Source organism: Cololabis saira, chromosome 11 (assembly GCF_033807715.1).
Source record: "Cololabis saira isolate AMF1-May2022 chromosome 11, fColSai1.1, whole genome shotgun sequence".
Lineage (NCBI taxonomy): Eukaryota > Metazoa > Chordata > Actinopteri > Beloniformes > Belonidae > Cololabis > Cololabis saira.
The window spans coordinates 6,873,410-6,945,498 of NC_084597.1; the positions used below are offsets into that span (position 1 = coordinate 6,873,410).

The window sequence follows — 72,089 nt, forward strand, 5'->3', positions numbered from 1 at the left end:
GGAGCAGAGTGCTGCGTTTCTATTGGCTGCTGCATGTGTGATAAATATGCTATAACTCAGTGAAAGTGCTAGAAGTCACTGGACCTTGGAGCAAAACAGTCTTTTGACCAGCATATTCTATTTTATTTAGAAAAGGATTTGGTTCTGTAGTTTGTATAATTTTTCACTTTTTTGGAGTAAAAGATACAAAACAAGAACTTTGTTTTCAGAGTTGGGTAGTAACGAGTTACATTTACTCAAGTAAGTTTTGGGAAATGTTGTACTTTTAGGAGTAGTTTTGAATCACTATACTTTTTACTTGAGTAGATTTGTGAAGAAGAAACTGTTGCTCTTACTCCGCTACATTAGGCTACGTTGAGCTGTTACTTTTCTTTTATCCCTTTTATCCACGTACGCAATCTCATGACATCACTGGGTGATTCTTTGGGAAAAATGTTTGTTTTTGCATGTTTTGTCACATTTACACAGACTCAAACACACACAGAGTTTCTATGAGTTCATGGGCTTGTTCTAGTTCTGCTGGTTAAAAAAGAAAAGTACAAAGGCTTGAAATTTTGTGCTACTTGTGCTTAATTTATTTTTTTATTCTGTTATTTTATTTTATTATTTATCAAGTATTTGAATTTACTTTAAGCTTATTTTAATTTAAGCTTTTTATTTTGTATTAATTTTAATTTAAAATTTTGAATATACATGAAGACCAACTTCCGGTATGGATGGAAGTATGGCCGCGCCCTTGTCGGCCATCTTGCCTGCAGCCAGGTCCCTCTCGACTAGTGAGGCAGCCGGCTGCTGCACCCACATAAAAGTCAAAAGACTCCTGCTACTAAGTGGAAAGATTCTGCAATAGCCTGTGCCGCTCTTGAGAAAAGCACTGGTACTGTGAGTAACTAAGAAGTCTGATGAACCAAGATTTTCCATGATAATGTCGGATGTTCTCCATTGACTCTATTAGCCAATTAACGCTAATCATCACATCAAAGCCATGGGGCCGGCTATATTCAGCCCGGAAAGCCATTGAGTTTTAATAAAGAAAACCTGCACACATGATGAGAAACTCCTTTCACAAGTGTTTGTGGATGCATAAGAAGAGTTAGAAGCTGTGGATAATTCGAGTAATTGTGACAGTTTGTGTGTGAAAGATTTTTGAAATAAACGAGATGGCAGAAAAAGGCGCGGTTGCGAGTGATGACCAGAAGAGGGCGCCAAAGCCCACACTGTCAAGTTCCACTCAGTTGACTCCGAAAGGACACCAGGACAACTCGGATTTCCAATTGATCAACTTTATTTATCCAACTTTTAGGCTTGGTTGGTTTCTTTTCAGTTGATCTTCAAATAGTAATCAGGTTGTTAACCTTCGAAAACAAAGAAATAAGTGTTAACAATGAAAATACAATATGTACAGGTATTTACAAAAAAAAAAAGTTCAAATAACTCAAACAGTAAACTTAAACTTTTAAACGTAAACTTTTAAACCCCATTTTTAAACTTTTAAATTGTTTACTGTTCAAAATGAGTCAAACAAGTAAATCAAAATGTAAAGTCAAAATCGTTTTATCCATTTAAGGGAAATCAAGATGAATTAATAATTTAATTAATTATTTTAAATTCATTACCATGCTGAAACTGATTAAATCCACCAAATGGAGTAAAAGTAAAAGGGTAAGTATAATTAGCTTAATGAGAAAAGTACGAAGGTAATTAAGAAATTTAAATTTAACTTAACTTTTAGAAAAAGTTTAACATTTGTATCCTTCAACTTTGCAATTAACTTTTATACTTTTAACATTAAGCTTAAATTGTTCAACATAATAATCAACAACCAAATTCAATCAATGCTCAATACTGTCGTAAGTTTGCTGTGGTTCAGCTTAAACAAACACTAACAAACAAATCAGGACAGGTAAGTAAACCAATCAAGGTAAGTATTAGTAAATTTAGCATTTCAAAGTATGTATTCTGGTTGTCTAAAAGAACATATATTCACCGACCATTGGTGTATTGGAGTCTTTTTTTAAAATGGATCTTGTAGATACTTTCTGGCTGCTTTCCGCTCTGTTCATTTGCTTGGGTGTGAATGAAGTGAGACAGACTTCCATTTCTTAACAGCTGCCTTGAATCAGCCAATTGGCGGCCATCTTGCCCTTGGTGTTCTGGGAAACGTAGTTCTTTCTGGTACTTCACCATGTAAGGCCAAGGCAAGTAAGATGAAGGAGGAGTCAGCTCCTCCCTTCCAGGTCAGGGACACTTGAGTTTTAACTTCACACACACAAAAGGCTATAGAGGAGAAAATCCGAAGGCTGAAAGGAGAAAGAAGGGGAAAATTGGTTAAGTTAACCAAACACAAGAATGACTTGGAAAAGTTTATGGAAAATGAACACAACGTTAAATTCATAAAAGATGAAGCATTGTTTGTGTTTGAAATATGCCTTGGGGAACTTGAAAGGCTTAATGAAGAAGTGTGTGAATTGTTGGATGAAGAAGAAAAGCAATCAGATCAAGATGCTTTTGAGCAAAGACATTCAGAACTGATACTGTTCTTACAACAACTGAACAAGTGGATTGCAAGTGGATTGCAAAAGTTCAGTCGCAAGCCGTTCGTCCAGCACTAGTTCTGCAAAGCTCAAAATTAAAGTAGAACGTGAAGCATTGTTAGCAAGAGCTGCTGCAATGAAAAAGAAAGAAGCAATCGAGCAAGAAGAAATTTGTCTGAGATTAATGAAGAAGCAATTGGAAATCGAAACTGAGATTGCTGCTTCAGATTCCAAGTTAAAGCTGTATGAGCAACATGAAGATGAGTCAGTGGACAGCTTCTTTGATCAGTGGCCAAGACCCAAATTTGAATTACTGACTTGTGAACAAAAAACACAAGTAGCCAGTATTGATAAAGATGACAAGCCTTTTCGTCATTTTAAGCCACGTTGGTCCTGCAGCCAGAAGAAACTCAAGAGCTGATGTAGACAATAGTATGTCGCGTCCCGATCACCATGACCGCTCTGATTCTTCTACAGACAGTCTGTTTGAAGTGCTGCAGCGGCAAAATGAGGTCACGGAGATGCTTATTAAACAACAAAGTTTGTCTCAACTTCCACATCGAGATATACCAACGTTTAAAGGAGATCCTCTGACCTACAGATCTTTCATTAGAGCTTTCGAGCATGCGATTGACAACAAAACGGATAACTGTCAGGATCGTCTGACATGAAAGGACTAACCAAATGCTGGCTTGAAAAGCAAGAGTGAGACTGGCTGTCCTCATCACACTCATCTTCCCAATCTTCATCTCCTCCCTCCTCCTCCTCATCTGTACCTGCATTAACCACACACTCTGCCTGTTCTTCCTGCTCTCTTCTCATGCCTTTCTTTGCCTGAGAATCACTATTGCCTTTTCTTTTTCTTTTGAGATTACCTTTCTCCTCATCATTCTTCACTGTGTCTGTTTTTCTATCTGTTTCCATCTGATCTGCCTCTGCCTTTTGCTGGGCCGGGGGGGTCTGCTCTCTCTCGGGACAGGCCCGGGCTAAATGCCCCTCTACCCCGCATCTAAAGCACTTTAACGAACCAGAAGTTGCATAAACAGTATAAGCAAAATCATCTACTTTTTATGTTAAACACCAGGTTTAGTTTTTCATCTCTCCTACTGAGAATCATAAGAACCTGCCGTCTGTGCGACACAACATGCTTCAATAGCGGAGATTTGCGCCCCGCCGGCATTTTTCTGAACGGGGAAATAATCTTTCCAAACCTAGACAATTCTGTCCAAATCATCATCATTAACCCTCTTACCGTCTTTGGGTCAAAATGACCTAATTCTCCTGTTCCTTCTTTCCTCCTGCTCTCTCCTCTTTTCTCCCTTCCTATTTTCTCCCTTCCTTCCTTCCTTCCTTCCTTCCTTCCTTCCTTCCTTCCTTCCTTCCTTCCTTCCTTCCTTCCTTCCTTCCTTCCTTCCTTCCTTCCTTCCTTCCTTCCTTCCTTCCTTCTTTCCTCCTGCTCTCTCCTTCCTTCTTCCCTTCCTCTTTTCCCTCTTCCTTCCTTCCTTCCTTCCTTCCTTCCTTCCTTCCTTCCTTCCTTCCTTCCTTCCTTCCTTCCTTCTTTCCTTGTTTTTCCTTCCTTCCTTCCTTCCTTCCTTCCTTCCTTCCTTCCCTCCCTCCCTCTCTTCCTTCCTTCCTTCCTTCCTTCCTTCTTTCCTTGTTTTTCCTTCCTTCCTTCCTTCCTTCCTTCCTTCCTTCCTTCCTTCCCTCCCTCCCTCTCTTCCTTCCTTCCTTCCTTCCTTCCTCCCTTCCTTCTTTCCTTGTTTTTCCTTCCTTCCTTCCTTCCTTCCTTCCTTCCTTCCTTCCCTCCCTCCCTCTCTTCCTTCCTTCCTTCCCTCCCTCCCTCTCTTCCCTCTCTTCCTTCCTTCCTTCCTTCCTTCCTTCCCTCCCTCCCTCTCTTCCTTCCTTCCTTCCTTCCTTCCTTCCTTCCTTCCTTCCTTCCTTCCTTCCTTCTTTCCTCCTGCTCTCTCCTTCCTTCTTCCCTTCCTCTTTTCCCTCTTCCTTCCTTCCTTCCTTCCTTCCTTCCTTCCTTCCTTCCTTCTTTCCTTGTTTTTCCTTCCTTCCTTCCTTCCTTCCTTCCTTCCTTCCTTCCTTCCCTCCCTCCCTCTCTTCCTTCCTTCCTTCCTTCCTTCCTTCTTTCCTTGTTTTTCCTTCCTTCCTTCCTTCCTTCCTTCCTTCCTTCCTTCCTTCCTTCCTTCCCTCCCTCCCTCTCTTCCTTCCTTCCTTCCTTCCTTCCTTCCTTCCTTCCTCCCTTCCTTCTTTCCTTGTTTTTCCTTCCTTCCTTCCTTCCTTCCTTCCTTCCTTCCTTCCTTCCCTCCCTCCCTCTCTTCCTTCCTTCCTTCCCTCCCTCCCTCTCTTCCCTCTCTTCCTTCCTTCCTTCCTTCCTTCCTTCCCTCCCTCCCTCTCTTCCTTCCTTCCTTCCCTCCCTCCCTCTCTTCCTTCCTTCCTTCCTTCCTTCCTTCCTCCCTTCCTTCCTCCCTTCCTTCCTTCCTTCCTTCCCTCCCTCCCTCTCTTCCTTCCTTCCTTCCTTCCTTCCTTCCTTCCTTCCTTCCTTCCTTCCCTCCCTCCCTCTCTTCCTTCCTTCCTTCCCTCCCTCCCTCTCTTCCTTCCTTCCTCCCTTCCTTCTTTCCTTGTTTTTCCTTCCTTCCTTCCTTCCTTCCTTCCTTCCTTCCCTCCCTCCCTCTCTTCCTTCCTTCCTTCCTTCCTTCCTTCCCTCCCTCCCTCCCTCCCTCCCTCCCTTCCTTCCTTCCTTCCTTCCCTCTCTTCCTTCCTTCCTTCCTTCCTTCCTTCCTTCCTTCCTTCCTTCCCTCCCTCCCTCCCTCTCTTCCTTCCTTCCTTCCTTCCTTCCTTCCTTCCCTCCCTCCCTCTCTTCCTTCCTTCCTTCCTTCCTTCCTTCCTTCCTTCCTTCCTCCCTTCCTTCTTTCCTTGTTTTTCCTTCCTTCCTTCCTTCCTTCCTTCCTCCCTCCCTCCCTCCCTCCCTCCCTCCCTCCCTCCCTCCCTCCCTCCCTCCCTCCCTTCCTTCCTTCCTTCCTTCCTTCCTCCCTCCCTCCCTCCCTCCCTCCCTCCCTTCCTTCCTTCCTTCCTTCCTTCCTTCCTTCCTTCCTTCCTTCCTCCCTTCCTTCTTTTCTCCCTTCCTTCCTTCTTTCCTTGTTTTTCCATTCCTTCTCCCTTCCTTCTTTCCTTCTTCCCTTCCTCCTTCCTTGACCCGAAGACAGCACAAGGGGTTGTAGAGAGAGGAGATACTGAAACAAATGATCCATTAATCACAACAGCTTTCTCAACCAAAACATTTGCTTTTTCAACCTCGTCAACAAAAATCACAATCGCGCTGTTCATTCGAGCGGCAGATTTAATACTGTTGAAATCAATCACTTCTCCAACTGCTAAACCACATTGATCTACGGAACAGGGGGTAGTAGAGGCAATCTTAATGCTGTGCTTCCTTTTCAGCCCATTCATATTCACATTTATGGTCGTGCTTACCAAACAATGTGCCCAGCACAGCGGCTGGCCCAAACGCACACCAAATTAAACTAAACCCACTATGAAACCAACAAATAAATATAGAAAAAAAATTAAAGAAAACACTCACTCCATAGATAAAACTAACTAACTAACACTCTCGCACGCTCCACACTCACATGCTCTCACCATCCACTCAGAGAGAGAGAGAGAGACACACACACACACACACACACACACACACACACACACACACACACACACACACACACACACACACACACACACACACACACACACACACACACACACACACACACACACACACACACACACACAGCTGTTTTTCTCTCCCCCAGCTTCCTTCCTTCCTTCCTTCCTTCCTTCCTTCCTTCCTTCCTTCCTTCCTTCTTCCCTTCCTCTTTTCTCTCTTCCTTCCTTCCTTCCTTCCTTCCTTCCTTCCTTCCTTCTTTTCTCCCTTCCTTCCTTCTTCCCTTCCTCTTTTCTCTCTTCCTTCCTTCCTTCCTTCCTTCTTTCCTCCTGCTCTCTCCTTCCTTCTTCCCTTCCTTTTTTCTCTCTTCCTTCCTTCCTTCCTTCCTTCCTTCCTTCCTTCCTTCCTTCCTTCCTTCCTTCCTTCCTTCCTTCCTTCCTTCCTTCCTCGTGCTCTCTCCTTCCTTTTTCTCTTCCTCTTTTCTCCCTTCCTTCTTTCCTTGTTTTTCCCTTCCTTCCTTCCTTCCTTCCTTCCTTCCTTCCTTCCTTCCTTCCTTCCTTCCTTCCTTCCTTCCTTCCTTCCTTCCTTCCTTCCTTCCTTCCTTCCCTCACATGCTCTCACCATCCACTCAGAGAGAGAAAGAGACACACACACACACACACACACACACACACACACACACACACACACACACACACCCTGCTGTTTTTCTCTCCCCCAGCTTTCATGCCGCTACACAGCGTCTTTCAAGGCCAAAGTTTACACAGATCATTCTAAGGTAGAAACTTTTCAGTGTTAGACTTTAGCATTCAACAAAAGATACTAATCCTTCTACTACAGACCAAAACCTCCAATGAAATGCTATTAAAACACCAACAGCAGTGTAAATACTGATAAAAGATAAATGTAAAATGTGAGCATATAATGTATTCATACAGAATAAAAAGTCGTGTTCCTGATAGTGAAGCGTCTACAGCAGGGGTCGGCAACCCAAAATGTTGAAAGAGCTGTATTGGACCAAAAACACAAAAAACAAATATGTCTGGAGCCGCAAAAAATGAAAAGTCTTGTATAAGCCTTAGAATGAAGGCAAATGGCGAGAGGCAAAATGTCGAGAAAAAAGTCGATTTTTTTTTTTTTTTTTTTCTAAGAATCCTCATTAGCTGGTATCGTAGTAAGCAACTAGTGAAATGTCGAGAAAAAAGTCGAAATGTTGAGAAAAAAAAGTCGAAATGTTGAGAAAAAAGTTGAAATGTTGAAAAAAAAGTTGAAATGTTGAGAAAAAAAGTCAAAATTTCAAGAAAAACATTCAAAATGTCGAGATTAAAGGTATTGTGACATCATTTTTAACATGCTTTTAACACTATTAAAAGTCTTGGCCAACATCCCTCAAATGTGTCTAAAAGAGTGTAACAAGAAAAACTTCACTCTAGTACTCCATTCCTGGCTTTTTATGACAGTGTTTTTTTGCGCCGTGAAAAACGCTTCCTTTTCCCCCTTTCCTGTCAATCATTGCCCCGCTCCTCCTCCAAACCTCCTCCAACCAACCGCTACACACTTCTGCCGGCGTCTCCACACACACGCGCGCACACCAAACCACAAACACCCACACACACAGCCCAGACAGGGCGACTACAGCCCGGGGATGAAGTCCAACCGGGACCAGAGGACCGGGACCGCAGCTCCCCGCGAGCAATACGCTCACAGCGGCGTCGGAGAGTTAAGCCTGGAGCGACAGGCGAAGCATGCACGGAAAAGCAGCAGGGCGAAGCAGACAGTCCACAGCAAACAATCATAAAAATAAAGGCATGCAAGCAGCAGGGTCCCCTTATCTTAAGTCCAGTCAGTGGCCGCGGTCTTCTTAGCAGTTTTCCTCCGGTGATGAGAAGAGAAGAGGCTCTAAACAGCTCCGTGTTAAGCCTGATTTATGGTTCCGCGTTAAATCGGCGCAGAGCCTACACCGTAGGGTTCAGCGTACGGTGCGCGTCGCCGCGTAACCCTACGCCGTAGGCTCTGCGTCGGTGTAACGCGGAACCATAAATCAGCCTTTATGGTGCGCTGGAGAGGAGAGGAGGCAGGGAGCTGGGTGGAGGGGGCGGTGATTTAGCGGATCGTTACGTAACGATCCGCCACCAAACCAGATGCGCCGTTTTTGCGTAGTTATGCGGAAAATCCCAGAAAGCACACAATACACTGAATGTTAAAAGTTCGTTGTTTTTTGGGTGTAATTGATGTCAAGACACCCAACAAAACACAAAAAATCAAGAAAAATTTGTTTTTCATGTCACAATACCTTTAATGTTGAAGTACAATCTCGAGAAAAAAGTCGAAATGTCGAGAAAAAAGTTGAAATGTCCAGAAAAACGTCAAAATGTTGAGAAAAAAGTCGAAATTTCAAGGAAATAGTCAGAATTTCGTGACAAAAGTCGAAATGTCGAGATTAAAAAGGAAAGGAAAAAGGAAGAAAAAAAGAGAAAAAAGGAAAAAAAGAAGAAAAAATACAGCATCTACAGCATCCAGATAATTAAACAGAGTTCTTGCTGCCACTACATCACAGTAAGCCTCACCAGCACAGAGGGTAATGAGCCTGTCCGTCCCCTGTAGCCACTGATAGATGACACAGGACTGTAATGCTCAGTAGCATCCATCTGATTGACAGCACATGGATACAGTATTAATCTCGTCACGATGTCAGCATATAAACCCATAAAACATTGCATTTAGAACAAATGGAAAATGTTGCTTCTACAAGAATGTGCATCGATTTCAGTTTATGAAATGGCATTTATTTAACTGATGAGTTTCTCCTCCCCGATAATAAACAGAGTTATTGTTTGGCAGTAATTTCATTATGCATGTCTATAAATGCTGAACCAGATCAGGAAGATAGTGGCGATCCGAATGAGAAATAGTACTTTAACATATCTTTTGCACATTTCAAAAGGCCATTTCCACAATGTAAGATTGAAAAATAATTTTGCTATGAATGTTACTGCCTCATTCGGAGGACTTTATATTGGATTTGTTGCTGATCCTTTGATCTGTATGTTATAAGTACAGGTTTCCCAACATAACCACTATGTGGATCTTGTTTTTAAGCTTTTTTTTTACTTACTTGGGCCTTAAAAATTCAGTTTTTTAATTTTCATCTGAAGTTATTCACATAGTAAAAGCTTTCAGTATTTAACGAAGTTCAAAAAAATCTGTCATTATTTAATGAATAGTAACTTTTTGGAGCTTAGAATTATGAGCTGTTGCAACAGAACCTTAGTCCTGACCTTTGATGGAGTGATGGGTCTCTTCATGAATAAATTACCCTCTAGACCTCTGGGGATTCAGCCATTGCTGACTTTTGTCACATTACGGTATCTTCAAAGTCTTTTCACAGGCCGTGAGGGGAGAATAAATGCAATTCATGACAGGAATTAAGAAGATGTCAAATGTTTCCATGGCAATAAACTTTAATCCATTCAATAATCCATCCATCTATCCTTTGTGGAAGTGAGAGTAAAGAGAAAGGTTTCTAAGACGGCACTGAGGCCAGCTCTACCTGACAGAGACTCTGACCAAGATACAGGAAGGATTTTATTATATTATATAATATTTTGTTATTTTATTGTAGTTTATTGTATTTCAGTCTAGTTTTCACCAACACATATCTGCCGTATCTGCCGAATCTGGGGGACGGTTATGACCTTGGTTTCATGATGTTTATTTGTTCTCCCTAACTTGTTAGACAACAAATCTTTTTACTGCCGCCTCATAGATATATAGGGCGTATCTAACACAGTGGCCCTGACCACACAGCAGGGAGTATTTCATCTTATTGTGACAACTCTTCTCAAATCGTCCTGAGCCAACATTTTTCAAATGCAGGCTTCATAGAGTTGTGGTTAGGCCCGACTGCACCCAACACGACATTATAGCACTGAGAAAATGTGTAGTCTAATCACTCAGCAATAACTGAAGAATGAGAAGCAACAGGATGTGAACTACACTAGAGATCAAACTGAATATTGTATTATTCCATCTGGGATTTCAAATGGAAAGTCAGGAACCCTAATCGTGGCTTAGCTGCAGACACCGTGGGTTAGAAATGAATAAGCCAGTGATGACTAACTGTTTATGTCCTTAACTTTCCTCCTGATTGTCTACTTATTTATTGCTGCCTCTGTGCTGTGTAGTGTGAACTGACATCATTTTGAAAACAGACACAGGAGAAGGGAAAGTAGCTGAGTCGAGGACCAAAATCACAAGGAAAATGCTGCAATGCTCCTTCAATGTAGGATGTTTAAAAGTCTGAGAAATTACTGCAAAAATCCAAATACAGGAAACTTCAAAAACACAATATTGTGCAACAAATGGAGTGCTGGTTCAGTTATTAGAGAGTTATTAATAATTGTCTTAGGATAGTTATTAATAATTCATAATTAGGGATGCAAATTATCGATTATTTCATTAATTGATAGTTGATAACCTTATCGATCGATCATCGATTAGTTGATAAGCGGCGTTTTTCCCCCATCTGAGATACAAACATAATTTTTTTTGCTTATATAAAATACAAAGGACATTTTAATATATTCCTTAATCAAATATTTATTTGATACAAAAGTAACAAAAATACATTTTTGTACCACAAGGAATATAATATAAAGTGCACTTCAAGGCTATTAGTAGTAGCAGCAGCCCTAATAGTGTCATTTGTGTCAAGCTAATTTTAAGTTCTAGTTACGTTTTAAGTTAGAGTTTTGGCAGTGTTCAAAATAAAATTATGAGACCTGCGGTATTGGAGCACATTTTCTTTTAGTTTAGAGAAACCTATGTATGTACCGGGTGAAGCTGATTTATGGTTCCGCGTTACAACGACGCAGAGCCGCCGCCGTAGGCTACGGCGTAGGCTCTGCGTCGATTTAAGGCGGAACCATAATTCAGGCTTTAGGGGAGCATATCGGAGAACAACCAGAAGAATATAGAGTGGATTAAAAATAAAAGTTAAGCACTGAGCTACATGTGTCTCCCGTCTGGGCCATTGCAGACTCATTGCCTGAGCATGATGTTACTAAAACCAAACATATCCGCCGTCTTTATGTGCGTGGCGCACCGCGTTGTGTCGCATTAAATGTGGTCCGGGCGTAATACTAGCTGGTGAAATTAAACGAAAAAAATAAATAAATAAATAGATTAATTGTAATCGTTAATTTTAATCGGGTAATTTCATAACGGCAATTAATCAAAAATCGATTAATTATTAACATCCCTATTCATAATGAAGATGACTTATCAAAATGAATTATCAGAATGAATCAATCAAAACAGGACACCACCTGACTTATCAGGAAATAATAACTGAACAGCAAAATCAGTCTCAAAGTTGCTGGTAGTCTATGCGTGCCAGCCTGTTGCCGGGGGTGGTATTACAGAATAACAGTGAAAGAAAGAGTCCAAGCACAGACCTTTGCAACCATATGCATAAAATAAACACAAATAACTTCTCTCATTCAAATTAATCTGAATTTTATTATTAAGTATTAAAGATGATGAAACGTTACCTTGGATACATTCTGATACCTAAACTACACATAGGAAACTAATTAAACATGAAAAACACGATGGCTGACAAAGTCACGTGGTGACTGAGTCTCGCCTGATACAAAATGGCGGATGACATTTCATCTCATCCAGTGACAACAAAAGAACTCGGAGACTTTATGGCCAAGATAAGAGTTTACATGTGTGTGGGGGGGTTAGTAGGAGAGGATGAGAGAAATACAGAAGAAAGTAAAACCCAAGACACTAGAATAACTTCTCACTACCAGAAAACCAAACTTTTCTGATGTTTCCAACACAGAGACCAATGTGAAACTAACTTCACATTTGCGCTCTGGTCATTCAACTGGGGAATGAGGAAGGGACTTAGTTTTCTGTTGTGGAAGAACATGTCAAGATCCAGCATAGTGGATGCAGCAGTAAACAAGGGATAAAATAAACACACTTAGGCTACACTAATAAACACAGTTGTGACGGGATCAGCGGTCCGGCTCACAACGCAAAACTAAGCTAGTAAAATGTGTTAATTATGTTTCTCTGCCCTGATACAAAACTGCCTCTTACGTGGATCTTTATAGTTGAAGAAAAAGGTGGTTTGGTCTGGCCGGTCAGCGTTCCTTGGTGAACAAAAAGGTGGTTACGCTCCGCAGGTGACCCTGATAAAGAGCGTCTCTCTCTCTCCTGCTCTCCTCATCTCAGTGTGGATGAGGGGTGAAGCATTAGCACAGCAGCTGGGCCTCCTTCAGCTGCAGGTCGGTCCAAAGGCGTTCACGTCGAGGCATGCAAGGGTCCCTCGTTGGCTCATCTGGGGCTCGGAACGTTTCCGGGTCACTCGTTGCAGCGCTGCAGACTATAGTTGCCATTTCAAGGGAACCAGACGCTTCTTCAGGCATGATAATAGAGAAGGTCGGTCCATAGCTAGTAGCTCTTCATGCTGAAATATGAGCTGTGGCCTCCTTCATAGCTCACAGAGAACTCCATTGGAGAGTGGAGAGGGCTGAGGGAGAAGAGAGAAGAGGAAAGAGAGAGAGGGGGAGCCTGCTCTTTATAGCTGGGCCCAGGCTGCCATAAATCGGAAGGGGCACCTCCTGCGTTTTGGGGCCCATGCCCAATTAGGGTGCTATTCCTTATCACTGAGGGGCGCCAAATGCAAAGCCTGCTGGGTCTTTGAGTCATTATGGAGGTTCCTTTGTTTCAAATGATGCGGTCGGCTGTAAGAAATCAAGGCTAACCTCAGAACTAGGACTCAGAATTGAAATTAAGTCTCCCCATGTTCAACAAAGGACTGTAGCCCAACATCAAACATGTGCCATGCTCGAAATTAAAAACTAATCTGCAACGAAAGCTTAAAGGAGCCGTCTGTAAGAAATGGCCAAAACTGGTACTGCAGTCACTTTCAAAATATTGTTGAGCGGCGTGTACCCTCCCCCTCCTCCCCCCGACCAGAGGTTGCCAGGTAGGCTGCAGAATGCAGCAGGAACGTAGGCTGCCATGGCTGCGATAATTAGAGCCGAGCTGGCAACCCGGATGCCGAAACAATACTGACTTTGTGATTGGGAGATAGGTGGAGGGTGGAGCTTCAGAAACAATACTGACTTGGTGATTGGGAGATAGGTGGAGGGTGGAGCTTCAGAAACAATACTGACTTGGTGATTGGGAGATAGGTGGAGGGTGGAGCTTCAGAAACAATACTGACTTGGTGATTGGGAGATAGGTGGAGGGTGGAGCTTCAGAAACAATACTGACTTGGTGATTGGGAGATAGGTGGAGGGTGGAGCTTCAGGCCAAAACAAAAAATGACAACATAAACATCAGTTGAGGGCTGCAACTCCTCTTTTTAAACTGGAATATCCTGGCTTGAGTGCTGTTGTCAGTGACATAAGTATTTGAAATGAACATGATTTTTAAATGTCTGTTGACATATCGGGGTCATTTTATGATTTGTTTTATTATTGCTCTTACATACAGCTCCTTTAAGTGTGGCTTGCACAAAACTAATCACTTCAAGTGACATACAAGGGAACATATACCCAATACTACGGAAGCCTAAGATGGGACACTACTAACGACCAGCCGGAAATATCAGCGAGCGTTCTATGGGAAGCAGGAAAAGCAGTAATGCGAGGCAAAATAATTTCCTTTTCTTCAAATAAGAAAAAAAAAGACAACTTAAAAACAAAAGAATTAGAATGTGAAATAAAGACGCTAGAGGAGGCCTTCCAGACCTCTGCAGACGAACGTATCCTTAACAGAATAAGGAAAACTAAAATAGAATTAAATAAAATAATTGACGCAAAAACACAGTTTCTAGTACAAAGGCTTCGCCTGGAAAATTTTGCACATGCTAACAGATCGGGAAAATACTTAGCCAATCAATTAAAAATAAACAAAGAAAAAACAACCATAACATCCATTAAGGACCAGTCAGGGGGAGTTACACATGACCCCTGTTTAATAAATTCAGTCTTTAGAGACTTTTACTATAAATTATACTCGTCACAAATTGAACCATCTGATCAATCCATTAATGAGTTTCTTGGAGACATTAATCTGCCGAAGTTACATCAGGAACAGGTTACGAATTTAGACTCACCGCTCTCAATAGGAGAACTCCATGAAGCTCTTCAACATATGCCCAATAATAAAGCTCCGGGCCCAGATGGTTTCCCAGCTGAATTTTACAAGGAATTCTGGAGCATATAAGCACCAACATTTTATAAAATGATTCTAAATGCTAGGAAGAATAAAAGCTTACCCTTAAATATGAACTCTGCTAATATTAGTCTTTTATTAAAACCGGACAAGGATCCCTTGCTCCCATCGAGCTACCGCCCAATTTCATTGATAAATGTAGACCTTAAAATAATTAGCAAGGCCATTACTGAACGTCTGAAAAGAGTCACCCCTTCTATTATACATCCGGATCAAACAGGCTTCATTAAAGGTAGACATTCGTCTACTAATATTCGCAGATTATTAAATATTATAGACTATTCGAGTATCAATAAACAGGAGACTACTATTATATCCTTAGACGCGGAAAAAGCATTTGATAAGGTAAATTGAAAGTTTCTATTGGCAACTTTGCATAAATTTGGATTTGGCGAATCTTTCATTGACTGGATAAAAATATTATACAGCTCTCCCAAGGCACGTGTAAGGACAAATGATCAAATCTCTACAAGTTTTACCTTGCAAAGAGGCACTAGACAGGGTTGCCCTCTCTCTCCCTCATTATTTGCAATATTTATTGAACCTTTAGCAGCAGCTATTAGACAAAATCAAAATATTAAAGGTATACAATGTAAAATATTAGAGCACAAAATAAGTCTTTATGCGGATGACGTACTCCTCTTCCTCCAGAACTCACGATCTTCACTATCACAGACAATTGCACTTATAGAGGGATTTTCCTCTCTGTCTGATTATTCTATTAATTGGTCTAAATCCACTGTTTTGTGTGTTAACTGCAATTTTAGGAATATAACAAATACTCAATTACAATCAGGGAACATTAGATATTTAGGCATAAACATCTCCCCTAGGCTGTCAGAGTTAATAAAATTAAATCATGTTCAGCTTATAAAGAAAATAGAAGATGATCTTTCCAGATGGAGCTCTCTCCCCATTTCGCTCATGGGTAGAATAGCCACCATTAAAATGATGGTTTTACCAAAAGTAAATTATTTTTTCTCAATGATACCATGCAAACCCCCTCTTTCCTGGTTTAAATCGTTGGACTCATATGTATCAAAATTTCTGTGGAAAAATAAAACTCCACGTATTAGTTTAAAGACATTGCAAAAATCCAAAGAATATGGAGGTTTAGAATTACCTAATTTTCAGTATTACTTCATAGCCAGTAAGTTACAGTATATTGTAAAATGGTCAAAAGATCATCCTTTAGATAGTCAATGGCTGGACTCAGAGCAAGTGTTTTGTAATGAACTAGAAATCTCAGAGTTACCATTTATTAGTCAAAGTATCAAACGTCATCAATGTTTCAAAAGCATTAATATTAGCACAACTTTATCAGCTTGGTGGGAATTTCTTAAAATAGCTAAAATTTCACTTTTTCCATGTGACCATACACCCATATGGAACAACCCAGACATCGTGAAAAATGATAAAAAGATGGTTAACTTCGTTCAATGGAGAGATCAAGGAATACGGTACTTACAGCACGTAATTGTAGGAGGACAGTTTGTACCTTTCAATACACTTATTGTTCAATACGGAGTTAGCAGGAATACATTTTTAGAGTATCAACAACTTAAGGCAATAATAAATAAAACATACAAAATTAGCCAATTAGATTTACAACTTCCCGCTAAGATAATAGATTTATTGAATCTAAGCACTTTAAAGTTGTTATCAAAACTCTACACGTTAGTGTCTAAACTGGACGATTCAGTCTCTCTCCCGATCTCTAAGTGGGAGGCGGATCTCTCTCTTAATACCGACCAGTTTTCTTGGTCACAAATATGCTTAAATACGTTTACTATGACTAAAAACCCAAACCTACAACTTATACAGTACAAAGTTCTTCATAGAATACATTATACTGGACAAAGGATGTTCCAGATGGGCTTTGTCACCTCTAATATCTGTTCACAGTGCACAGAGAACACCCCAGATAATTATATGCATGCTTTATGGTTCTGTACACCGGTACAGAGGTTCTGGAAGGAGATTTGTGAGGATTTATCCACATGGATCAACCACAGAATCCCAGTGTGCCCCACGGTATGTATATTAGGTCACCTGGGAGACACTCAAATAGATCCTAATTGGACACACCGGGTTCTCACTGCCTTATGTATCGCAAAGAAAACCATTCTAGTAAATTGGAAACAAAAATCCAGTTTATGTATCAACCATTTTAGGAATCTTTTATCAGATCATATTAGTAGTGAGATAATGTCTGCCTCCACTGAACAACATTCGGCTGAATTGCACTCTCTGTGGTCCCCGTTTATTGGCTTCGTTACCTAGTGGGGGCGGGGGGGTGGTGATTTCGTAGCCCTTGGGGTTGGGGGTCGGCTTGGGGGGTCTGGGGCGCGGGCCTCTGGTGGCCCCTGGAGGGCGGTGGGGGGGGCCGCGGGGCCCTGTCCCTAGCCGGTGGGGGCCTTGGGGGCCTGTGGGGGGGGTTACCTCATGGCGGTGGGGGGGGGTGGCTGGGGAGGGCTCGGGCGGGGGGCTGTGGCTGGGGCGTCTCCGGGCCTCCCGGGGGGGGCGGGGCCGTGGACGTGGGGGGTCCCACCCGCAGGGCCCGGCCCTGCCTGGGTGGGGGGTGGCTGTCTGCGCTGGGGGGGCATTGCTGCCTTGGTCCTCCGTCGCTGGGCGGGGGCCAAGTGCCCCTGCGGATGTGGGGACTCCGGGACCCTTGGGGTGTCCGCCGGGGTGGCCTCGGGGGGGGGTGGGGCCGGGTCCGGGGAGCGGGCCTCCCCTGACTGGGGGGTGCACGGGCGGGCGCGACGGCGGGGTGGCACCATTCCCAGGTATCTATGTCTTATGTTGTCAGTATGAATGGGAGGATGTTGGACCGTTTCCCCCTCCGTCTGGGGGCTCCGGCGGCGCCGGGGGCGCCCTTGGAGGTGCGGTGGGGCCCTTGCCCGGCTCGGGGGGCCGGCCCCCGTCTACTGGACGGCCGGTGGGGGGGGACGCGGGTGTCTTATCAGGGCCGGCTTTGCTGGTCCTGCTTCCTGGCTTCGGCCTCCGCTCCCCCTCTTGCCCCCCCTACACGATTCATACGCACATAGGCGAAAGGCGGGGGGTCCGGGTCGTGGGGGGCACTGTCCCGCGGGGCCTGGCACTCCCCGCCTCACGGTTTTAACAGCAAAATAGACACTGCACATTCAACACTTTATAAATACACTTGACAAGGACACGTAGTTCGGGAGGGGGGGGGGTCGGTGTCAATCGATACTTGGCCCTCCCTCCTCCCTGTTTTTATGGCATTAATCACATGCACTCAACACAAGGGGCGGGAGGGGGTCCCACATCACCCGCGTTCCCTCACCGGCCTGGGCCTGGGACGGGTGGGTCGGGTTACCCGGGCCTGGCGGGGCCCGCCGTGCAACCTGGGGTGCCTTCTGGCGGTGCTGGACCCCCCCGGGGAGGGGGAAACGGTGCGTGATTGTATGTCTGTGTCGGTGAGAATGCGGTATGGAAGGGTCCTGCCATGGAGGATTTGAGCCTCCATTGGCAGGACATCAAAAACTTAATAATTTATCAATATTATATTATACAAAGATGGTTATTATTATTATTATTATTATTAGTATTATTATTAGTATTATTATTATTATTATGTATAGTATATTATATTATTATTAGTATAGGTATCGGATAGGTGAATGGATGAATGAATGGGATGCCTGGGTCTGGGGCCCTCCGTTGTCGGGCCTGCGCGGGTGTCGCCTTGTTGGGGGGTTCCCTCTCTCCGGGCCCGTCTCCGGTCCCCCCCGCTGCCTCTACGGCGGGGCGCCCCTCTGGTCTTGGAGGGCCACTTTCGTGGGGGACGGGTGCGCCTGCCCGCGTCGGCGGCCGGGGCGGCTCTGTCTCTCCGGGCAGGCTGGCCCCCTGCCGGGTGGGGGTCGTTGGCCTGAAGGGTGAGGGCCTCCTGGCCGCGTGTCCGGCCCGGACCGGGTGGCCGGGGATTGCCTGGGTCGCGGTCCGCCGCCGCGGGATCCCTGGCTGCTTCTTTCCGCGCCGTGGGGGCCCCGCCCGCGGGCCCCCTCGGCCGCCGCCGGGTGGGGGGGGGGCCTCGCAGGCGGTGGGTTGCCTCCCTCCTACTTCTCCCCTCTGTGGGGTTGCCGGTGGCCTGGGTTCCGGGCTCTTCCTTGTCGGCCTCTGGTCTCGCGGGTGGCGGGGTTGCTCCCCCCCCTCCCCCACTATAGATACACTTCAGGTGGAGCTTTGTTTGGTTTATTACACACACACACACACACACACACACACACACACACACACACACACACACACATACACACATACACACATATAGTCATTTAGTCACATGCACACACACACACACACACACACACACACACACACACACACACACACACACACACACACACATGCATGATCATATACATACACACACACACACATAGACATACACACTGGCTTGTTCACCTGCATGCTGGCTCTCTAGTTTTTGGGTTTAGGTAGCGGTAGCGATAGCTTAGCTCAGACTGCGATCAGATCTCAAGATTTAGGTCGATTGCTGTTCGTGTTTTGGATGGCTCCGTGCCGGTTTCGTGCTTTGTTTGTGGTTTTTTGTTGCAGATCTCCAGTGCTTGACGTGTGTCTCCGTGTGTTCCTGCTTCCTGGATTGGCAGTGGATGTCGTCAAGCCCCCCCCACCCCCTCCCCCCCCCCCAATAAAAAAAAAAAAAACACTGGGTTTGTATGTGTATATTTATGTATGTGTACGCATATGTGTGCGTATATATATGTATATATTACATATAGTAATAATGCACATACTGTATATACACTTTTGGTTTCTACCGTCATGGTATCAATCAATAATATGTGTGCAGACAAGGTAAAAAAAAAAAAAAAAAGATGGGACACTACTACATTTAACATATCAAAAGAACCTAGACCTATAACTCAAGAAATAAACTATCAAAACTACAGTTAATAATTTAAGTTAAATTACAAAGCACAAAAGAGACCCGCCTTTTGAAAAAATACCCAAAACATCCACCTCTCCTATAGTTTGTCTCTCACAACAAACAAAAGTAGCTGAGTAGTTATTCTCTTTAACTGGCTGCTGTGAACAGAGGTGTAGAGATGTGGTCGAAAAGGGTGCTTTTATATTCCTCCTGAATATTGACCAAAGAACTTCTGAAACATTGGATTAATACCTCAGAAAATTGTGTCAAATTTGTATTATTATTATTATTATTATTATTATTATTATTATTATTATTATTATTGTATGTTTTGTTTAGTAATTCGCTTTGAGTGTATATGATACTTTTCCAAATAGTATTGTCAGGTACAGTGTAAGTAACACACAAAATCCAATAGGAATTCTTTGCAGTCATTTTATTTAACGAACATTGGTATGCAACAGACGATATTTAAAGAACCAAAAATCCGAACAAGCAGGAAAAGGGCACAAAGAAGTAACACAGGGAGCTTGATGGATAGACCGCCAAGGGAAGGAGGAAACATGATGGAACTGTGCACACCCACACATGAGCTGATGAAACACATGTGGAGACAATACAAATAAAGCTGATCAACAAAGGAAATGACCCAGGGAGGGGAAATAAAACAGGACACAAATTACCGAGTATTTGACTAACTCGTGCAAACTTGCATGCAGGCAGGCTCTGCAGAGCTACAGAAGGGGAAATTTCAACATGTCATCCAAAAGACATCACAAATCAGAAGCGAGCAAGAGAGGGGGAAAAAGGCAAAACACAAGGAAACTCGTGCTTCACTTGAAGGTGGGGATGTTGTTGAAGTGAAACTTTGTAGCACAAACACCCAAGATGCCACTCAGGTAGGAATTTCTGTCTCCATCTCTGTCTGGACTGGAGATTTTTGTTATTCCAGCAGCCCCGATTAACATTTAACGCCCTCTGCATTCACCTCTGTTCAAAAAGAGTGGTCACATGACCAGTCGGTCGTATATAAACTATAAACTTTAGTCAATATATAACATATTTGCTATAGTTTTATATCAATTTATGTTGTTAAGAAGCGTCCTCATTGATGACTTTGCATCCAGAACAATGACTGCGTTTACATGCACTCAATAACCCTTTTAAAACCTGAATATTGGCAATAACCCGAATTTTCACGGCCATGTAAACACCGATAACCCCTTTGAATAACCCGAACTTGCTCGGGTTTTTAAAAACCTGAATATGACCCCTGGGTTATTCCTTTTAAAACCCGAATATTCGGTCATGTAAACGCCAAACGGGATATCCCCATCAAACGTAACATGAATTTGTTTTCTGCGCATGCTCTGTTCACAAGGAATCTTGGTCTTTTGAGTCCAGGAAGTTCTTATAAACACGGAGAAACACAAGACCAGGAGGAGACTACTCACTTCATAAATGTAATGAAGGATATGAACATTTTGGCATTTGTAGACGTGTTTTAGGAGAAATCTCAATCAGGTTCTAGGAGTGGTCGGCTGTACCAAAATGAATCACACACACACACCTTGCCTTTGCTATAAGATATAAATACATTTATTAGCAAAAAGCAAGCATTTACATAGAAGACATCCACAAAACTGCCAGTTTGCTAGGATAATTCGCCAAGTTATCCCCCGCAGATAGCAGTACACACAAAACCAGCAGTTTGCTAGGATAATTTGTCGAGTTATCCCCCGCAAGTGGCTGTACACACAAAATTACTCGTTTGCTAGGATAAAGTGTCAAGTTACCCCCCGCAAGTGGCTGAGCAATATTCATCACACACAACTACAAAGGTTTTTTAAGGCCTATCTTACCTCGACAAAGGGACTGGAGAGCCGGGGACAGTCCGGTTTGAGTAAGCCAAGGAAAAAAAAACGCGCCGGGCGTTCTGACTAACCCACGGCAGACTCTGAAGGGGGGGGGGGGGGGAGGCCTATTCGCCCCCCCGTCCGCAAGCTCTCAAAATAAGTTTTGGCTCCCACGGGACCAAAATCCTGTGCGAACCAGGCTCTTTCTCACAGAAAAACAGGCATTTGCTATGATAAACAGCAGGTGCGTGGCTGACTAAAAACTAAAGCTGTGTTTTGGGAATCTAGGGCATCTTCAGGACACAAAATTTATTTTTTCTCCCTTTCAAGACGGTAGAAAGTACCGGGATAGCGAGATTTAAAAGAAGGTGAGCGAAAAGTTGCGCAGTTGAAGCAGCATTTGTTTTGAATTTGGATACTGGAAGAAGAAGCTAAAATGACGGGAATTGCGTCATCACGTTCTCCGCGCGTCGCTGGTCTGATCGAGATATCCCGAATGATTAATTACCATGTGTAAGGGGATTGCCCTGTTTGCTCACGCATGTAAACGGAATATTCCGAATGTTTCAGTAACCGGAATATTAGCAATAACCCGAATTTTGACTGCATGTAAACGTAGTGATAGAGACGTGTGCACGTGTAAAAGGCACATGTTCACATTTAGTCCTGATTTCAGACCTGCTTTCAGGTTTTTGTGGGGGAGTGAGGTGGTGGAATTAACTGTCTTTTGATGAGTAATTGATGGCTATCTGTGACTCGGATTTGTTTATTTATTTCAGTTTTAAGTTTTTTATTCAATATTTATTCATGATTTGAGGTTGAAGTTTTTAATTTGATATTTATTTATTATTTAAGTTTGATTTTTTTTTGTTTATCTGACTCATACAGTCAAACTACTGTATCTTTACATACCGTACATTTGTTATTATTGATAGGTTGTCAATTTAAATGGCTTGTTATATGGTCATTTTGTACTCATGAAACATTTCGCTCAGGACCCCAATTCGGTAAGGCCCTTTATGTAATGAAACTGAATCTCTGAAACTTTAAATCATACCTTACAACACGGATGGAGATCACAGCTAAAGTTGTGAATACTGTTGTAAAAATACGTCTGGTGTGACTGGTATAACACGTTTGACCAGAGTGTTTACACAGGAGGCGCACCAAGACAAAACAGTCATATCCATCTCTGACTAAAGCTAAATATTGTGTTGTGTTTCATACCACCTCCATCTACTTTCATAACATAACAATATGTTTTAGTTGGTTCCAAACAAATACGCTTATACTAGGATAATGACCAGAGGAATCTTAGATTAAAGCATTTTGAATGAAGAAAATAAACTTGACCTCCTTTTTAAAAAACTCTTCCACATCTCCAGCGTCTCTTTTTTTGGGGAGTTTTCCCAAAAATGAACAGTTAAAGAGGAAGCGGGAAATGGGTGTGACAAGAGAGGGAATAACCAGCAGTACTTCTGGCAGAGGTGGACAGAGTACTCGACCCCAGTACTTGAGTAAGAGTACAAATACTACTGGTCAAAATTTACTCCGTTACAAGTAAAAGTAGCTCAGTCAAAATATTACTCGAGTAAGAGTAGAAAAGTACTTGCTTTTAAAGGTACTTAAGTATCCAAAAGTAAATGCTTTTAAATTTACTTTAAGTAAAAGTAAGAGTAAGAGTAAATTTCTTATTTTCCACAGCAGTAAATTACTATATTTTTTCTAAATTAATTGTTGCGGCTCTGTCTTGACTTGTTGCGGCTCTGTCTTGACAAACGCAGGCTACTTTGGCGGTATCGTTTTGAGGAGGCTTGACGTATTTCCGCTTTACGTACATCCCAGTGGAGAGCGTGCACTGTGATAGGTCTCCTCCTTTGACAAAAACAGCTTGTGTCCAATAGGATTTTAGGGAAGAAGAAAAAAGAGCAGACCTGAAAGTAACGAGTACTTTTCAGCCTTCCTAGAAATTTACTCGAGTAAAAGTAAAATATTTGTCTTGGAAATGTATTCAAGTAAGAGTAATAAGTACCAAAGAAATCTAATACTCAAGTAAAGTACAAATCCTCTGGATATGTACTTAAGTACAGTACTCAAGTAAATTTACTCCATACTGTCCACATGGATATTACCAGAAGTCAGTGACTTCTGGTAATATCCATGTGTGTGTGTGTGTGTGTTTTGTGATACGCTGCATACATCATGTACCCGGGCCTCATTTAAAATGGACTGCGTAGGATTCATACTCAAAGTGCACGTACACCCAAAAGCCGAAAATGCCGGGCGCAAAAAAAAATCCGGATCAATAAAACCATGTGCACGCAGACTTGCACGCAATGTTCCCTTTATAAATCACAGTCCAGCTGGAAGATTGCTCAGCTGAATCCGCCTCATATCCCGCCCTCTACACGCCCCGCATTCATACCATAAATGGTATGTTTTTGCATATGAATGAGCCTGCTGAGCATGCGCAGTGGCTTCCTGCAGCCTGTTTGGCTTCAGGATGAATGAGAAGTATCCAGCCACCGTGCCACTGAATTTCACTGAGATCTGAGATCTGAGATGTTGAGGATGAGGTGGAGGACAGGAAAACGTAAAAGTAGAAAAATAAATAGTATAAAATATATCGAGTGAGTGGCAGCTAGGAATGGGCGATATTTTACCGTTCACGATAAACCGTCAAATAAATTCCCCACGGTAAGAATTTGTCATCTCGCGGTAAAAAAGATAAATTCCCGTTGAAGACGTTTGTTTGTGTAAAGCTGATTTATGGTTCTGCGTTACGTACGTGAAGGAAGGAAGGAAGGAAGGAAGGAAGGAAGGAAGGAAGGAAGGAAGGAAGGAAGGAAGGAAGGAAGGAAGGAAGGAAGGAAGGAAGGAAGGAAGGAATGAGCCAGAAAGAAAGAAAGAAAGAAAGAAAGAAATGAGCCTGAAAGAAAGAAAGAAAGAAAGAAAGAAAGAAAGAAAGAAAGAAAGAAAGAAAGAAAGAAAGAAAGAAAGAAAGAAAGAAAGAAAGAAAGAAAGAAAGAAAGAAAGAAAGAAAGAAAGAAAGAAAGAAAGAAAGAAAGAAAAAAGGATAAATTCCCGTTGATGACGTTTTTGTGTAACAAACATGGCGGATCTGAGAGCGAGATAGATTTATAGTTATAAAGGTGGAGTTGAATTGGTATTTTTTTTATCGTCATTTTTATCGTTATCGGGATAAATGCCAGAAATTATCGTGATACATTTTTTAGTCCATACTGCCCATCCCTAGTGGCAGCACGCTGTTGTTGCGCGGAACGCCGTGAGTGCCCCGGCGCAACAGTGGGGACATGTCCCCCCGTCTTTTCAAAATCATGTTTTTGTCCTCCCCACTTTTTACAGTTTAAAAACTAACGGTAGGATCAGCCATTAATTGCAAATCATCGACACACCCTGTGCGAAGGGCCCGGCAGCCCCGCTTCACCCCCCGCTCCCCCTCCTCCTCTCCCGTCTCCCCTCAGAGCTGCTCAGGGCTGATTTATGGTTCTGCGTCACCAACGCAGAGCCTATGGCGTAGGTGCGCGTCGCTGCGTACCCTACGCCGTAGGCTCTGCGTCGTTTTAACGCGAGACCCTAATTTAGGCTTACACCCGCACCTAAAGGTTTCACGCGCGCGAAAAACTCATTATATATATAAAAAAATCTGTGTCCCTTTAGGGAAGAAATGAGGGGCTCCGTAGAGCCCCTAAACGCTCTACGAAGCCCCTCATTTGTTCTGTCCTAAAGCGGTGGGTGAAGGAGGTTCCCGGCGTGTCACCGCGGCTGCAGCAGCAGCAGCACCAGAGTCCTGACTGATGCTGTGTTTCACACACAGAGGGACACGATCAGCGCTATTTTATTATAAGTCTGACATATGTTGTGATATGTGATGACATTATTAAGAGTATGACATGAATCTGGCTTCATTTCACCACCTCACAGCCTGCGTCGCCAGTTCCCCGTGTCTTAAAGGTATTGTGACATCATTTTTAACATGCTTTTAACACTATTAAAAGTATTGGCCAACATCCCTCAAATGTGTCTAAAAGAGTGTAACAAGAAAAACTTCACCCTAGTACTCTTTTCCTGGCTTTTTATTACAGTGTTTTTTTGCCCCGTGAAAAACGCTTCCTTTCCCCCCTTTCCTGTCAATCATTGCTCCGCTCCTCCTCCAAACCTCCTCCTCCTCCAGCCATACGCTCACAGCGGCGTCGGAGAGTTAAGCCGAGAGCGACAGGCGAAGCATGCACGGAAAAGCAGGAGGGCGAACCACAGCAAACAATCATAAAAATAAAGGCATGCAAGCAGCACTGTCCCCTTATCTTAAGTCCAGTCAGTGGCCGCGGGTCTTCTTAGCAGTTTTCCTCCGGTGATTAGAACAAAAGAGGCTCTAAACAGGTCCTTGTTAAGCCTCATTTATGGTTCCGCGTTAAATCGACGCAGAGCCTACGCCGTAGGGTTCAGCGTATGGTGCGCGTCGCCGCGTAACCTTACGCCGTAGGCTCTGCGTCGGTGTAACGCGGAACCATAAATCAGCCTTTATGGTGCGCTGGAGAGGAGCGGAGGCAGGGAGCTGGGTGGAGGGGGCGGTGATTTAGCGGATCGTTACGTAACGGCCCGCCACCAAACCACATGCGCCGTTTTTGCACAGTTATGCGGAAAATCCCAGAAAGCACACAATACACTGAATGTTAAAAGTTTGTTGTTTTTTGGGTGTAATTGATGTCAAGACACCCAACAAAACACAAAAAATCAAGAAAAATTTGTTTTTCATGTCACAATCCCTTTAAGTAAATTCTTACGGGAGGGTCAGGGTTGCCGTAAAGATAAGCAGATTTTTCGGTTAGTTTTTTCTCTTTAGATCCCAGCCTTTGCTTAGAAGGCGGCTTTCGCATCTTTCAAGCCCTTTTTGTGCGCAAGCAAGCTTTATAGATGAGGCGTCACAGACAAAACTGCTAGTATATGCGCACAAACTATGAAAACATGCGTTTTCAGTGTAACTACAGTAGGCATCCCGTATCATAGCAACATGTCTCACTGGAAAATCAATCGAGAATCCGAAGAGTTACAGTTATTGTTATTCCTTTTAAACAGTTGGGCGAACGGCTCGTCAGCTCTTATAGTATCATCTACTCTTTCATTTATGTATGTGCTGGTCACAGCTGTCACAGTTGTGTCACAACATAAACGCTTTCATGAGGCCATAGCCTATGTTCTATGACTGGTATGCGGTATCTACTGTGTGTATAATATGCAGTTTGGAAAATGGCCTAAATGTTAACGAAAACTGCTCAAATCAACTTTTTAGGGCCCGAGCACCTTCAGTGCGAAGGCCCTATTGTATCTGTAGGAATTTTCTTTCTTTCTTTCTTTCTTTCTTTCTTTCTTTCTTTCTTTCTTTCTTTCTTTCTTTCTTTCTTTCTTTCTTTCTTTCTTTCTTTCTTTCTTTCTTTCTTTCTTTCTTTCTTTCTTTCTTCCTTCCTTCAACGCAGAAACATAAGTCAGCTTTACACAAAAACGTCATCAAGGGGCCCTAAACGTGCCCAAAAAGTCACCAAATTTTGCATGCAAGTCAGGCCTGGCGAAAAATTTGATATTTCATGGTTTGCATTAATGGGCGTGGCAAAATGGCTCAACAGCGCCCCCTAGAAAACTTTGTGCCTCAAGCCCCACAATACGGTTTGATGTACATGCACGAAAATCGGTACACATCTGTATCATGGCGCAACTTAAAGAAAAGTCTCTTGGCGTCATGCCCGAAACCGAACAGGATGTCGGCCATTTTGAATTAGTCTTGTCATTTTGGCGAAATTTATGCCATTCCTTCGGCAGTTAATACGGCCCGAACCGTAACGTGCCCCCACGTGTGTTATACATCAAAATGTGCGTCTCCATCCTGCGACTACGCGCATTACTTTTCTCTTTCAAAAGTGTTACCGTGGCGACGCTAGACGCCAAAAAGCGCGCCCCCCTTCATCTGATTGGTCCATATTTGATAGTTCCCCAAAAGGCACCAAATTTTGCACCCAAGCCAGGCCTGGCGAAAAATTTGATATTTCATGGTTTGCATTAATGGGCGTGGCAAAATGGCTCAACAGCGCCCCCTAGAATACGTTTCTCTGCCATAACTTTGGAAAGGTTTTACATAAAGAGTCGTGGGTGGTGTCATGGGACTCGGTATTGAGTCCTTGACCATAATTGGTGAAAATTAGCCCCGCCCCTTCTTCTGATTGGTTGTCCCTTTTCTCTGCCATAACTTTTGAATGGTTTGACATAGAGATTTGTGGGTGGTGTCATGGGACGCTGTATTGAGTCCTTGACCTTCATTGGCCTGAATTAGCCCCGCCCCTTCTTCTGATTGGTTGTCCCTATTTTCTGCTATAACTTTTGAATGGTTTCACATAGAGAGTTGTGGGTGGTGTCATGGGACTCTGTAATGAGTCCTTGAGCTTATTTGGCCTTAATTAGCCCCGCCCCTTCTTCTGATTGGTTGTCCCGATTTTCTGCTATAACTTTTGAATGGTTTGACATAGGAAGTCGTGGGTGGTGTCATTTCTGATATGCTTATGGGGGGCGGTGGCCATGAGTGCGAGGGCCCGTTCATCGCTGCTTGCAGCTTTAATTTTAAATTAAAATCCTAAAACAATGATTGGTATGAAAAAAACATGACAAAAATTAAAAAGGAGTGACAGTGTATAATTTAGCTGCTAACTACCACTTTTAAAATATAAGGACCCAGACTGTCAGGACCATCAACTGCATAAAAACTGAAAAAGGAAGTAAACAAAAGAAAATAGACGACAAAAACAGTGTAGCATCATAATTCAATAAAGTTAATTTAGTTTTGGCTTAGAATTAAACTTTGCTGTTTCTTTTATCTCAGATGAGGATTTTAGTTTATTGTTTACCTGACACGTTTCACTTTCATGTGTCACATGATGTGTGTGTGACTCGTCATTTAACAGCTGATGTTCTTTGAACAATGCAAGGCGTGACTCACCTGTCAGATTTGACAGGTGCATTGTTAAAAAAATACTGGTGCTTCAGGACCAACAACTTATATTCTTTCAGTATTTTTCAGTCCCCTCAAGACCCACAGACAACTGGCTCCTTGACTGACTTGTGCAGACCTTGTGGACAATCTGATGGTGATCCATTTTTTTTATTTTAATCGCTTGTGCTGGTGCGTCACATCTGGACCTGGATCATTGCAAACAGTAGTAACATAATAACTGAAGAAGATGCTGTGTAATTTTATGTATGTATGTATATACATATATATATATATATATATATATATATATATATATATATATATATATACACATATTGTTGCAGTCTCCACACAAATAACATTGGAATATGGCTCGAAAATGGAAACCACAACATGGCCACACGCAACAATATATATATATATATTAGGGGTGTCACGGTACACACAAGTCACGGTTCGGTACGTACCTCGGTACAGGGGTCACGGTTCGGTACGGGTTCGGTACAACGGGAAAAAAAATACAAAAAGTCCCAAATGTATAAGACGAGTTTTTTCTTCCTTTATTTTGATCATAGCATTTGAAAGTTAAAGTTTGTTCAATTGGCTACAAAACTAAAAAGCATCTCTTATTAAAGTGTAAAATAAATAGAATAAAACATTTAACTTGTGCATCAGTGTTTTTAATTTTACCACGGACTGGTTTATGTGAGCGCGGGATGGGACATTGTAACGAGGCTCCAGCACTTTTAATAAATACTTGAACCCGGGCTCCTCTTCTGCTGCATATGGGCAGAGCCGTCTGGGGGCGTAGCATTCTCCATGGGCCTTATGATAGTCATTTTAACGTTCAACAACATCATCCTACCCATCAAACTACATTTATTCTCACTTTTATTGAGCCAAGCCTATAGGCCTATGCTGCAGAAAGCAGAGTAAAGTCACAAACTTGTTCAGAAGAACACACACACACACACACACACACACACACACACACACACACACACACACACACACACACACACACACACACACACACACACACACACACACACACACACACACACACACACACACACACACACAGGCCTGACAGCTGTCAATCACATGGCTCTGAAAACTCAGGTAGTCACGGACTGACTCAGTTCATTCTTTGATACAATTTAAATACAAAAAAAACATAACTGGTCTAAATTACACAATCTATTTAGATAGATATAGACACAGCAGTCTATAACATAATTTCTGAGCTCTATAATAGAGAATAGACTCGGCGGTCTCGTTCACAACAACACAAGCTCATTAAATAGGCAGCTGGTCAAGAAACTGATAAATAAATTATTTATGAAGGTTACACTCACTCACCAACGGTAGTTGACTCTTCCATAACCCAAAATAATCCAGGTAACGTGGAAAACGGGGTAACATTCAAAACTTTGTACAAATTTAGTCCTCTTTTAAACTTTAGCGCTAATCTCCTTCACTGTGACTGTTAAGGCTGATTTATGGTACCGCGTTACACCAACGCAGCGCCTACGGCGAAGGTTGCGCGTCGCCGCGTAACCTCGCCGTAGACTGCGCCGTACCCTACGGCGTATGCTCTGCGTCGATTTAACGCAGAACCATAAATCAGGCTTTACAGCCAATCATCTACCTCATTCTGCTGCACCTTTCACTTTTTAAAAATTGTATATGTGTTAATAAGAGCTGTCATTTGTCTGTTACCTATTTACTGTAGAGTGAGCGATAACAACCGAATCAAATTCCATGTCTTGTCTGACCTGACATGGCCAAATAAACGAGATTCTGATTCTGATTCTGATATACGACTGTTTTGTCTTTGACCCGCTTCCTGTGTAAACACTGATCAAACGTATTTATATATATATATATATATATATATATATATATATATATATATATATATATATATATATACATATATATATATATATATATATATATATATATATATATATATATATATATATATATATATTAAGAATTTATATTATTATAATTATTATAATTTATATTTTACCGTTCACGATAAACCGTCAAAAAAATTCCCCACGGTAAGAATTTGTATCTCACGGTAAAAATGATAAATTCCCGTTGATGATGTTTTTGTGTAAAACTGATTTATGGTTCTGCGTTGAAGGAAGGAAGGAAGGAAGGAAGGAAGGAAGGAAGGAAGGAAGGAAGGAAGGAAGGAAGGAAGGAAGGAAGGAAGGAAGGAAGGAAGGAAGGAAAAGAAGGAAAAGAAGGGAGGGAGGGAGGGAGGGAGGGAGGGAGGGAGGGAAGGAAGGAAGGAAGGAAGGAAGGAAGGAAGGAAGGAAGGAAGGAAGGAAGGAAGGAAGGAAGGAAGGAAGGAAGGAAGGAAGGAAGGAAGGAAGGAAGGAAGGAAGGAAGGAAGGAAAGGGGATAAGGAAGGGAGAAAACAAGGAAAGGAGGAAGGAAGGGAGAAAAGAGGAAGGGAAGAAGGAAGGAAGGAAATGAGCCAGAAAGAAAGAAAGAAAGAAAGAAAGAAAGAAAGAAAGAAAGAAAGAAAGAAAGAAAGAAAGAAAGAAAGAAAGAAAGAAAGAAAGAAAGAAGGAAGCGAGATAGATTTATAGTTAAAAAGGTGGAGTTGAATTGGAATTTTTTTTATTGTCATTTTTTTTATCGTTATCGGGATAAATGCCAGAAATTATCGTGATACATTTTTTAGTCCATACCACCCATCCCTAATATATATATATATATATATATATATATATATATATATATATATATATATATATATATATATATATATATATATATATATATATGATTATGGCTGATTGTGGTTTACAGTTTAAGATTAAGATTCCCAGAATATTCTAATTTTTGGAGATAGGATATTTGAGTTTTCTTAAACTGTAAGCCGTGATCAGCAATATTAAAATAATAAAAGACTTGCAATATTTCAATTAATTTGTAATGAATCCTGAATGTATGACCTTTTTGTTTTTGTAATTCCATTACAGAAAATCACAATATTCTAATTTTCTGTGACAGTCCTGTATATATTAGAGAGAGAGAGGATAACCACCACCGGTTACACTTGAAACGTCTTACTCATTCGTGGGAGGAGTGAAAAGTGTGGCAGTTGATTGTAATGAACCTGCAGCTGTGGACTCGCTACGTCACTCTCTCTCTCTCGTCCCCGTGGCGTAGGCGGCGCCGTCAAACCTGTGGAGCGTCTGCGCGTCCTCTCCGTCTCTTCCGTCTGTTCCAGCAGCTCAAGTTTGGCTCTCAGAGATCCAGCTCACCTGGTTCTCTCCCGAAACAAAGTTAAACCAAACAGGTACGTGAAAAACATTTTCTTTCCCTTCCATATCCGACATTTATTTATTTATTCATCATAGCCTACAAACAATGAATCCATTTTTTTCTGAGTTCATTCTTACAGGTGGATTTTTTTTCAGCAGCAGTGTCACAAATATTTCAGGAGATAATTGTTTGGCAAAAAAATAGAAAAAGAGGGGCGTTGTCATCGTTTTTGTGTATTTGTTTAATCTTCAATGTCGAATGTTTGAAGCCGCCGCTGTTTCCTTTCATCGTGCCGCCTTTTGAAATCCCCGCTGTCAATCAAGGATCGAGGAGTTAATCAGTTCATCAAGCCGCCATGGACGCGCTGAAGAAGGGGTTCTCCAAAGCCAAGGATGGAGTCGTGGCCGCGGCGGAGAAAACAAAGCAGGGAGTGACGGGAGCGGCCGAGATGACGAAGGATGGGGCCGTGTTTGTCGGTGGGTACCGGGCACGCGTGGGAAACGAGCAGGGGCGTCAATTGGGTATGAAGGTACGGCAGCCGCCACACCGTGGCTTCAAGGGTTAAATGTAAATGTTTGTTTTTTTTAAATACATTTATGCAATTACTCTGTGTCTCTTTGTATTGATTATTCTATTATTTAATACATATAGAATAACTACAAATGCAAATAGGAACAACATGATCGATTTCACTAGTTATTATACACTGGAAAAACTCATCTTAACAAGAATATTTGTCTTATTTCTAGTTAAAATGTACGACGGAGTATTAGGGCCAAACTAAAACAAAAGAAAATTGGAAATTACGAGAATAAAGTCATAATATAATGAGAATAAAGTTGTAAAATTACGAGAATAAAGTCATAATGGTGCGAGAATAAAGTCGTAATAGAATAAAGTCGTAATATTACGAGAATAAAGTGTTCATTTATGTGAACTCTAACAGGAAGAGCATCTTCTCCCTGTGTTAAAATGAGGAATATTGAGCATCTTGTGAAGTTATATTTATATATTTATAATATATTTAATATTACGACTTTATTCTCAAAATATTACGACTTTATTTTCAAAATATTACGACTTTATTCTCAAAATATTACAACTTTATTCTCGTAATATTACGACTTTATTCTCACAACATTATGACTTTATTCTGGTAATTTTACGACTTTATTCTCATATTATTATGACTTTATTCTCGTAATATTACGACTTTATTCTCACAACATTATGACTTTATTCTGGTAATTTTACGACTTTATTCTCATATTATTATGACTTTATTCTCGTAATTTCCAATTTTTTTTGTCTTGGTTTGGCCCTAATACTCCGTCGTAAAAATGTCTAATTTTTAGCAAAAGAAAATCTCATTACATTAAAGACAAGACTCAAAAACAACCGTTTTCACCTGTTTCAAGTAGATTTTCACTTAAAATAAGTACAAAAATCTGCCAATGGAACAAGATTGTTTTGCTTGTAATGAGAAGATAAATCTTGTTCCACTGGCAGATTTTTCTACTTATTTCAAGTGAAAATGTACTTGAAACAGGTGAAAATGGTCAAATAACAAGTTATTTTTCTGGTAATGACTCGTTTTAAATGTAATGAGATTTTTTGACTAAAAATGAGACATTTTAACTAGAAATAAGACAAATATTCCTGGTAAGATTTTGAGTTTTTGCAGTGAGCGAGACTGCATTTGAAAAAGTTCCAATTTTCTTGACCACACAGATAAGCTACATAGACTTCTGTGATGAGTATTTGCTGGACGTGTTGATTGATACTCTAGTTAAGTTCTGTGACTCGTAACCTTGCCATACCTTAGCTTCCACTGAATTGACGCCACTGGAAACAAGCTCTCCAATTCTGGTTGTTCAGCTGTGAGCCGATCATTTGGATTTGATTTGTCTTCTAGGAACTAAAACTAAGGATGGAGTCACCACAGGTAATGGATATTTCTTTATCCTTCCCTTGATATGGCTGTCGTGTAACTCTGCAGGGGAATAAGTGTCTTATTTTACCCTGCACCTCACCCCACCTGGATGGGCTTACCTGTTCTTCCTCATAACAGGTAGGCAGAGCTGGGTAGAGTAGCCAAAAACTGTACTCAAGTAAAAGTACTGTTACTTCAGAATAATATGACTCAAGTAGAAGTAAAAAGTAGTCATCCAAATAATTACTTGAGTAAAAGTAAAAAAGTACTTGGTGAAAAAACTACTCAAGTACTGAGTAACTGTTGAGTAACGTCTGGTTTATTTGTTTAACACAACCATTCAAACAGACAGAAGTACAAAATAATCATCTTCAGGCAAATTAAATCAATAAAATAATAAAATTAATTAAAAATAAAAATAGCTAAATAAAGTAAATTCAAGTACTTTAATACATAATAAAATAAATAAAATAATAATAGAATAAAAAAATAAATTAAGCACAAGTAGCACAACATTTCAAGCCTTTGTACTTTTCTTTTTTAACCAGGCAGAACTAGAACAAACATGAACTCATAGAAACTCTGTGTAAATGTGACAAAACATGCAAAAACAAACATTTTCCCTAAAGAATCACCCAGTGATGTCATGAGATTGACGCGTACGCGGATAAAAGGGATAAAAGAAAAGTAACAGCTCAACGTAGCCTAATGTAGCGGAGTAAGAGGAACAGTTTCTTCTTCACAAATCTACTCAAGTAAAAGTAAAAAGTATAGTCATTCAAAACTACTCCTAAAAGTACAACATTTCCCAAAACTTACTCAAGTAAATGTAACGGCGTAAATGTAACTCGTTACTACCCACCTCTGCAGGAAGGTGTTGCCTGTTACACTAGGCATCCAGGAAGGTGGGTGTATTGTTTCTTATGGGATTGCTGAAGCTGGGATTGTTGGTGGATTGTGCCAGAAATCTGAGATGCAGAATGAGCTGCTGATCTGCTTTTGAGAGGTCCACACGGGCTGAAATGATGGATCTAAAGTTCTAAAGTTAAAGCAGTTCTAAAGCATCTAAAGTTTTCTTAAGACTTTTTCTTCTTCTTCTTCTGGGGCCTGTACTACGAAGCGGGATTTGGGGTTAGCGAGGTAACTTCAGGTTTAACCCTGGGTTTTCAGGACTACGACGGTGGTTCACTTCTTAGCGGGGCACATCGCCATGGTAACTTATGCTGAACAGCTAACCTGCTCCGGAGCAGGTTATGTTCGAGATACAGATCGCCGGGTATAAAAGCACCGCCCACTGACCAATCAGCTCTCTTGGAAAATGGCATGCCCTTTCGAAGAGAATCCAGTGGAGCTCGGTGCGCGGATCGTGAGAGGAAAAAAAAAAAGAGTGGGCTGACTTTCAACAAAAATTGAATTAGTCAAGAAACTAAGCAATTCCTTTCATAACCAAGTATCAACACTTTATCATTTCTTTTCTCCTGACAGAGAGATATGCGAGTGCGTTTGTCTTTGCTGTAGATACCCTCACTCCGTATTTCTAAGAAAACTACTTTTGCAAATAAACCTTTTAACCAAATAACCTTTTTTACTGTAAATATACTGTAGAAACAAGGTATGAGTCATTTGAGAGAGGATGAAATGTCAGACCTCGTTTAATTTGAACACGACATGAACTTTTAATTTCAAGTCTAAATATTAAGTTAAATCACAGTGTAATTTATCCTTTGCTCTTCGCTACTGAAATAAGCGGCTCTGACAGCGGACTTCTCCATGCTTGCGATTGGTCATGCGCTAAAAACACCGCCCCTTTTATGTGCACGCGCTCATATCCAGATTGGAGAAACCTGGGTTGATATACCGAGTTGATAACCGCCGTCGTGTGACCGCTTAGCGTGATTGCAATTGTCCGGGTTAGTGAATCTGGATAAGGAAAAGATATCCTGGTATGTTGAACTTGCTTCGTAGTACAGGCCCCTGATCAGCTACCACCTGTTGTCACTTGCATGTGGAGCAAATTGGTCCACCTGATGGGATTATTTTATGTTTTATGCTATCCAGTCCTGTAAAGGAAGGACATTGATTGATTTGAATTGTTTATTTTGAACACATAAGGACAAAAAAATATAAAATTTTAAAACAAATTCAGAACATACAGAAAAAAAGCAACAACAACAAAAATGTAATACAAACAGGGAAAAAAAAAACAGTGTCCGAAAAGGAGCAGGTAGAAGTCAAACCTATTTAACCCTGCCCCTTTGTTACCTCTATTATAAATTAAACATACATATTAATAATAAATAGCTGCTAATTTACCTATTAGGCTACAGATTTTCCCATTGGTTGAGCCTTTGCACCTAACCAGCTAACAAACACAATCTTTCCTTAACATAACTCCTCAATCAAATAACTTCCCACAACTTCCTTTTTGTACTGTTTTTTTTTTATTGATTTATATTTGTACATTGCTTCAACCCATCACCCAACCCATTCCATAGATCCACTCCAACAACTGAGATACACATGCTTTTCCTTTTAGAATGAACACATTGTTTTTTTTAAATTAAATTTTCCTCTTAAATTATAACCCCCCTCCCTGTCACAAAACATTTTCTGTAAATTGCCTTGAAGTGAATCAGTTCTCGCTTTGAATATGACATTGATTATAAAACAAATTATTATACAAGTCCGGTTTTCAACCTGGTGTGGATGCATTTATCAGTAGCTCCACCCAGGAACACTTGTTGCTTTTCTTGGCTGGTTTGTGTTGAAAATGTGTGACTGGTTCAAGTTTCAAAGCGGCACTGCAGACCTCTGCGAACTGATCATGTGTCTGATCTCACGACTGTTTTATCTCTAAATATCAGTGTCAACACTTGTATGGAAATCCTACCTTTAGAAATCCAGTTTTGTTATTCACACATCAATAAATGACATCTTTACCCTGTCTTGGTTTTAGAAGAGCAGCATTAAAATGCAAGAGCTGTTTTCTACGTTACCTGAATGGTTGCAAGAAAAGCTTCCATGAATAGCAGTTGAAGCAACAGAATAGAATACATCCTTTTTTTTTATTTAAAGTATTGTTTGTGGGGGTTTTGCAGCAGCAGAAGTAATCATTAATGAATTAAATGGTTGCAAGTGCTTTGTTTTAGACTTTAAAAGCAGCAGTTTATGTCCGGAAGAAAGTTAAAGCAGCGCTTGTCTCAAAAATTACTCCAAGAGTAGGGTTGCCACCCGTCCCGTAAAATACGGAATTGTCCTTTATTTGAGAAAAAAATGTTGCGTCCCGTATTGAACTAATACGGGACGCGATTTGTCCCGTATTTTCATTAATTTTTACACCATATTCTAGTTGAATTATTGAAATAAATTAACTTTTACACCATATTCTAGTTGAATTATTGAAATAAATTAACTTTTACACCATATTCTAGTTGAATTATTGAAATAAGTTAACTTTTACACCATATTCTAGTTGAATTGTTGAAATAAATTAACTTTTACACCATATTCTAGTTGAATTATTGAAATAAATTAACTTTTACACCATATTCTAGTTGAATTATTGAAATAAATTAACTTTTACACCATATTCTAGTTGAATTATTGAAATAAGTTAACTTTTACACCATATTCTAGTTGAATTGTTGAAATAAATTAACTTTTACACCATATTCTAGTTGAATTATTGAAATAAATTAACTTTTACACCATATTCTTCACCTGTAGGTTATATTCTACATATACACAGCATAGGAGGATATTTCAGTTGCTAGTATGGTTGTCTGTCTGTACAGTCATGCAAGTTCAATGCTATTAAAGCACTTTAAACTTTAAATCAAAGCATTTTGTTTTTTCATATAAAATAAACACATTTTTATTCAGTTTAGAAGTTTTAGGGCTTTTTTTTTGGCTCCTGCGCTGCTGAAATCAGGGCGTCCCTTATTTCTATATCTGAAAGGTGGCAACCCTATCCAAGAGTGAAGTCTCTTGAATCCAGGGTGGAGAGATCTGTATCATGTTTATGCTTGTAATCCTCACCGGTACTGAGGCCTCCTTAATTATCCTCTCTCCTCCCTTTCTCCCTACAGTCGCAGGTAAAACTGTGTCTGGAGTGTCTCAGGTGGGTGGAGCGGTGGTTACCGGGGTTACCACTGTGGCCCAGAAAACCGTGGAGGGCGCCGGCAATATCGTCGCTGCAACCGGATTGGTAAAAAAGGATCCATCTAAGCAAGTACGAAACAATCCCCTTTTTCTTCTTTGGTTTTTCCCGTGAACCAGTCTTTTTTTTTTTTTTTTAAAGACTGAGGTGGGGGACTGAAAATTTGGAATCTCCACGAGATAAAAACAAACAAACAGAAATGGGCACAGGCACAGACACAAACAGCAACCATTCCAGAGGGGGATTCCAGGAAGCGGGTTTAGTGAAAACCATGTGTTTGTTAAGCCTGAGATGAGGGAAATCCGGAGTTTTCAGTTCCAGAAAGAGTCAGTTACTATTAGTGATGCACCGAAAGGAAAATTTGTGGCCGAAACCGAAACCGAAAATAATAATAAACACTTGGCCGAATACAATACAACAATACCGAACATGGTTCTTCGCAGTTTTTCATTTATTTTGCCAATTTTTTCACCTTTGCATAAATCAAATAAATTTGATTTAGGCATGCTTTTAAAAGAAAAAAATCATTTACAAAATTACAAGGTAGAAAACATTTGTTGAACATAAAAAACTGAACATTTTTTTAATTTCCCAGGATTTCTTAAATATTCCAGCAGACATTATAGCAGCAAAGAACAATAACTTAAAATAAATAAATTAGCAAAATACATTTTTTGGCCATCTTTGAGCTTACGTTAGGCTTAACTGACTGAACATTGTAACATAGGCCTTAAAACAATAAAAATGCATTAAAGCGCTCAGGGTTTTTTATCATTTCAAATGATAAATCAAACTTGTAGCTGAAAGACTTTGCAGATGTGCCCCCTCTAGATATTTGAGCAGAACATTCATCGCAAACAGCCATTTTTGTTTTATTCTTTGCCACTCTAAAATACTTCCACACTGCTGACATGTTTGCACCACTTCACTCCACGCTCTTCCACGTTTGATTTCCTCATCTAAACGCACCTGTAATAGATTGATTTATGTTGTTTTGGTTCCACCTGCTGGTGAATGTTGGTAAAATTCTTATGTGGTTAGTTTTTGGTTGGCCAACGATTTATGTGGTGCGCAACAGTTACGGAGCGGCCAGTCTATTTCCTTATTTTACAACGCCGTTATTAATTGTTCTTTTTTTCCCACTTATTCCACCGAGCACCGAAAGTGTTTTTTTGCCATTTTCGGCCGAACAATTTCGGTTACCGAACAATCGGTGCATCACTAGTGAAAATCCTTTGTTTGTTAAGCCTGAGATGAGGGAAATCCAGAGTTTTCAGTTCCAGAAAGCGAGTTAACTCAAACTCTGAGTCAGTTACTATGGCAACTGAGCCTCTGAACCTAACCTGCTCGCTAGCATGTTTACTTCAATAAAGCCTGAGTTTCTCTCCGTCTCCTCCCTCGGTGGCGTCAATTCAGCCAATGGGCCTTTACACAATACACATCTGTTTTCTGCACCACGGACAGTAAGCGGCAGAGAGAGCAGAAAAGGCGTATCTGACAAACGCAACGTATTTTATTCACTATGTCAGTGCAACAATATCATAGGAACATCCTTACCTTAAAATGAACTTGAATAATTAATCCATCAGTGGCTAACAGCCTCGTTAATATTTTCTGCTGCTGGGGCAACATTGGACCCATCACTTGCCTTCTTTCTTTTTTTTTTAAATTGCGTGGTTGTCTGCTTCATTTTCATTTTTGTAAGTTAGTAACACTGCAGAGCGCTAAAAACGAGATAAATAGCGACCACTGTCGTCAGGGACGCTGGGACATCACATTATAAGATATGAAATGTATAAAAAAAAAACATTTACATTTTCCCCTGAAGCCGAGGTGTGGCGGCTGCCTCTGATCTAAATGACAATAAAATTTCATTCAATACCATTCCACTGTTTTCATCTGTAATATTATAAGACAGTGTGCTTAAATGTTAAATGAATACTGCATTCAAACTTACACATTGACTGCAGCAACTTTCTCCCACGCCAATTCTCTCCTCGTGTTTCGTGTTTTTTTTTTTCCGGAAATATGCTCTCATACTCGCCATACGCACGTATTAACACTTCTAACTCCAGTGGCGTGAAGTATGTGGATCTTCAGATGCAAACAAATGTGGGATTTTGTAAATTGAAATGTTAAATAAAGTTTAAAAAAGAAAAAGAATGTTGCTCTTTTGTTGTCGCCGGTTGCCATGGTGAATCCTTGTATCAGGGCTCTACTGATGATGGCTTTTTATATCCCTCACGCACGCGCTTAGCTCGAGCTTAACAAACTCAGAGTTGATTGAACTAACTCATATCAGCTGTTCTGGAACCGAAAACTCCGACTTTCCTATCTCAGGATAAGTCAACTCGGAGTTCAGGTTTAAACTCGGAATTTGTTGAACCTGTTTCCTGGAATACCCCTCAGGTCTCTAAAACTAAATCAGGACTAGGCTACTTCGATTATGTAGGTGAGTGAGCAGGTGTGTATGTCTGTAAATGTGTGTGTGTGTAAAGTAGGGGTGTAACGATACACTAATCTCATGATACGGTACGATACACGATATTGAGGTCACGATATGATACGATATTATAGCAGTATTTTTTTAACAACCTTGAATGAGGAACATATGACTGGAAAAAATGGTATTTGTTTGAAAGACACAAAATACAAAACAATGCTGTGCATTTGCCCTATTGTTACAGTTTGTAATGCTTTATAACTGTTTAAGTTTTAAAGAGAAAGCCAGGCCAACTTTTTTCCACAAACTGAACTAAAAGTAAATGTCAGGTTTGCATTATGATCTTCAGTTTCATACAAGTACAAATATTTTGCCACAAACTGAATTGTTTCTCTCATGTATGATTTGACTTTTTTCTTTTCCAGAAATTGAACAACTAAAATTAAATAAAAGTAAATAAATACATACAATTTTAAATCATAAAAAAGATTGATTCATGCTCACCTTATAAGTGTAAGAGGAGATTTATTTTTGTTAAGAAGGTTATTTTGGTAATTCAGGGTTCATTATTTTATAAATATATTCTTTATATTCTGATGTAAATCAGGGACTATAATGCCGCTAGTCAGTTTATCTGTAGTTGTTAATACTGTATGTTTTAGATTGGGCGGAGTGATACAGCACTAGGTGTTGTGTTGATGTTCTAAAATCCTACGCTTTTGAGCGGACATTAAAGTACACTCCAACTCGGAAGAAGTTGTCCCGTGTTTATCCTACTCACGACCCGAAAAATTTTTAATTTAATAAGGTAAGACTTAAAAGTTCAGAGCTCAAAACCCTGCTAGAGTCCCGTGATGGGGACCGCAAAACGGTACTACTTTCTTCTGAGCGGAGGAAGATTTTGGTCCGCGGGTTGAGGCGCAGTCGGATGTGCGTTACCAGTCAACACAATAGATTAATATTAATAACCCAATATCGCGATACACCTTGTCACCTCCACGACACGTTTCGTGGCGTTTTTGTATCGCGAAATTTCGTGGCACGATATATTGTTACACCCCTAGTGTAAAGTGAAAACTTTACACACACACATTTACGAGGTCCATGCCCTCCAGGCCCACAACCCCCACCCGGCGAGAGGCGAGCCTGCCCGGAGAGACGGGGCCACCCCGACAGCCGACGCCGGCGGTCAGAGCCACCAATGTGGAGTAGAACATCGTACAAACAGTCCTCCATTCACACGCACGACTAAGAACATATAAACCTGAGAATGGGGGGGTTACTGTAGGAGTAGGTGGCTCAGTTGGTAGAACGTTTGCCCATGAACCTGAAGGTCACTGGTTCAAGCCCTAGTTCCTCCTGTGTTCACCAAAGTGTCCTTGAGGAAGACACTGAATCCCCCGGTTGCTCCTGGTTGTCAGGCGAGTGCCGTTGTGTGGCAGCTCCAAAGACAACCTGTGTGTGTGTGTGTGTGTGTGTGTGTGTGTGTGTGTGAGAATGTCTACACAGTGTAAAGCGCTTTGGGACTGTAGGAGTACAGCTGGAAAGCTATTTACCATTTAAACCACTTAAGAAATTGTTCAGGTTTTTTTTTTTCAATCACCAAAGATTTTTTTTATTTAAAGGTTGCAAGAATTCCTAATGCAGAATTTCTGTTTCACTCAATATGACAGGTGTGAGTGGGAGGGGCAGCAGTGGGAGGCGCCTCAAGTAACAAAATTGACACTTTTTGTTTGACATTCAATACAAATGATTTTCTGCTCCTCAGAAAATCGAGTCTTGATTTTCCTTCAGACAGCCATTTCATCAGCATGGTTATTTGAAATTCTGCACACATATTTTTGTTTGGGTACCTGGCTTCACCTTTCCTGTCCTGACCATGAAAACACTCTTTATAAAGGAGCAGTTTATTTAGGCCCCATTTACACGGAGCAAAAACGGAGGCGTTTTCATGCGTTTTGGCCGTTCGTTTACACGAAAACGCAGCTCAAAGCCCCCAAAAACAATAATTTCTGAAAACTGGAGATTTTCAAAAACTCTGTTTTCAAGTTTGCGTCAAAACGGAGGAAAACTGAGGAAAACAGAGATTTAAGCTTCAGAACGTCACATTATGCACCAGAATATTTTCTTGTATTTTACCTGTTTTATATTCTAAAGTCACACTTAAAAGTAAATCCACTTCTCTGTCACTCCAAACGACAGACTCGTTCCGTCTTGGAAGTAAAGCCTGAATTATGGTCCTGCGTTAAATCGACGCAGAGCCTACGGCGTAGGGTACGCGGCGATGCGCGCCGTACGGTGTGCGTCGCCGCGTACCCTACGCCGTAGGCTCTGCGTTGGTGTAACGCGGAACCATAAATCAGCCTTAACTGGAAGTTACACGTGTCATTTGTTGATGTTTTTTCCAGGATTCTGATTGGCTGGCATGACGTTAACAGCGTTTTCATGCGGGTCCGTGTAAACGAGGATATTTTTGAAAACGTAGAGGGGAAAATATCCGTTTTTGTAAATACCCGGCTACATGTAAACGTGGCCTTAAAAACCAAGGGGTTTGTATGCCATTTAAATGATAAAGCCCTGGGTGTATTCTTTATTTATTAAAATATATATATATATATATATATATATATATATGTATATATATGCTTTATTTCCCTGGTTGTATCAGTACAGTGGATATGCTCAGATTTTACCGCCATTTCCCTCCATATTGTGTAGTAACTTCAGGCTACAACTCTTTACCGTGTCAAAATGGCGTTCTGACCTTGAGGCATTTGTCATCACTTCTCATTTCTGCCATCTTCTTTGAAACGAGAGCTGCTGCATACGGTTAGCTTTTCCTGCATTCATCTGTCAGTCTGGCCTTCATTTGTCTGGAGGAGACGAGGTTGCGATGGCAGTTTACTGTAGCAGACAATTTCCTATTGAGACACAAGTCAAACATGAAAAATGGGTTTTCCTTTCCTCCCCTCAGTGAGTTCTTATATTCAATATTGGCTCCTCTTATATGAACGTATACGATCAGGCCCAGAGGACCCGCTTAGGTGGTTTTCTTTCCATTTTTATTTTTTGTAAATAGTCTTGTTAATGCCATAACAGCATTTCACACACAGCGTTGTCTGTTTCATGTGTGCAAAGGCTACATTTGAACATTTTAGATGAATAAAACTTTGTTCTTCTCTTCACTTTTCATATTTTTGTTATGTAAAGCAGCTTGAATTGCCTTGTTGCTGAAATGTGCTGCACAAATAAACCTTACCTAGAAGTTGGTCACACATTATTTGAAATGTTAAGATTTTTATTTATTAAATCAGAACTGAAGAAGAGAATTTTTTTTTTTTTTTTTTTTTTTTTTTTTTTTTTTAATTCTCATTAAATTATGGAATCATTTTTCAAAATGTTTCAAAATATGCCTATTTGTGGAAAAAATGTAGTAGTATTTGAGTTACATAAAAGCTTGTTATTTGTTTTCTTCCTAATTGTCCTTGTGGTCAAGAACCCCCAACACAAAAATGGTTTGGCCCCTGATCAAAATTTGATGTTATCATTTAATTCAACCATTAGAATGGTGAAAATGTCCGGTCAGCACAAGTCCGGTGCTCAGAAAAGAAGAGAAAAGAGAAGAAGAGAAGAAGAAAATAGAGGCCTCATAGATTCTCTACACAAATATTTTAAAAAGGGGGTGACAGTGAAGCTGGAATTAATAAAGTCAGCGTAGAGCAAGGTAAGAAACAGCAGCCAACGTTTACCAACCTTGTAACTTAACCTAACTGACTATCTCTAATGTTAACGTCCGTTAGCTTGTATGAAAACCTGAAGAGCAGAGGGAGAGGAGAGGAAGAGGAGAAGGAGTAATCCGTGCGCAGGGGGGCCAATCTTAGGCCACGTTTACACGTAGCCGGGTATTTACAAAAACGGATATTTTCCCCTCTACGTTTTCAAAAAAATCCTCGTTTACACGGACCCGCATGAAAACGCTGTTAACGTCATGCCAGCCAATCAGAATCCTGGAAAAACATCAACAAATGACACGTGTGTAACTTCCAGTTAAGGCTGATTTATGGTTCCGCGTTACACCAACGCAGAGCCTACGGCGTAGGGTACGCGGCGACGCGCATGTACGATGCGCGTCGCCGCGTACCCTACGCCGTCGATTTAACGCGGAACCATAATTCAGGCTTCATGCTGCTGGCTGACGCGCTCACAGGCTTGAATGAGCAGGAGGCTGGACGGGGGGGGAGTTACTTTTAAGTGTGACTTTAGAATATAAAATAGGTAAAATACAAGAAAATATTGACGGTGGCCAAACTAATTGTAAACACAGGTCGCACACATGACGCTGGTGACGTTTCTGTTGCATAATGTGACGTTCTGAAGCTTAAATCTCAGTTTTCCTCTGTTTAGACGCAAACGTGAAAACTGAGTTTTTGAAAATCTCCACTTTGGCCGGAGTTTTCAGAAATGATCGTTTTTGGGGGCTTTGAGCTCCGTTTACATGTAAACGAACGGCCAAAACGCATGAAAACGCCTCCGTTTTTGCCCCGTGTAAACGGGGCCTTATATTTTGTCCCGGGCCCCGGCAGGACTGTCAGCTGCCCTGATTAGAGTTATTAATAATTGTCTGGGTCTGACTCTGAGACTGTGTCAAAAGTGATACTGTCACACCTGTGAGTAGGTTTAGTCAGTTAAGACTACAATAACATTTTTACAATGTAATAAGTGTACTAGCATTACAATGCAGTCAAACAATACACAAAACACATTTGATATATGCTAACATTTCAGAGAAGTTGGGGTATCAATTACCGTAAAAAAAACAAAAACAATCAATAATAGTATATGTACTTTAATCAGAAGGTCTATAAAATGAAGGAAAAGGCGGTTCGCGTCAGGAACGAGCGGATAAAAGCCGCCCAGCACTGATCATGGACAAGGCTAATGCTAATCCGCGGCTACAACATGGCGACGCCGTTGGGGAGGAAGAGGAGCCCTCCCTCTCCTCCGTGGTCAAGCTCATCGAGTCCTTTTAGAAATGAACCTCTTTCGTCCATAGGTATCCTTCAGACCACCATCGATAGTAGAGTTGTTGAAATCGAGGCTAAATATGAGACTCTGAGCAAAAGCAATCTGATGCTTGTGGCTAAAACTGAGGATCTTAGTCCAGAAGCAGACGCCAAAACCTGAGAGTTTTTGGGATTGAGGAAAATGCGGAGGGTCCACAAGCAACCTCATTTATGACTGACTTCTTCGTTGAACTGGGCATTGAGGGCAGTGGAGGCTCCCCATTGCTAGATATAGTCCACCGCTCCTTGGCTCCCAAGCCCGAACCAGGAGCTCCTGCACGCCCGGTGATTGTCAAGGTCCATCACTTCCAGACTAAACAACGGATCCTCCGGCTTGCAAGGGAGAGAGCTCCCCTGAGCTTCCGCAGCCACCCGGTGCGCATTTTCCCCGACTTCACAGTGGACGTCGCTAGGGCTGGGCGATATATCGAAATTTTAATATATATCGATATATTTTCAAACGTGATATGGTACGAGACAATATCGTTTATATCGATTTAAAATTATTATTTTTTTTTTTATGATTTTGATATAGCTTATTTTGTATGGAGGATTTTTTGTGCCAAAATTAAATAAATACATCATTCATTAATTAAAATGGGAATTCAATATATCATTCATTAATTAATTAAATGTGTCAATGTAAAAACTGACAGTTTTACATTTACATTTCATGATTCAGCAACACAAAATCATTAATTAAATGTGTCATTAATTAATTAAATGCTGAAATAATAAATATATATTTTTACTTAAAATGAATTGTATTTTAATTAATGACATATTTCATTCTAATTTTAATTAATGACACATTTAGTTAATTAATGATATATTTCATTCCCAATTTAATTAATTAATGATGTATTTATTTATTTAATTTTGGCACAAAAACATTTCCATAATTTTGTGACAAATTGACTTGAATGTTTTATTTGAGATTTGCACAACTGTCAACCTCAGTGGAAAAGTCTGCCTGTTACTGTCTACATTGTATTAATTGCACAGTGTATTTTAATTTAATTGTTATGCAGGAAAGGGATATTTGTTTTATTTTATTCAAGAAGCATTTTTATTCTATATATGCAGTTCATTTTTATTTCATTTGTTTTATACATTTTGATATTGTGCAGACCTCTGTTAATAAAGGAACCTGTGTGACATTTGACACGAGGCTTTGTATTAAAACTGACTGTTTTTTTAAGGGTTTGCCTCAGAAAAAAATGAACTTAAACTCTGCTCAAGGAATGTGGACGGGATCCACAGCCCTATCAAACGGAAGAAAATTCTTAATTTTTTGAAGAGGGAGAAGGTTCACATAGCTTTTATTCAAGAGTCCCACCTACAGTAAGTAATGAGGAAAATCTAAAATTAAAAAGAGACTGGGTTGGCCAGATGTTTTATTCTTCCTTTACATTAGGGAGCAGAGGCGTGGAGATTCTAATCCATAAAGCCCTTCCATTTACTGAAGTGAAGGTTAAGAGTGATAAACTGGGACGTTATGATCACAGGAACACTATATGGTGACAATGTTTCTTACTTAAATGTTTATGCCCCACCTCCTGATTTCCACACTAAAGTATTTCCCCGTTTTCAGACTGGATTGTGGAATCTTCTGTGATTGCAGGTGACTTTAACTGTTGTCTTAATCCTCGCCTGGATAAATCATACTGGATAAATCATACTCGGCTCTTTATAGCCGAGCTTGGGCTGCCATAAATCGGCAGCAGCCCCTCCTGCGATTGGGGTCTATGCCCAATGAGGGGGCTATTCCTGATCACCGAAGAGCCATAGATGCGAAGCCTGCTGGGGCTTTGAGTCATTGTGGAGGTTCCTTTGTTTCAAACTAGGGCTGTTCGATTCATCGATTTTTAAATCGTAATCACGATTATGTAATTAGAACGATGTTAAAACGTGAAAATCGTAAAATCGATTTTTCACTTTTTTTAAATTTTTTTTTTACCTTGTCTGCACACATATTAATGATTGATACCATATTAATGATTGATGGAAATACCTCTCAATACCTGCGACAAGTGCCCCATCGGAGAGGCTCTTTAGTGTAGGAGGGGGCGTGGTAACATGCCACCGGGCATCCCTCACGCCAGATGCCGTAGACCGGCTCGTGTTCCTTGCAAAAAACTTGCAAATGTGAATAGCAAATGTAATGACTGACATTACACACCTCTACCTCCTTCATGGGTTGCATTATTATTTAGCATGCAAAGACCCAGTTTAGTTTAATTAGAAAATGTCTTGTTTTATTTAATTGGAAATATAACTTACTGTATATTTGCAAGTGCTGATTTGCTGATTTTTTTTTCAGAGATAAAACTTTATATTTTATTATATTTTTTAAAAACTTTTTTTCAACTTATTTTACAGAGTTTTGCACTTTATTCATTCATTTTTGGTTTAATAAGAGCAAAGTTTGCACTTAAAGCCCAATGGGGCAAATGTTCAATAAAAAAACAGCATATTTGAAATCATTTCTTTGCCTTTTGTCAATTCACAAAATAATCGTAATCGTAATCGAAAATCGGATTTTGAGAGAAAAAAATTGAGATTTTATTTTTGGGCAAAATCGAACAGCCCTAATTCAAACCATCCGGTCAATGTTAAGAAATTGAGGCTGGGATCAGAGTTAGGTCTCAGAATTGAAATTAAGTATTTCCATGTCCAACACGGGGCTGTGGCCCAACACCTAATTCTTTTATTTTTAATCCAACAGTTGAGGACATGCTTAGCCTTGATTTATCCTCATCTGGTTGTTTCACCACTTCACCTATTGGCTAGTCATGATCAAATATTATAAAGGTAGAATTGAGAGGAATGATCATTAAAGGAGGTGCCATGTGGAAGAGGAGAACACTTTTATCCCTCCCTTCAGAATCACTTACAGTTAATCAAATAGAACATTTATTAGGATTGCCAAAATCTCAATGACTGAGAATCTAACAAAGCAGATCATAGATCAGTCTGGGGGAGGTGGAGGGAAGAAAAAGATACAACCAGCTGATTCATGAGGGAGCATCCCTGATGCAATGATTACACATGGGCATTTTCATGTCACAATAGTTGTGCAAATAATAAATGAAATACTGATATGGCTGTGTATAATATGCAAAATGGGATTGAAATAAAATGTGTTGTTCCCCAGTGTGACGAAGAACCAGTGGTAGTGGACGCTGCAAAGTCATCAGCGGATTCTGACCGTGAGGTTACAGAGGTGAGAGACGTACACACACTCCTTCCTGCTGCTTTGCTACCCACTAAAGGTCAAGCATGCTTTCTATGATGGGTGCAGTTAGCCACCTCATATCAAATCTAATCTTATTCAAATGTTTTGAAAATGAACAACAATGAAATAACATGCAAGGAAAGGAAGAAGCCTGGTGGCTTATATAGAATCCTTTCCATATATGAACAGAATATACACAAGGGAGAGTAAAATAAAAAAAACAAAAACACAAGAAAATGTAACTCGGATCAAATAATGAACATTACAAAGATGAAACAATAAGAAAGTTCTTTAAATGTTTTTTTGAATATTGGCAAGGATGGTGAGGATTTAAGAGATTTATTGAGTGAATTCCACAAGTTGGGGCCTCTGAAAGTGATGAAAGATTGATGTTTCCATGTTCTACAAAACGGTAAATTAAAATCATCTTTGTGCCTTGTGACATAAGAATGAATATCGGAATTAACACAAAAGAAATTATGAAAAGAAGAAGGAAGATCTTGTGTATAATTTTTAAATTTGAACATAAATAAACATGTTTTAAAAAAATATATATATATATATAATATTTAGCATGTTACAAGGGAAAAATACACCATACACCATACACCGGGGGTCGGCAACCCGCGGCTCTAGAGCCGCATGCGGCTCTTTAGCGCCGCCCTAGTGGCTCCTTGGAGCTTTTAAAAAAATGTTTGACCTTTTTTTCCTTTTTTCCTTTTTTTCTTTTTTCCTTGTTTTCTTTTTTCTTTTTTCCTTTCTCTTTTTTTCTTTTTTCCTGTCCTTTTTAATCTTGACATTTCGACTTTTTTCACGAAATTTTGACTTTTTTCTCGACATTTCGACTTTTTTCTGAACTTTTTTCTGAAGATTGTACTTCAACATTAATCTCGACATTTCAACTTTTTTTCTCGAAATTTCGACTTTTTTCTCGACATTTCGACTTTTTTCTCAAGATTGTACTTCAACATCAATCTCGACATTTCGACTTTTTTCTCGACATTTAAACTTTTTTTCTCAAGATTGTACTTCAACATCAATCTCGACATTTCTACTTTTTTCTCGACATTTAAACTTTTTTTCTCAAGATTGTACTTCAACATTAATCTTGACATTTCGACTTTTTTCTCGAAATTTCTACTTTTTTCTGGACATTACGACATTACGATGTGTTGCCTTCATTCTAAGGCTTATACATACAAGACTTTTCCTTTTTTGCGTCTCCAGACTTATTTGTTTTTTGTGTTTTTGGTCCAATATGGCTCTTTTAACATTTTGGGTTTCCGACCCCTGCCATACACAGGTTTAAAACGAGCTGCCCAAATATGACATGTATGCAGTATTATTTTACATCACCTTTTGGCAGCTTCCCTCAGTGTGAAATTGTTGAAATATAATTTTTATTGCACAGCCAGTGTGTATAGCAGTTAACCAAACAACGGATGTCTGATGCATAATCCTGCTGAGGGCAAATTGGTACGACGGAGTATTAGGGCCAAACTAAGACAAAAAAAAAAAAGAAAATTACGAGAATAAAGTCATAATAATATGAGAATAAAGTCGTATAATTACGAGAATAAAGTCGTAAAATTACGAGAATAAAGTCATAATATTACGAGAATAAAGTCATAATATTACGAGAATAAAGTTGTAATATTTTGAGAATAAAGTCGTAATAGAATAAAGTCGTAAAATTACGAGAATAAAGTCGTAAAATTACGAGAATAAAGTCATAATATTACGAGAATAAAGTTGTAATATTTTGAGAATAAAGTCGTAATAGAATAAAGTCGTAATATTACGAGAATAAGGTCATAATATTACGAGAATAAAGTTGTAATATTTTGAGAATAAAGTCGTAATAGAATAAAGTCGTAAAATTACGAGAATAAAGTCGTAAAATTACGAGAATAAAGTCATAATATTACGAGAATAAAGTTGTAATATTTTGAGAATAAAGTCGTAATAGAATAAAGTCGTAATATTACGAGAATAAGGTCGTAATATTACGAGAATAAAGTCGTAATATTAAATATATTATAAATATATAAATAGAACTTCACAAGATGCTCAATATTCCTCATTTTAACACGGAGAGAAGATGCTCTTTCTGTTAGAGTTCTCATAAATTATATTCTAATAATATTACAACTTTATTCTCGTAATATTACGACTTTATTCTCGCAACATTATGATTTTATTATCGTAATTTTACGACTTTATTTTCATTATATTATGACTTTATTCAAGTTTTATTTATTCCAATTTTATTTTTTTTGTCTTAGTTTGGCCCTAATACTTTATTTATGGACTCCACTTTACGTCGTAAATTGGAGTCCATAAATAAAAAGTGTATAAATGAGGGGAGTCACTAGCGCAGGGGTGGGCAGCCCTGGTTCCTCGAGGGCCGCAGTCCTGCATGTTTCACATGTTTCCCTGCTTCATCACACCCTGATACAAAGGAAGGTGTCATCACCAAACTCGTGCTGACCTGCATACGAGGAAGAAGGTTTACTGAGCTTCTCTTGTTCATCTCTCTCTCAGGACAGCGAAGGCTAAACGGCTCAAGAGCTTCACAGTCAGAAGTTGATGACTGAAACGTTCCATGTCTCACTGCCAAGTCCCGTCGTGCCTCGTCTCTGGTCCATCATGGAGTCTAAAGTAATCTGAGTGTTTGTCTGTACTGGTGTGTGAGTGTGTAAACACTGGAGATCAAGGGGTGTGTGTGTGTGTGTGTGTGTGTGTGTGTGTGTGTGTGTGTGTGTGTGTGTGTGTGTGTGTGTGTGTGTGTGTGTGTGTGTGTGTGTGTGTGTGTGTGTGTGTGTGTGTGTGTGTGTGTGTGTGTGTGTGTGTGTGTGTGTGTGTGTGTGTGTGTGTGTGTGTGTGTGTGTGTGTGTGTGTGTGTGTGTGTTGGTGTCCTCTGTCAGCTGTTTGGTTGTCAGTAACTCAAATATGGAAATGCCCCACAAAAAAACCACCTAAGTGTCTCCGTGTAAGTAAACAGTCTGATGTACAGACTCTGTTTGAAATTGAAGCATACAGTAATGATATTTTTTTCCTCTATTTCATTATTTCTGTTATGGACTGAAGTGCTGAGCTGTTAGTGAGTTCATATTATAATTTTGGCATGGAAAGTTTACTCAGCTTAACTGCTGTCTTGTTCATTTTTTGAATTTAAATGTTCAATAAAATATGTAAAATGCGGGATGAGTTGTCTTAAGATTTTGTGGAAAAATCCTAATCAGATATTTCCTACACACACAAGTAGGGGTGGGTATCGGGAAGGACCTCACGATACGATACGCATCACGATACTTGAGCCACGATACGATACACATTGCGATATCCCGATTATGCGATATCCCGATTATTATATTCTACATAGTTCACCGAAAAATGTAAAAATGCATTACACATCTTAAAATCCAAGTTGTGTATATGTACATCAGATGATAGTGATGGATCTTAAAATCCGAGTTGCACGTTCATCAGATTATAGTGACAATTCATGGGACAAACTGAGTCAAAACAATGTTTTATTATAACTATACAAGCTAAAGTTACAACTTATTTGTATATGTTTTTCATATTATTTACATCATATGAAATTAACATTAAATTTAGTATGAGGTTGCTTTAATTATGTGGCAAATGATAATAAACACAAGAAAGATGGAACTAAAACCAAGGACAGGCACAGTGATCATTCAGTATAGATATAAATCCATAAATAAATAAACCTCAGTCCATTATTTTTCATTTTTTAAGGACAGGCAATTGTGTTTATATAAAAAATAAATTATAAAATGAAATAAAACGTGAAATAAAACCTGAGCTCAGTGCAGGGCCCTCCCAGGGTTGGTAGAGAGTGGCAATGCCCAGGACTGTCACTTAGGTAGGAGCACTGGGTGATATAATGGGAAAAAGATCGGGGATAAAAAATATTAAAAAAAAAAAAAAAATCGATATTCAAATTTTTTATATCGATATTGAATCAGCTGGAAAAGTATTGCGATATATTGCCATATCGATATTTTTGCCCAACCCTACACACAAGTGCTACTTAACTGTTAAAATACACTCACCAGCCACTTTATTAGGTACACCCGTCCAACTTCTCGCTAACGCAGATTTCTAATCAGCCACTTTATTTATATAGCACCTTTCTTAACAAAGTTACAAAGTGCTTCCCAAGAACAATGAAATGCATCAAGATGAAAATACAGTGCATAGTGGATAAGAACATAAGACAGCACTAACCAAGTGTAAAATGAATACCAATATTCCCACCACAATAAAAGCTTTTCTAAAGAGGAATGTTTTTAGTAAAGATTTAAAGGCAGTGGGGGATTTAGCTGACCTGATCTCAGCAGGTAAAGAGTTCCAAAGTTTGAGGGCCCCAGGAATGATCAGAAGGCCTTGCTGATCTGAAGGAGGCCCTGGCAGGTAGGGGGTTCAAAGTTCTTTAAAATAACTAGGGGCTTGGTTAATTAGGCCTTAAAAGTCAGCAATGGAATTTTAAAATCAATGCGATATTGAACAGGAAGCCAGTGAAGAGACGACGTTCAAATTTTCTTGAGGCAGTGATCAGACGAGCAGCTGCATTTTGTACCGAAATGTATATAGGCATGTTGTAGGGCTGTTCGATTTTGCCCAAAAATAAAATCTCGATTTTTTTCTCTCAAAATCCGATTTTCGATTACAATTACGATTATTTTGTGAATTGACAAAAGGCAAAGAAATGATTTCAAATATGCTGTTTTTTTATTGAACATTTGCCCCATTGGGCTTTAAGTGCAAACTTTGCTCTTATTAAACCTAAAATGAATGAATAAAGTGCAAAACTCTGTAAAATAAGTTGAAAAAAAGTTTTTAAAAATATAATAAAATATAAAGTTTTATCTCTGAAAAAAAATCAGCAAATCAGCACTTGCAAACATACAGTAAGTTATATTTCCAATTACATAAAACAAGACATTTTCTAATTAAACTAAACTGGGTCTTTGCATGCTAAATAATAATGCAACCCATGAAGGAGGTAGAGGTGTGTAATGTCAGTCATTACATTTGCTGTTCACATTTGCAAGTTTTTTGCAAGGAGCACGAGCCGGTCTACCCGGTGGATGTTCCAACGCCCGCTCCTACACTAAAGAGCCTCTCCCATGGGGCACTTGTTGCAGGTATTGAGAGGTATTTCCATCAATCATTAATATGGTATCAATCATTAATATGTGTGCAGACAAGGTAAAAAAAAAAAAAAAAATCGATTTTACGATTTTCACGTTTTAACATCGTTCTAATTACATAATCGCGATTACGATTTAAAATCGATTAATCGAACAGCCCTAGCATGTAGACTTGGTCCAGGTGATCTGCTGCAGTTCAAACCAGCATCAGAACGGGGAAGAAAAGAGATTTAAGTGACTTTGAAGGTCCGTGTATCTTTTGGTCATTGGATTTTTCCGTCATGAGTGGGAATCAAAAAACAAAAAACGATTGGTTTATTTGATTTTCCTTTTAAAACAAAAAACAAATATTGAATACACTGCATTTTTTCTTTTTCTGTGTTAATATGATTTAACAAAGATTCAAAATACGCTTTTATTTTCGTTTTCTATTTCATATAAGAAAAATGAAATCCCTAGTCAACAGGAAGGAAAAAACGAACCAAAAACAACCGTTTATTCATATTCGTGCACCGGAAGCTGGCATTTACAACCGAGTGAACTTAGTTCTGGATATTTAACAGGCATTCCTGTGACAATTCTCTCCAGGGGAAGTTTGATTTTAATATTTTATTGGTCGGGTTTACGTAAAATGGCTCTGTATGCTGCAGTTCGGGTAACCATGGCAACCATAGCGGCGCTGAAACAACAGATTAAGGATTATTTTTTAAAGATTGATTAAGGACTTGTTCCACAGCGGTTTGACGCACAAACACATTTCCTGCACGTTGCAGCAGATGTGTCTCCTGCAATGCTCAGAAATGAGCGTCAGAAGATTCTGTGCTCGGCATCATCTGAGGAGAAAAAGGCTACGCAGAGCTGGAGAGCGCTTTGATTCAATCTATTTATGAGGTTTTTATTCAGATGTCCACAGTATATTGCAAATATACACACTGCATGCGACGCGAGCGAGAGTCAGCGTCAAAAACAGTTCCATTGCTTTATTTTTTATTGTACTGTGTGTCTATACTGGTTGCGAGCGACGCGGCGTCGTTTTGAGCTGGACTTTTGTCGCACGCCCTGCTTCTATTTTCTTCCCGTCGCTCGCGTTGAAAGCCGGTTGAAAGTTGAAAAAAAAGTGTAAAGCGCTGTAGGAAACAGTCATTTCAATACAAGAACTTCAATAAAGTGGCAGCTGTTGGAGGGAGATCGCCAGGCTGGAAGGTTCTGATAAGATAATAAGATATAATAAGAATCTTATCTTAATCTTATTAGGGCTTAATTTGTCCCGGATCCTGCCGGATTGATCGTGTCCTCTGCTTTTTCCCCACATCCCAGTAATGATCTGACATGCTGACATGTTTGCACCGCACGCCGGTCACTCCAGCTGTTCGCTGTTTGATTACGTAATCACACGCCGTTATTAATTGTTCGGTTTTTTCCCCACTTATTCCACCGAATAATAAGCTTGTTTTCTGTTTAGAAAGTACAAACGTAGGGAGATTACAAGTAATCACCCATCTTTTACTTGTCCCTTTACTCTTTTAGGAGTCGGCTAATGTTAGGAGTTTCTTTCAGGAGCGCACGGGCGGATGAATAAAGGCTGATTTATGGTTCCGCGTAAAATCGACGGCTACAGCGTAGGGTACGCGGCGACGCGCACCGTTCGGTGACCGCGCCGCGTACCCTACGCTGTAAGGTCTGCGTTGGTGTAACGCGGAACCATAAATCAGCCTTCTAAAAGGCGAGTCTCAGCTGTCAATCAAAAGAACGTGGTAGAACGTGGGGCCGATAACGCGTTCAGAGCGGGTCCGATGCCACGCATTGCGGCGCGACAGTCGGACGCTCGCATGCAGTTAGGACAGGCTGTTAGGGAGCCGTAGCCTAATTTTTGTTGACAGCTTTGTACTGAACACTGATCACCCCGATCACGTTTGCAGTGTACACGTTTAAAACCCATTAAGCATGTCGGAAGGCCGTTGTGGCTGAGTTTTGTCATTAAACGCCATAAAACTTCTGTCGGACTCAGCGTAGCCTGCTTCTCTGTCAGCAGCGCGTCATGCAAATATAGGACCTAACAATAAACTCTCAAGCGGCTCTTAAAAGTACAGGAAAGCCGCAATACCGGCTATCTGTCTTCACTGGGGGTGCATGCTGGAGAAGGTCGGGTTGGAAGAACCTGAGAGAGCTCCATCAGCCATACCATGAATTCCGGCGTCAGGTAAAGTTTGTGCTGCAGTGCAATTTATACATATAATGATAATCACGTGGATACCTCACGCGTGGGACTAAATTAATTCTTCCAACCCGACCTTCTCCAGCATGCACCCCCAGTGAAGACAGATAGCCGGTCATTCGGCCATGATGAATCAAAGCGCTCTCCAGCTCTGCGTAGCCTTTTTCTCCTCAGATGATGCCGAGCACAGAATCTTCTGACGCTCATTTCTGAGCATTGCAGGAGACACATCTGCTGCAACGTGCAGGAAATGTGTTTGTGCGTCAAACCGCTGTGGAACAAGTCCTTAATCAATCTTTAAAAAATAATCCTTAATCTGTTGTTTCAGCGCCGCTATGGTTGCCATGGTTACCCGAACTGCAGCATACAGAGCCATTTTACGTAAACCCGACCAATAAAATATTAAAATCAAACTTCCCCTGGAGAGAATTGTCACAGGAATGCCTGTTAAATATCCAGAACTAAGTTCACTCGGTTGTAAATGCCAGCTTCCGGTGCACGAATATGAATAAACGGTTGTTTTTGGTTCGTTTTTTCCTTCCTGTTGACTAGGGATTTCATTTTTCTTATGTGAAATAGAAAACGAAAATAAAAGCGTATTTTGAATCTTTGTTAAATCATATTAACACAGAAAAAGAAAAAATGCAGTGTAATTCAATATTTGTTTTTTGTTTTAAAAGGAAAATCAAATAAACCAATCGTTTTTTGTTTTTTGATTCCCACTCATGACGGAAAAATCCAATGACCAAAAGATACACGGACCTTTGAACATGGTTGTTGGTGCCAGACGGGCTGGTCTGAGTAGTTCAGAAACTGCTGATCTACTGGGATTTTCACCCACAACGGTCCGTGTACTTCGCGGCCATCCGTTTTTTGTTTTGAAATGACAAAATAAAAATAGAGAAATTGGGAATTAAAACAGCGAGTGGGAAACTCTTTTCTCTATTTCCTATTCGTTTCCAACGGGGGGCGGGAGGGGGGGGGCAGTATGTTAGAGTTCAGTTTATGTTATTGATTGGACGCTGCAGCTGAACGGACTGTCACAACATCACTGCAGTTTCATGACGGAGTGAAGACAGATTACAGATTACAGATTAAACTCATGTTTCACTGCAGTGATGTTGTGACAGTCCGTTCAGCTGCAGCGTCCAAAAAATAAGCTGCGTCCAATCAATAACATAAACTGAACTCTAACATACTGCCCCCCCCCCTCCCGTTGGAAACGAATAGGAAATAGAGAAAATAGTTTTCCACTCGCTGTTTTAATTCCCAATTCTGATTTTCAAACACATCAATGAAATCGGAAAACGGATAATGGATAACGATCCGTTTTCCGTTTTCCGTTTTTTTATTATCAAAACAAAAGATTTTTTCATAGGTTTTGAACCATGCAGCTTATACAAAGGTGCGGCTATTCTGTGGATTTTTCTTCCACCGCTCGGGACGCTCTAACTGGAATTAGAATCAAAACTAAGACAAAATAAATGCAAAGAGGAATACGCTACTTATTCTTTAGCAGATAGAAGTAGGTAGAAGCAGATTTCAAACAGATAAATAGATAAATAAATACCGGTTATTTTCTCTTGGTTCTGTCCTGTTTTAATCAGCAAAGTTGCTGCCGTGTTAAAAGACACTGTTAGGAAAGATCTATTTAGGTACAAACATGTACATCATTTACAGTTCAAAATCGTTCTGTACATGTAGTAAATATCTAATCTAACAACATAAATATCTGCGGCTTGCATATCTTTTTTTTTTTTTAAATAGAGCGGATGCGGCTTATATGCAGCTTATAGTCCAGAAAATACGGTATTTCTCTATTTTTATTTTGTCATTTCAAAACTAAAAACTGATGGCCGCGAAGTACAAGGACCCACAACCATATCTAGGGCTTTACAGAGTCTGGTCCAGAAAAGAGAAAATATTCTATGGCTTTAATAAACACCAGTTCACTGGTAAATAAGCCATTTTTATTGAATGGCTTTTTCTCTTGGCGGGATTTAGACTTTATGTTCCTGACAGCGACCTGGCTTCGGGGCGGTGAGTGTTCACTGTTTTCTGAACTGTTTATTCCTCAGCTCCTCTCGGTGAACCGGCAGAGACCGGTCTGGCCTCAGTCTTCAAATCCAGCTCTCAGTGCCGTCTTATTCCATCTGCAACTTACTCCAGCTTTGAAATGCAACCCTTTTGAGCTTAAACTTTCGTCTTGATTTCAATATTCATGTGTGCTGTGGATCAAGACCACAGGTCACTGACTTCTTAAACCTTATTGAATCTTTTAATCTTGTTCAAAGTGTTAAAGATCTGACTCGTGAAAATGGGCACATTTTAGATTTGGTTTTATTGTATAATTTATCTGTGTGTTAATGAAATGTGTGAATCAGCATGTCTGACCATCTGCCTGAGGTTTCTACTGTTTCATTCCCCTGTTTGAGGGGAAAAAAAGTTCACGACTGCTGCAAACCGGAAACTGGAAATGCGTTGCTTCCAAGCGAACCAATCACAGCCCTCTCGTCTGCGTTTGGTCTGCGTCGCCTCCACGCGTAGTTACAATTTTCGGGAGGTGCAGGTCAGTGACGGCGTCAGTGACGGCGTCAGGTCTGCGTCGACGCGTAGCACACGCCGTAGGCACGGCGTCGTTTTGACGCAGAACCATAACTCAAGCTTTAGAGGAGTAACTGCATGCTTACACTCACTATTTGTATGCTCTCAAAGCTAACGCCATTTAATTTTTTTTCTAGCATTTATCACGGAACAATCAATTTGCTAGTTTGTTTTGAAGTATACTGCACATCAACACTTCATGCACAAAACTAGATGATTCAAGCAAACACCTGCATCTCTAAAACTGAATCAAGACTAGTAGTCTAGGCAGAATTTCTGAAAATGTGCTTATTTAAAGTGCTGAAGGCATTTTGTGAATATTTACAATATACAACATTTCTAGGGGTATTAAGGGGTGCTGGATCCAAATCTGCTGTATATGAAGCTCAAAAATGTCCCAAAATGCCTCAAAATTGAGAAATCCAACATGGCCGCCAGGCTGAAATCTATTTTTCAGTATATCTTTTTGACTAAACAAGGTAGAAACATGAATTAAATGTACTTTCGTAAGTTTTCCTACATGACAACCTCTTTATCACTAATGACCACCTTTTTCTCTAGACTTGTGCTGATTATTGACACTTGATCTAAATCAGGACAGGATGTTAAATTCCCATGTGTGAAAACCTGTGAACATTTAATTCAAGTTCGTAACTTTTTGTACATTTGTTTGTACATTTGACCTCAAAACAAAATACAAAGTAAGTAAAAGTAGCCTAATAACAATAATAATAACTGAGTAATTATTCATAGTTAAAAACAACTTTTTTTTTGCAATATCTAAGCAGTTTCTTCACATTTACATCTCAATTCTGAATATGGCATCGGATTGCCCATGTAGGAAAACTTACAAAAGTACATTTAATTCATGTTTGTACCTTGTTTAGTCAAAAAGATATACTGAAACATAGATTTCAGCCTGGCAGTGGTGACCATGTTGGATTTCTCAATTTTGAGGAATTTTGGGACATTTTTGAGCTTCATATACAGCAGATTTGGATCCAGCACCCCTTAATACCCCTAGAAATGTTGTCAGTTATAAATATTCGCAAAATGCCTTCGGGATTCTGATTTTGTGAAAATTGACCCTGTCTATTGGCTACTGCGATTATCTGTCCAACCCGGTACTAGCGAGGCGTACCTAATAAAATGGCCGGTGAGTATAAGTAAATTACACATGAATGAAGCCTTGACTAACAGATGAGCATGGACTTCTGGTAGGAAACAAAGGTGCATTTCCTTGAATGGCCACTTGGGACAGGACCATGTGGCGTCTGATTCCAGTTCTGTCTCTTCACCAGGCTTATTTTTTTTCAAGCAGTATTAATATTTATCAGTAACCCAAGATGTCATGCACATGTATTTTCATTATAATGGATCTAACATGATGCCGGTTAAAGCAAAGCAATTAAAAATAAATGAGTATTATGTACACATGATTGTTGAGCTCAGCTGGATGCAGCTTCACGCTCATTATCTCATGAGAAAGTGGAACAAAACCCAGTGGATGGATCCTCCTGACGCCAGCAGCAGCAGCAGCAGCAGCAGCAGCAGCAGCAGCAGCAGCAGCAGCAGCAGCAGCAGCAGCAGCAGCAGGGTTTTATGAGGAGGGGCATGTTTGTGCGTGAAGGGTGACAATGTGGAGACCACATGAGCTCTCACGTGTTGTTTAGGGATTTCAAGATTTTACATCTTCTGTTGTTTTTCTGGGAGCATTTTCAGCTGATGGAAATGTGTATTTTGACCTGTAGTGTAATAGGACAGTAAATAGTCTAGGCAGAATTTCCGAAAATGTGCTTATTTAAAGGAGCTTGAGGCCGGATTGTGGCAAGATTTATGAAAAAAATCCATATACATTTTAAGTTTTCTAGTAATAATGTCAGATGAAGGGTTCCAAACCCAAAAGAATGATTCCTCTAGTGTATCTCTCCTTTGCCTTGAACAGGCTGTGCTGCAAAATGTGCTGCAATTCGGTCCCGAATTTCCCGCGCTGTCCTGTGGATGTGACGTCACATGACGCTGCATGTGCGTTGTCCCCGTTCTCCCGTGCCGGCTTCACTGTTGGCTGCAGTACCCCCAACGGCCGTTGTGGTGAAGGGTGGCGCTAGAGAGTCTCATTTCTTAAAAGGAGCCTCATGCTCCTTTAAAGTGCTGAAGGCATTTTGTGAATATTTACAATATACAACATTTCTAGGGGTATTAAGGGGTGCTGAATCCAAATCTGCTGTATATGAAGCTCAAAAATGTCCCAAAATGCCTCAAAATTGAGAAATCCAACATGGTTGCCAGGCTGAAATCTATTTTTCAGTATATCTTTTTGACTAAACAAGGTACAAACATGAATTAAATTGTACTTTTGTAAGTTTTCCTACATGACAACCTCTTTATCACTAATGACCACCTTTTTCTCTATACTTGTGCTGATTATTGACACTTGATCTAAATCAGGACAGGATGTTAAATTCCCATGTGTGAAAACCTGTGCACATTTAATTCAAGTTCGTAACTTTTTGTACATTTGTTTGTACATTTGAGCTCAAAACAAAATACAAAGTAAGTAAAAGTAGCCTAATAACAATAATAATAACTGAGTAATTATTCATAGTTAAAAACAACTTTTTTTTGCAATATCTAAGCAGTTTCTTCACATTACATCTCAATTCTGAATATGGCATCGAATTGCCCATGTGGGAAAACTTACAAAAGTACATTTAATTCATGTTTGTACCTTGTTTAGTCAAAAAGATATACTGAAAAATAGATTTCAGCCTGGCAGTGGCGACCATGTTGGATTTCTCAATTTTGAGGAATTTTGGGACATTTTTGAGCTTCATATACAGCAGATTTGGATTCAGCACCCCTTAATACCCCTAGAAATGTTGTCAGTTATAAATATTCGCAAAATGCCTTCGGGGTTCTGATTTTGTGAAAATTGACCCTGTCTAAAAGGCCTGTAGCTGGCTGCGTGGGTAGTTGCAGCCCGATTCAAATGAAGCACGCTTGCCTCCACTCTGAGCAGCTCCGGCTGCAGATGAAGACGGAGGCTATAGACGCGCTATTGCTGTTGCTCTGTCCTTGAAATCAGCTTTATTATCCTCCTGCATACAGCAGCCTATCTAACATATTCTGCAGTCCCCTGCAGAGCAAAACCTCTATTTTATTTTTCACAATTCCTTTTTCATCATGTTTCTATTGGTTCTGCAAATAAAACTCTTAAGATCCCATCACAGCTTTCAGTTGGGTTTAGAGTTGCTGGTGTTCGTCCCGTTTCATGAGTGGATTCGCTGCCTGATACAGTTGTGTGAAAAAGTGTTTACCCCCTTCCTGATTTCTTATTTTTTTGCATGTTTGTCACACTTAAATGTTTCAGATCATCAAACAAATTTAAATATTATACAAAGATAACACAGGTAAACATCACTTTTTCACACAGGGCCATGTAGGTTTGGATTTATCCCCCCTTAATAATAAAAACCTTCATTTAAAAACTGCATTTTGTGTTTACTTGTGTTATCTTTGTCTATATATATTTAAATTTGTATATTTAAAATAAGAAATCAGGAAGGGGGAAAACACTTTTTCACACACCTGTAAACGTCTGCAGAGCTGCTGCTGATAAAACTAAACTTCTTTAAACTCTTAATTAAACTCCTCCTAAATGCTATAGAAGCAGTAAAGGGGTACTTAGTATTTCCCACATGACCAACAAATAGAGTAGATGATTTTTTTTTTTTTAAACAATAAAACAGACTTAAAGGAGATTTTACACATGCTACTGCAATAACTACTACTATGACTAATAATAATAATAACTAGAAAATTTCTGGAAATTTTGATATGGGCATGCCCTACCGCCCATTCGTCCCCTCTCGCTGCTTTGGTTTGGGGCTGTAGTGGTTGTGTTTAGGGTGGTTCTATGTCAGTTTGAGGTGTTTTTACGCTTGTATTTCATTCATTCCTGTGCTCCCAATAGTTATTAATGGGTCGCGCTTTTTGGCGTCTAGCGTTTCCACGGTAACGCTTTTGACTGAGAATAGTAATGCCCATCGAGGCAAGATTGAGACGCATCTAACGATGTATGCCATGCATGGGTGCATGTTCCGGTTCAGGCTACGTTAACAGATAGGTTTTTTTTTTCACCATGGTACAAAACCCCATCCGAATGAATGGGGCCATTTGGCCTGGATTTTGACATAAAATTTCCTTAAATCCCAGCTTCATGAAATTTTAATATGTTGAAGTCCACAGTGTGCCGAGTCGGGGAACATTTGTACGATGTCTCTACGATAATCTGTTGCCTAGCAACAAGCGTCCAAAGTCAGACTGAAAAACAAAAAAAAAAAGAAAGGTAAATATCGCAAAAACTGTTATAATTAGCATAATGAGGTTATACGGTCCGTTAGTGCCAATCGGGCCGAGTGTTTGAAAGTTTGAACGATGTCTCTACGATAAAGATCGGCCGAGCAATAAGCGCTCGAATTTTCGCCTCTTTTTTGCTTTTTGGCATCTAGCGTTGCCACGGTAACACTTTTGACTGAGAAAAGTAATGCCCATCGAGGCACGATGGAGATGCATCCAATGATGTATGGCATGCATGGGTGCACGTTGCGGTTCGGGCCGTATTAACGGACGAAAAAAAGTGCGGAATAATAATAAGGAAGAAAAGGGAAACCTTTTCTGGATACTAAAATATCGCCTTCATTTTTCAGGTTTTTCCGGCCGTGTTTCACTTTTGGGGGATTTTTTTTTCCACATCTGTGCGGGGTCATGCTGTACACCTGCTGGTGCGCTGTGGGACTTTTGCGACTTTAGCATGTTAGCAAAACGCTAGCAGCATTGCCCTTTGGGCCATTCTGGACGATTGCAATATGGTCATGCCACTACTTGGCATGCCCATAATAATATAGAATATTAATCTATTTACAATTTAAGTCCCATTCCTAGCAAAAACAAAGCGAATCGTTTAAACGCATCTCATCTATTGTCAGAGAAGTGTGCTTGTTTACACCCACTCATGTAAAGTGACCGAGGAAGCTTCATGTTCGCCCACTATTATTGTCAATCTGCTCTTCATCTGATGCACAATGTAAAATTATTTAAATATTAATATTTCTTCTGCCAGAACATTCAGTACCATAAAGATATTATTTATTCCTCTTGTATTTGAGCAAATCATCACGACCACTCGAGTCCAATGTTTTCTGTTTTATTTACCGACACTTGAAACTACAGAATCCATTTCTTACGTCAAAACCGGCACATCAGAAAATGCTATCGTGACATCACACTGTCAACGAGCGTTAAAACGTCTTCGATAGTGGAAATCATTGAAAATTCATGTAAATTCATACATATATTTATATATATATAAAATAAGGTCATTTGGAGAAGACTGTATGAAAAGCCACAGATGACGGGGATCAGAGGAGAGTGAAATCTGGACTTCACTTCCTCTTCTTCCTCTTCAGAGCTTTCCACTCTCCCTCTTGTGTGGCCAAGTTGCCGAAGAGTTCCCTCACCTTCCTTTTCCTCTCCGAATCCCTGAAACACGCAAAGTGGATTTGTTAGAGGCTCTCAGTGAAACAAGCGTTGGTTGCCGTCTGTACAGAGTTTTATCCCCACCTGTTCATGGTCTCGTTGAGTTTCTCTCTGGCCAGGAAGCGCGAGTCCTTTCTGATCTCCCTCAGAGCTCCCTTGAACTCCTTCTTGTACTTGTGCTTCAGTCGCTCCTTCTCTCTCTCCTCCCTGGTGCTCCCACGCTTCTTTCCATAATCCAAGCTGATCAAAGACGAGATAAACACACACATGCGTGCCGCTGTAAATCTTTGATTTTTGATTGATTGAATTGTTTATTTCGAACACATAAAAAAATATAAGATTTTAAAACAAATTCAAAACATACAGAAAAAAAAGCAACAACAACAAAAATGTAATACAAACAGGGAAAAAGAAAAACAGTGTCCGAAAAGGAGCAGGTAGAAGTAAAACTTATTTAACCCTGCCCCTTTGTTACCTCTATTATAAATTATTATAAATATTAATAATAAATAGCTGCAATTACCTATTAGGCTACCAATTTTCCCATTGGTTGAGCCTTTGCACCTAACCAGCTAACAAACACAATCTTTCCTTAACATAACTCCTCCTCAATCAAATAACTTCCCACAACTTCCTTTTTGTACCGTTTTTTTTATTGATTTATATTTGTACATTGCTTCAACCATCACCCAATCCACTCCAACAACTGAGATACACATGCTTTTCCTTTTAGAATGAAAACATTGTTTTTTGAAATTATATTTTCCTCTTAAATTATAACCCCCCTCCCTGTCACAAAACATTTTCTGTAAATTCCCTGGAAGTTCTCGCTTTGAATATGATTTGTAGAGTTTTTAGTTTGACAATGTCCCAGAATTTCAACACATGCGACTTTAAAAACAGTGTGTTTGTGTGATCCTTATAACCCACATTGTTAGTATCCTGATTGCTTTTTTTTGCAGTCTGAATAGCGGTTGTAAATTGCTTATATACGTGTTGCCCCAAACTTCCACACAATAATCCAGATATGGTAATACTAGTGATGAATACAGAATGTGCAATGATTTATAATCCAGCATGTATCTTGTTCTCCCCAATATTGCTACACTCTTTGCCAGTTTTGTTCTTATATGATTTATATGGGGTTTCCAGCAGATTTTGTGATCCAGTATCACTCCCAGAAATGTATTTTCATACACCCTTTCAATAGGTACATTATTGATCGTTATTTGCACAGTATCAATTGGGATTGTGCGATTTCCAAACAACATAAATTTAGTTTTCTTAAGATTTAAAGATAATTTGTTAACATCAAACCAGTGTTTTAATTTTTTCATTTCTGCTGTGACCAACTCCAAAAGCTGCTGTAGATCTTCCCCAGAACAAAAGATATTTGTATCATCTGCGAATAAAACAAACTTAAATATTGCTGATGCTTCTGCCCGTTTTGGATGAATAATAGCTATTCTGGTACTTACATTTCAACAATCTTGGGTGTGAACAGCTTCAGAGGGATGGGCTTCTTCTTCTCAAACACTAGCCGACTGCGAGTCACAGGAGCAACGCCGATGGCGGCCAAGATCTCACCGTGACGCTCCTGCAACGAAAGTCAGCTGAATCAACTGAAAGTACGACGACACAGAAGAGAAGGATGCAAAAGGGAGGATGCCGGTCCGACAGGGCTGGGGATCGATTCAAATGTCAAGAATCGATTCGATTCCGATTCTTAAGATTCAGAATCGAATATCAAGATTCGATTCGATTCCGATATTGATTTGGGTTAGTGTTATTAAAACTGTTTTTTGAGCTGTTGCATGAATGATATGACTGTAGTTATGAAAAATATTACTACTAGTATTATATTGAGATTAAACAGCAAGTATTGCAGCTAATGATGCTGTAAGGACCAATCAGCTCCCAGAATGCTGATAGAACTGAAACAGAAACATCGTGGGTCAGAATTATCAAACAGATCCAGGGAGGAAACAGAGACGGATGAAATCGCTTTTATTTTTTCCCACATTCCGTTTTTATTTGTTCCATTTTTGGTCTATTTTGTTTTTTTTTTAATTTTTGAGCATTTGGTTTTTAGCATTTTTTGCAAATGTAACCCCAAGACAGTATATAAAGTAATGAAATATAGACAATGTATGCAATTATAACCTAACACTTTAATGTTTTCATACCTTTAAACATATTTAAAGGCAAAAACATGGCACCAGTTATTCTCGTGTCCAACAAAACATTCCTTTTTTGGGATAAACAAAAAAATAACCAAAAGTTGTAATGTAATGATGAAAAAAAACATACATAAATAAATACATTTTTAGGAATTAATATGAGAATCGATTTAGAATTGGGAAATCCATTTTTTCAACACAGGCCTACGATCCGACACTCACCTGAAGGGCTTTGGGTAATGTTTGGGTGGGAAGATGCTCGGACAGAAGCCTTCTGATTGGCTGAAAGATGTGTGTAAAGGATGTGAGGTCTTTGTAGAGCAGGCAGCATCTCTTCACCAGGTCCAGGCAAATAGACAAACACGTCAGCCTGTGGAGACACACATGTAGGATTAGATGCAGTGTAGGTGTATCATTTAGTAGTCCTGTTATTATTATTTGATCATATCTTCCCTACTGCTCAGATCGGCCCGTCCCACCCTTCGTCCGTTTCAAATTTCACCGGCTTTATTCAAACTTTTCCCATAAATCATGGCAAAAGTCAGGTTTTTAGTAGTTTGTAAATTGTAACTACAATTTTTGTCCACAAGTAAACAGTTTCTAAAATTTTAAAATAAGTAATAACATGCTGCATAAAATAACTGGATTTTAAATTAATGGTTCTCAACTGGTGGGTCAGGACCCCAAAACTGGACTGCAGACCAGTTTTCAGACCTACTTCTTAGTTGTTGCAATTTCTTTTCATGTTTTGCTAAAAAAAACAAAAAAAACAACAGCTGACTTAAAAATCCATGTTGCTGAAATGTTTTCGTTAAGTCCGCCTTGTTTTATCCACGTTTTATTAAGGGATACTCAGGCCAACCGGGGCACCAGATGGGGTGGGGAGGATCTGGCCGGAATAACGTGATCCTTCCACGCGCTATGTCCGGTCAGAGAATCCTCCCCCTGTCTGGTGAAAAGAAGCGGTCCGTCAATCCTCAGGATAAGAAGGAGACCTGAGCTCAGTGCAGGGCCCTCCCTGGGTTGGCAGAGGAGAGCAATGCCCAGGACTGTTACTTAGGTATGAGCACTGGGTGATGAAATGGGTAAAAAATCGGGGATAAAAAAAAAAATAAAAAAAAAAGGAATGGGCAATATTTAAGAATTTGTTGTCTCACGGTAAAAACGATAAATTCCCATTGACGTTTTTGTGTAAAGTCTGATTTATGGTTCTGCGTAGAAAGAAAGAAAGAAAGAAAGAAAGAAAGAAAGAAAGAAAGAAAGAAATTAGCCTAAAAAGAAAGAAAGAAAGAAAGAAATTAGCCTAAAAAGAAAGAAAGAAAGAAAGAAAGAAAGAAATTAGCCTAAAAAGAAAGAAAGAAAGAAATTAGCCTAAAAAGAAAGAAAGAAAGAAAAAGAAATGAGCAAGAAAGAAAGAAAGAAAGAAAGAGAAATGAGCAAGAAAGAAAGAAAGAAATGAGCAAGAAAAAAAGAAAGAAAGGAAGAAAGAAAGAAAGAGAAATGAGCAAGAAAGAAAGAAAGAAAGAAAGAAATTAGCCTAAAAAGAAAGAAAGAAAGAAAGAAATTAGCCTAAAAAGAAAGAAAGAAAGAAAGAAAGAAAAAGAAATGAGCAAGAAAGAAAGAAAGAAAGGAAGAAAGAAAGAAAGAGAAATGAGCAAGAAAGAAAGAAAGAAAGAAAGAAATTAGCCTAAAAAGAAAGAAAGAAAGAAAGAAATTAGCCTAAAAAGAAAGAAAGAAAGAAAGAAATTAGCCTAAAAAGAAAGAAAGAAATTAGCCTAAAAAGAAAGAAAGAAAGAAAGAAAGAAAGAAAGAAAGAAAAAGAAATGAGCAAGAAAGAAAGAAAGAAAGAAAGAAAGAGAAATGAGCAAGAAAGAAAGAAAGAAATGAGCAAGAAAAAAAGAAAGAAAGGAAGAAAGAAAGAAAGAGAAATAAGCAAGAAAGAAAGAAAGAAAGAAAGAAAGAAAGAAAGAAAGAAATTAGCCTAAAAAGAAAGAAAGAAATTAGCCTAAAAAGAAAGAAAGAAAGAAAGAAAGAAAAAGAAATGAGCAAGAAAGAAAGAAAGAAAGGAAGAAAGAAAGAAAGAGAAATGAGCAAGAAAGAAAGAAAGAAAGAAAGAAAGAAATGAGCAAGAAAGAAAGAAAGAAAGGAAGAAAGAAAGAAAGAGAAATGAGCAAGAAAGAAAGAAAGAAAGAGAAATGAGCAAGAAAGAAAGAAAGAAAGAAATTAGCCTAAAAAGAAAGAAAGAAATTAGCCTAAAAAGAAAGAAAGAAAGAAAGAAAGAAAGAAAAAGAAATGAGCAAGAAAGAAAGAAAGAAAGAAAGAGAAATGAGCAAGAAAGAAAGAAAGAAAGAAAGAAATGAGCAAGAAAGAAAGAAAGAGAAATGAGCAAGAAAGAAAGAAAGAAAGAAAGAAAGAAAGAAAGAAAGAGAAATGAGCAAGAAAGAAAGAAAGAAAGAAAGAAAGAAAGAGAAATGAGCAAGAAAGAAAGAAAGAAAGAAAGAAAGAAATTAGCCTAAAAAGAAAGAAAGAAAGAAAGAAATTAGCCTAAAAAGAAAGAAAGAAAGAAAGAAAAAGAAATGAGCAAGAAAGAAAGAAAGAAAGGAAGAAAGAAAGAAAGAGAAATGAGCAAGAAAGAAAGAAAGAAAGAAAGAAAGAAAGAAAGAGAAATGAGCAAGAAAGAAAGAAAGAAAGAAAGAAAGAAATTAGCCTAAAAAGAAAGAAAGAAAGAAAGAAATTAGCCTAAAAAGAAAGAAAGAAAGAAAGAAATGAGCAAGAAAGCAAGAAAGAAAGGAAGAAAGAAAGAAAGAGAAATGAGCAAGAAAGAAAGAAAGAAAGAAAAAGAAATTAGCCTAAAAAGAAAGAAAGAAAGAAAGAAATTAGCCTAAAAAGAAAGAAAGAAAGAAAGAAAGAAAGAAAAAGAAATGAGCAAGAAAGAAAGAAAGAAATTAGCCTAAAAAGAAAGAAAGAAAGAAATTAGCCTAAAAAGAAAGAAAGAAAGAAATTAGCCTAAAAAGAAAGAAAGAAAGAAAGAAAAAGAAATGAGCAAGAAAGAAAGAAAGAAAGAAAGAAAGAGAAATGAGCAAGAAAGAAAGAAAGAAAGAAAGAAATTAGCCTAAAAAGAAAGAAAGAAAGAAATTAGCCTAAAAAGAAAGAAAGAAAGAAAGAAATTAGCCTAAAAAGAAAGAAAGAAAGAAAGAAAGAAAGAAAGAAAGAAAGAAAGAAAGAAAAAGAAATGAGCAAGAAAGAAAGAAAGAAAGAAAGGAAGAAAGAAAGAGAAATGAGCAAGAAAGAAAGAAAGAAAGAAAGAAAGAGAAATGAGCAAGAAAGAAAGAAAGAAAGAAAGAAATGAGCAAGAAAGAAAGAAAGGAAGAAAGAAAGAAAGAGAAATGAGCAAGAAAGAAAGAAAGAAAGAAAGAAATTAGCCTAAAAAGAAAGAAAGAAAGAAAGAAAGAAAGAAAAAGAAATGAGCAAGAAAGAAAGAAAGAAAGAAAGGAAGAAAGAAAGAGAAATGAGCAAGAAAGAAAGAAAGAGAAATGAGCAAGAAAGAAAGAAAGAAAGAAAGAAAGAAAGAAAGAAAGAAATGAGCAAGAAAGAAAGAACGAAAGGAAGAAAGAAAGAAAGAAAGAGAAATTAGCAAGAAAGAAAGAAAGAAAGAAATTAGTCTAAAAAGAAAGAAAGAAAGAAAGAAAGAAAGAAAAAGAAATGAGCAAGAAAGAAAGAAAGAAAGAAAGGAAGAAAGAAAGAGAAATGAGCAAGAAAGAAAGAAAGAGAAATGAGCAAGAAAGAAAGAAAGAAAGAAAGAAAGAAAGAAAGAAATGAGCAAGAAAGAAAGAACGAAAGGAAGAAAGAAAGAAAGAAAGAGAAATTAGCAAGAAAGAAAGAAAGAAAGAAATTAGTCTAAAAAGAAAGAAAGAAATTAGCCTAAAAAGAAAGAAAGAAAGAAAGAAAGAAAGAAAGAAAGAAAGAAAGAAAGAAAAAGAAATGAGCAAGAAAGAAAGAAAGAAAGAAAGAAAGAGAAATGAGCAAGAAAGAAAGAAAGAAAGAAAGAAAGAAAGAAATGAGCAAGAAAGAAAGAAAGGAAGAAAGAAAGAGAAATGAGCAAGAAAGAAAGAAAGGAAGAAAGAGAAATGAGCAAGAAAGAAAGAAAGAAATTAGCCTAAAAAGAAAGAAAGAAAGAAATTAGCCTAAAAAGAAAGAAAGAAAGAAAGAAAAAGAAATGAGCAAGAAAGAAAGAAAGAAAGAAAGAAAGAGAAATGAGCAAGAAAGAAAGAAAGAAAGAAAGAAATTAGCCTAAAAAGAAAGAAAGAAAGAAATTAGCCTAAAAAGAAAGAAAGAAAGAAAGAAATTAGCCTAGAAAGAAAGAAAGAAAGAAAGAAAGAAAGAAAGAAAGAAAGAAAGAAAGAAAGAAAGAAAGAAAGAAAAAGAAATGAGCAAGAAAGAAAGAAAGGAAGAAAGAAAGAGAAATGAGCAAGAAAGAAAGAAAGAAAGAAAGAAAGAGAAATGAGCAAGAAAGAAAGAAAGAAAGAAATGAGCAAGAAAGAAAGAAAGAAAGGAAGAAAGAAAGAAAGAGAAATGAGCAAGAAAGAAAGAAAGAAAGAAAGAAATTAGCCTAAAAAGAAAGAAAGAAAGAAATTAGCCTAAAAAGAAAGAAAGAAAGAAAGAAAGAAAGAAAAAGAAATGAGCAAGAAAGAAAGAAAGAAAGAAAGGAAGAAAGAAAGAGAAATGAGCAAGAAAGAAAGAAAGAAAGAAAGAAAGAAAGAGAAATGAGCAAGAAAGAAAGAAAGAAAGAAAGAAAGAAAGAAATGAGCAAGAAAGAAAGAACGAAAGGAAGAAAGAAAGAAAGAAAGAGAAATTAGCAAGAAAGAAAGAAAGAAAGAAATTAGTCTAAAAAGAAAGAAAGAAAGAAAGAAATTAGCCTAAAAAGAAAGAAAGAAAGAAAGAAAGAAAGAAAGAAAAAGAAATGAGCAAGAAAGAAAGAAAGAAAGAAAGAAAGAGAAATGAGCAAGAAAGAAAGAAAGAAAGAAAGAAAGAAAGAAAGAAAGAAAGAAATGAGCAAGAAAGAAAGAAAGGAAGAAAGAAAGAGAAATGAGCAAGAAAGAAAGAAAGGAAGAAAGAGAAATGAGCAAGAAAGAAAGAAAGAAAGAAAGAAATTAGCCTAAAAAGAAAGAAAGAAAGAAAGAAAGAAATTAGCCTAAAAAGAAAGAAAGAAAGAAAGAAAGAAAGAAAAAGAAATGAGCAAGAAAGAAAGAAAGAAAGAAAGAGAAATGAGCAAGAAAGAAAGAAAGAAAGAAAGAAATGAGCAAGAAAGAAAGAAAGAAAGGAAGAAAGAAAGAAAGAAATGAGCAAGAAAGAAAGAAAGAAAGAAAGAAAGAGAAATGAGCAAGAAAGAAAGAAAGAAAGAAAGAAAGAAAGAGAAATGAGCAAGAAAGAAAGAAAGAAAGAAAGAAAGAAATTAGCCTAAAAAGAAAGAAAGAAAGAAAGAAAGAAAAAGAAATGAGCAAGAAAGAAAGAAAGAAAGAAAGAGAAATGAGCAAGAAAGAAAGAAAGAAAGAAAGAGAAATGAGCAAGAAAGAAAGAAAGAAAGAAAGAAAGAAATGAGCAAGAAAGAAACAAAGAGAAATGAGCAAGAAAGAAAGAAAGAAAGAAAGAAATTAGCCTAAAAAGAAAGAAAGAAAGAAAAAAAAATGAGCAAGAAAGAAAGAAAGAAAGGAAGAAAGAAAGAAAGAGAAATGAGCAAGAAAGAAAGAAAGAAAGAAAGAAAGAAAGAGAAATGAGCAAGAAAGAAAGAAAGAAAGAAAGAAAGAAATTAGCCTAAAAAGAAAGAAAGAAAGAAATTAGCCTAAAAAGAAAGAAAGAAAGAAAGAAAGAAAGGAAGAAAGAAAGAGAAATGAGCAAGAAAGAAAGAAAGAAAGAAAGAAAGAGAAATGAGCAAGAAAGAAAGAAAGAAAGAAAGAAATGAGCAAGAAAGAAAGAATGAAAGAAATTAGCCTAAAAAGAAA

The 72,089-nt window shown here is 39.3% G+C and overlaps 1 protein-coding gene across 1 annotated transcript; it reads left to right on the plus strand.

Annotated features, from left to right (window-relative positions):
• Nucleotides 1–31,442: 31,442 nt before the first annotated feature.
• LOC133454528 (alpha-synuclein-like) lies at nucleotides 31,443–51,170 on the plus strand. Its single transcript, XM_061733252.1, has 6 exons — nucleotides 31,443–31,565; nucleotides 31,855–32,007; nucleotides 33,447–33,476; nucleotides 37,553–37,695; nucleotides 48,287–48,355; nucleotides 50,912–51,170. The coding sequence occupies exons 2-6, from the start codon at nucleotides 31,887–31,889 to the stop codon at nucleotides 50,924–50,926; spliced, it is 378 nt and encodes a 125-aa protein (XP_061589236.1). The 5' UTR covers nucleotides 31,443–31,565; nucleotides 31,855–31,886; the 3' UTR covers nucleotides 50,927–51,170.
• Nucleotides 51,171–72,089: the final 20,919 nt, after the last annotated feature.

What these genes read in the sequence shown, in the direction of transcription:
- LOC133454528 (XM_061733252.1), top strand. Translation starts at nt 31,887, where the DNA reads ATGGACGCGCTGAAGAAGGGGTTCTCCAAAGCCAAGGATGGAGTCGTG. An exon ending in GGATGGGGCCGTGTTTGTCG is followed by an intron (nt 32,008 to 33,446) that starts GTGGGTACCGGG and finishes TTTGTCTTCTAG; the next exon opens with GAACTAAAACTAAGGATGGA. An exon ending in TAAGGATGGAGTCACCACAG is followed by an intron (nt 33,477 to 37,552) that starts GTAATGGATATT and finishes TTCTCCCTACAG; the next exon opens with TCGCAGGTAAAACTGTGTCT.